Here is a 72,089-nt window from a genome sequence, read left to right as displayed (position 1 = left end):
CTGGCATCGAAATAGCGGAGTTTCTTCGAGCCCTGACAGCCCGCCCCATGCTTAGTGGAGCCTTTGCGGCTTTTTTTTCTGCGGACAACCTCTGATGCTTACAATAATGAACATTCAGGATGGAACTATTTTTTGCATTTTTTATTCTCAACTATAAGGGCATGGTATCCATGGGCGCTCAATTTAAATTGTTTGTTGATAACTTCTTTATAGGCTATAGTGTAGGTCGATTGCGAAACAAATATAGCGACACTTTGTGCGATAAATTACATATACGATCCTTGCCATGATCAGGTGTAAACTAAACACAATTACTTAGAATTAATAACTGCAACTGAATGGCAACAAAGCAACACTTTTGACAGGAGGTGACAGAATAGGCAAAAATTTAAGCTAATTTGGACCTGCTTGTCACCAACTGCCAAATAAACATTTTCTCAAATTTTGCATTTCAAATGTATGTTCTTCTTTTCGCTTGTTATAATAGCAAAGCAACTGTGGGTGATCAAAACTTGCTGATGTCGTCATTTAACAACCATTGTTTTTAACCTCGGGCTCATAGAATTGACAATACTAAACTTCCTTAGCATCTGACTATTAGTTCGTCTAGACACCCTATTGTCCCCACACGTTTGACTGTGGAATATTATTATGGTTAATCGCCTTGCATGTAAACACACCAGCCCACCACTCTTGGTTTAAAATATACAATGTTTCAAGCAGCGCGACAGTATTACAACTGATCGCTTGATCCGAAATATTGCCGGAAATTACGGCACAGGGCATGTTCGGCTGTTCGCGCTTGCTTTTCGTCGGTCGCTTGAAACACCATACTGTTGCTCTTGCATTTGTCTGTCGAAACGGAATGAAAACAGCTTTAGACATAATACGTGATTGCGATGCGAAGCCTAAGAAGTTTTATGCTATTTGTGCAGTCGTTTTACTTTATCTAGAGAAGTCAACATCATTTAGTTCAGTGGTTATAACCTTTCCCAAACTGCTGAACACTTAAGTTATCCTGCAAACGGTTGTTGAACCCCAAAAGAAAGTTCCCAGGTATGACGTCCCAAAGTTACATCGAACGTGACGTTACAAATCGATTAATTAAAAAAACACCTGTTGTTTCTCTAGCAAACTCGTGAACAAAAAACAGCCTTGGCACATATATTGCTCGAAATTACGACATTTATAGTGTCATTTAGTAAAAATTGCATTTTACAGAGTTTATCACATATTTTATTTGTCATTAACTTTAATTTTTTTAACACTAACGCTAAAAAATAGCTTTAAGTAGGCCGTGCGCTAATGATTCAATTGAGGTTTCTTTAGAACTCTTAAAACAGCCACCGTCGAACTCTAGGGGTTTGATCGAACCCTGGTTAAGAACAACTGATCCAGTTGTTAGGTTTTGCTGCGGTTATCAGTATCTTATTATAGGTTTTGCTGGACAGAAAACGTTATATTAACAAATGAATATATTGTTGGCATACACTACTAGATCTTATGTGTTTTAAATTACGTAATTTGTAAGGTCGGAGAGTTTTAATCCAAGTCGGTGTGAAAAAAAAAACAACAAGGAAGAAGAGTAAGCTGGATACATAAAGCCGGTTACGGCGTGCTGTTAACAGGGCGCAAGTGCATGCGGAAGCGTGCGGGCGCGGTATGAGTATACAACGAAAACATAAACACAGAAGACTTACAACGCACGTTGTCGACATTTCCATGTTGCTCTGGCTGTTGGTAGGAGGGGAGGAGAAAGCTTAAACGAGTTACAATACATCACAGGCAAACACAAAGGAACTACGGGACAGCATGCAGCCGCATGCTTGATCATACACAATCACGTCTTTCGTTGTTCTTAGTGTATCTGTTTTCACTGATTAATTCGGCAAAACGCGGTGTTATTTCTTGCACGAAAATTTTAGTCACGGGTGGCACAAACTAATAAACAAAATCGTGAAATAAAGCAATAGCCATTTAACACTTTTCTTGGTGTTTTCGAATAGCATTGTAAATCTTTGTCGGTGGGGAAATACTTCATTTAACGTATCGACAGCCATTAGTGACCATTAATCTTCGACAATAAACGTGTGCCACTTTCTTCAAAATTTCTAGCCATCTAACAGCAAAATATTAGCACTGCAGGCAGCAGCAACTTCGCAACGAACGTATGCGACTTTTTTCTCCGCACAGGACATAATACACTCGGTTAAGGAGCTAGACGAGGAGCACGTTCATCCGCAAGCCTTGTACTGTCTAATACACAACTTCCCTTGTGCGCTTACACTTCCTAATCCGTTCCTCGTTTGTCATGTTTCGACCGATCTATGTATCAAGAGTACGATGCTTTGTTTTTATTAAAATCAGCGGCTAGTCGCTTCACAAGAACGTCACCGACTGGTTAATATTCCCTGGGTTTTGTGAGAATTTCAAGGTAAAAAATATATATTCGCAACTCACATATCCGTGTGTCTTGTTCTAAATCATGTATCATTTCTGTAGGATGATTACTCACAGGCACCAACCAGAATGTTAAAAAATTACCACGACATGTCGCAAGTGAGTCGCTAAAGGCGGTATTAGCAAAGAGGGCATACTACTCCGGTGACATTTATCATACCGGTAAAACATGCCGTAAGAAGATATTGTTTTTCAGTAAATAGTCGACGCCGCTTCACACAATACAGTCTAAATAACCGTGGGCAATCCGGGAAAGCGACATGCTTAAATCCTTACACACAGAAGGCAGATTTAGCAGACAAGCCTTAGAAAGTCAACAAAATTGCCAAAATAGCCCATTACTGACACGGAAGCCCCGAATGGGCGTTAAACACGCGAACAAGCAAAGCTGAAAATTTTGAGTAGTATGTTTCAGCAGTGACCTGCACCGTAATCCAAGCCATTTCTGTCGCGGCCCATTTAACTCGAGCAGGCTACGCCGCTGCAGACCTCTGCCTGTCTGAGATAACGAACTACCCAACACCGGCATAGCGTTCCTTGCGTGAATGATGGGAAGAGAGCATTTATATATGAAAAGCACGCGTCTGTCGTCAAAAATCTAGCTCTTTGGCAAAACTTCACGGCAAGGATTTCAGGTAATTGCTTTTGGCCGATATGAACTCAGAAATATTTATAGACCAAATAGTAATCGTTCTCCAAATGCAAAAAAATTCAAAAGGGTCAGTTACCGAGTAGACGATACGTTTCTGCTTAAAAAATGCTTTAAACTGTTCCACTCGGACGTATAACTGACAGTTATTAAATAAAAAATGTTACATCCCCGCTGTTGATTATATCATTTTCCTCGTGAAAACATGATTCAGCAATGGTTTTGTCGTTTATCCCTGACAACTGAAAGCGTTCGGTTGCAAACTTAGCAAATTGTTGTTTTAAGCCTTCGAGGTCGTTCAACAAGTTTTAAACAAAGTTAAATCGTCGTCAACCGCGCAACGAAGTCTCATCAGCTGCTGTTGCTTACTTTGCTGCTCTTAGCTCCTTGTATTTCACTCCTGCGCTTAGTGAACCGCTCCAAAGCTCATATGATCGACACATAAAGCCACTGGTATCACTTAGTAAGTCAATCGATGCTATAAGGACAAATGGTGGTACAATTTTTTCATTATCAGTGTACAGTACATGCTAAACTAAGCCTTTATATCAATCACAATTAATTACCACAAATATAAGGTTCTTTTGGGTTACTATAAAAGTTTCATGTAAGCTAAACTAAGCTTGGTGTACATAGATTGAACAGTGATAAAATAATTCAAGTTTCGTTTTGGCTATCCATGTGCCAGCTTTGTTCACGTAAACTAAACCACAACTTTATCATTCCTGCAGTTTTGTCTGTATTGCGTTTTGTAGTTAACCTGACACTTTGTATTTAGTATCAGCGCAAAATTTTGCGGAAATCGTTGCAAATGCAAACTGTAGCCTTTTTACGGCGAAACGTCGCTGTGATTCTGTGGTTCTAACGATAGAAAGACTTAGTTGAAGCAACCGTTTACATTCCAAATAGTCTACGCGACGACGGCAGGTTTACTTCGAATTTGCCAGACCCCAACCCTTTTTCGCTTTACTTTATAGCCAAAGCCATGCAAGCCACATCCGAATTGCCCAAGTAGCGTCTCTCCACCTTAGGGGAGCTGTGAAAACGAAGTCAAATCAGCATATGCCTTGTAGTGCTGATGTGCCATCCAACCAAAACTTTGCGATGGTTAGAAACGTATCGCATTATTATCAAACTAATAAAGGCTTGTTTAACTGTTTAGCACAGACTTTCAAACAATGAAAATGGCGCTGGTAGCCAACACTAAAATTGTTCGTTATACAATGTCAGTAAAGACTTTTTTGCAATAGTAGGTTCATTTCTAGGTTACGGCGTTTTAAATATCTTGACAAGCATTGGAATCTCCTCAAGTTGGTCTCAGTTTTTTGTTCAGCACGTGCGCTTCGCTTGGACGTCAACATTGGTATTCTTTGACTTGCGTTGCTATATTGTCATGTGTTGTAAACATGTCGGGAACAGGGGTTCAGTGGGAGGAGGATCTCGTTGCGACGCGAGTCGGATTTCGCGTAAAACAGAACACTGGCCCTGCCACGTATGGTTGGTTGTACACCCACGACGATTTGTCTCACAATGTTAGACCGTGCTTATGTTATTTATTAAGCGCAATCTATTGCCGTTGTAAAATAAATTAACAAAAATATTGTCTTAAAACCTCAAATATATAAACCATTGAATAGCTTTGCCATAAAAATACAATGGTTTTGCAAATATATTTTCATTTCGGGGTTTTAATACACTGCAAAAGTGCATTTCTATTTTACGATATGCGGGTTTTGCCAAATCAAACCACTTTATATAGCATGTAAGTTGGCAGGTATAGACCGCCTAATCAACAACTCTCTCGCGTTAATTTTACAAAATTCTTGTAGTGCGTTGTTTAGTGCGTTTCTAATTACAAACGGAATCGCTGATTAACATGGGATCTGGCATTTATTCCGCCTGAAGAGAAAGAAGTTTTCACCACATGTATGTGAGTAGAGGTAACTTAACCGATTTCTTGTATGACGCTGTAGATGGCATCTGACCAATCTCCACTTACGCGGGGGTCTTTGTGACGGTGTTTTGATGGCGGGCGAAACAGGCGTTTTCTGTGTTCCAGAACAACCCATCAATGGGCGTTAGCTGTTTGGCGTTTAACATAAGACGAGCAGAGACGAGGTTAATAACAAGCAAACTCCACACAGCAGCGTCGGATTGACTACCTATGACGTTCTGTGAACGGGAGGCTCTAATCACAGTCAGAAAGTAGATACATGTTCGGATGTGGCGGGCCATCAACGGACAATAGGATGAATGGCGCTTCGTATTTGTTGCCAGAAGCGAGCGCATGTTTCAGGTCGCCCGGGCTATAGCGGCTTCTGGTCACACGACACTCCATTAACAGGGCCTTGAAAGCGGACGATACATGCTCGACACGATTAAGACAAAGGCCTTGCACCTACAGACTCCCAGATTGCCATTGTTCCGCCCATGTACCCGGCGAGCTTACAAGCGCGACGACGTTTTTGTAACAGCAACCAAATATTTATTCCCACAGCACTGGGGCTATCACATCAGTGACACAAATCACTTTGTTTCTTTTAACAAGAAACAGGCTGTTGCTGCTTTGCCATGTGACGATATATGCTATACAGGGAAAATACCTCAAACATAAAATTACAATAGAACTAAACACTGTTATGTAATTAAACTGGTGTGAAACAGCTTACTTGTTTAATTTGAAATAATGCTACATAATATACCGCTTGATTAAGTTGCTTGCGTAGTAGGCCTACTCAAACGCTCGCTTACAGCTTTCAGAAAACCCTCATAGTACTCTAACTATATCCAGTTTAAGTTCACGTGCCAATGGCTGTTATACTTCACAACAGCTTGCATCGCCGCTACAAGCCGAACATCCGCTCTCGATTTTTTAACTTGGTTGTATACTATTTAAACGACTTTTAACAGGCGTCAACAAGACACAGGCGTCAACAACACAACTTTTAACAATAGATAAAATCGCATAAATATTATTAAAAATATTGAGATCTGAAATATCGCAAAAACATTTCAGGCTACAGCAACTGCACGAAAAGCAAATGCGTATTTGGCATCGTGACTTTAAGCAAACAGCTTATTGTTGTTTACCGGATATCAATTTCAATTCCTTTAATCGATGACGAATGGAAGCAGCCAGACTTATTTTCCTTTAATTTACATCACACGTTCAGCGAATAATCAACTCAACTTAAATCGGACATGACAAAAAAGTCATAATATTATAATCACCTAAAATCGGTGGGGGAATACATTACTTTGCTGGGTAGGGTATGAACAGAAAAGTACTTGAACTTGTTTTAATCATAAGGCGCTCAAAGTAATTCTATAATCGGTTCTCGCCTTACCCACTACCTATGCCTAGAGGCTTTCAGATTATTTATATAATTAGCGTTAAACAAAATCAAGACTTTTTATACAAAGAAAGAGTTTAATAGTGGGTAAACAGTTTTCTGTTTCGTATAAACAATTAAAAAATATAATGTTGAACCATTGAAAGTCATCTATTGGCCCGAGATCCGCTGTATAGCGCCAAGATATTTAAATTGTTTTACCAAATTTTAAAACAAAGATAACAAAAAACGTCTTTGTAATATTTATCAGCAAGGGTAGGTATGACAAAATTTGAAATTATTTTTTTGTTAACTGAAATATCTTGTTATTAGCTCAAACTTGCATTTACAATCGTTTTTATAAAGTAATCTGTCATAACGTGTTTTCGTTGGGCCTGCTTTTAAACAAATTGTTTATGTCGTATCCGTGCAAATACCTTCAAGTGAAGTACAATGACTGGGCAAACTCTTTATCTCCATTCGGTGACTATTCAAAAGGGTAGCTCGTGTCTTACAAGGGCTTTGTCTATCGCCAACAAAACCTTTTCTAGTTCGCCTGTCATGCTGCTAAGTGGCACCAGATACGGGAATAGGATGTAGGGCTTGATTGCAGCTAAACCGACACTATTTGAGACCCTTATCTTAGACAGCATATGATCGAAGCTCGACAGAACAATTTGTAACGTCATGTTGAATACCCTAAACAAAAATCCGCGGTGAAACGATGACGACGCTAATTGCAAATTAAACTAACATAGGCCCTGAACTTGCCTTTAGATCACAACAATCCCTGAAGCAACCAGTCGGCAAATTGTAAATAATATTAAAACAACAATATTAAAGCGATAGAGGGACAGGATTTTAATATAGTTTTATTCGAAAATGTTTACCAAAAAACTGCCTTCGTAATAATCCTACGTATACAACAAACCATTTACACGCAGTTATTTATCAATTTCTACGCCATTTAAACCACGTTGTTTGCTTGTCGCGTAGCAAATCTCCGGAATGTCATTTGAAATCGTTTCCGTGTTTTTCAAGCGCCCCTGTAAGCACAAGTCGGTGTTGTTAATCATCTGAAAGATCTAGCTAGGCGCTTAATGAAAGAGAGAGCAGGTGGTAGCGCACTGCAGCACAGCGCGGCAACTTTTTAGAACAACTTCAAAGCACAAAGCCCAAAAGCTATTTCTTGTTTTTGTGTCGGGTGCCAATGCTTTGTCGCGATACAGGAGCCGTCATGCAGGCCTGCGCAGTGTCCCGTTGCGTTTCCCATGCCTCCATTAAACAAGGAGGGAGATGATTTCTCGTTTTCCATATAGTCGCGCGACGAGCGATTGTGTACGTCGGTTTCGATATGGCGACAAACAAAAGATCAAACATGACTTTGCTGACACTATCGCCCACGATTGAAAAACAAAGGCGCGACCGCGACAGGGATATAAGGCCTGAATGACAGAATATCCTCTTATCTCTCGCGACTTAAGTTAGACCCCCGACCGATGCGAGCTGACATGACACCATATTGCAGCGTTACCAAACTAAATTAAACCGCTTTTATTAAAAAATGATTTATTAAGGAAAATAGCGCAGCTTTTAGGATCCTATCCTCAGCACAGCAGTTTGAGATTAAGTTTCTTTGTGCCGTCGCGGCTTTTTGGAATCCAAGCCCCCTGTGAAAGTTTGCAGATATGTGTCAAGAAGCATTTGATAACAAAAACTGCTCTGTGCGCATATTTATTTCAGATGACGCCTTCCCACATCGTTGCTACTGTGACAGCTACGTATTTTCCATTTTAGTTCACCGCTGATATCGGTATCTGTTAGCTGCTGCTGTACGTTCCGAATCAATCTCACCGACCCAAGTTTGTTTTCATTGACAATTAGTTGTGACAGGGGCATCGATATTATGGATCCCAGGGAACCATCGGTCGGATACAGTTGCCGGTAAAAGCTGGCGATACCCCTTACACGCATAAACTTCTCGCCGAAACGAAGATGGAAAATACAATTGAAAATTTTAATTGACGGTCATTTCGATCAATTCCCTTATCGACGTGAACGATCATTTAACAATACACCCATGACCCATGTGAATAAAAATAACGTATAATATTTGTAAAATTGCACCCAGTTTCGGTAGTGAAATCTGAAAAAAAGAACCAAAACTATCGCATTATATTTGTTTATTAAACATGCAAAATATATTATTATTTGCTCGGAAAAGATGAATGCATTTATTTGTGTATATTTCACGCCAAAAAGGCATATAAAAATGACTATAGTTTAACCAAAACAGTTTCGAAATGTTTGCGTTTGGATAAATAGTCATAAATAAAACTCATTATATTTCTCCTCCAAAAAATTTCAAGCTGTTAAAATCAAATAAAACTAAGTTTACCCACTTTTATTGTGTCGTCTCGAGTGGTGACATTACAGACGCCAGCAAACATCGACTACGATAGTACAGGTGCAGGATTCAGTAAGCGTAAAAATCAGACAAGGGCTTTCAGTTAGACGTTGAATCTTTTTCTTGGGCACCCTCTTGTACAGAACAAATAATACCACATTGGGTTTTATTCCTGTTTTCTGTAAGACATCAATTTTTTGTGGCTATCGTAAATGACACTTTTTTATAGAAAGGACAAATCAGATATACATTATAGCATTTTTATATTTTGGCTTTTTAAGTTTCGCAGTTATTCCGTTTTAATTCGTAGTGTTTTTTTGTTTTTTTTATATAATTTCCGTACACACAATTTGAATTGACTTTTTAACTCACAACTTGACATTAGACACCTAATTTTGTTTACTCTATTTCTTTACGAGTGTTTTTAGACAAAAATTATATAAAAATATTTAAAGAAACAATCTGCCATTCGTTTGCATTCACTCTGAACCTGTAAAAAGTTTTTCATAGGAAGGCATTACTGCTACATTACGTCAACACAATAAAGTAAATCAGGTAAATCGCACCCACAGAACAGACAAAAAACAAAAGTTTTCCGAAGCAGACGGTTTCAAGAGCCCGGCAGAAGGCGCCGGGCAAAAACGGCTTCAGAAACAAAAGCCGAAAATAATTCTCGTGTATCATTTATCACCATCTGCTAATGGTCTGCCACCCAGCTTGTTTTACAAGCAAATGGGCCCAAAAAGAAACTTGCGAGGCTCTGGCAGATCCCTGATGTGTGCGTAAGGCAGGAACTGTGGCAAGAATCAGCCCACGTTTGGTTTCCGAGTGCGCTAATGAGAGTCCCCGCACGTTGTACTGGGCGCTGATAGATGGGGCTTGAAGTGCGCCGTTAGACGAACGCCAAGTCGTTGTTGATGCTGAATTGCTGCGGCTGGTTATGGCGTTGGTAGCACCCGGAGGGAGGAAGTGTTTGGCATGCCTCTCATCCGCCGCTATCGAAAAAACTGTTTCGTTGATCGCTGTAAGCAGTTTGTAAACCAACGGGGACACTGATGTGCACTTTCGTGAGAAGTCAGTCTTAAGAGAACGACATCATGAAAACATAAGAGTTGTGAACAAACAATGAGTTTTAGCGGTCAATGTGTAAAAAAACTTTTGTACAAATTAAGAGAATTAATTCCATTTTATATTCTTTAATTTAAGAAAATAATGTTCTAAATTATTTTCGTGTTTACGCTAGTATAATATTACGGGTGACGAGTGTCGACGCCTTTAAAACAGCGTGATAAAAGAGTCGATTCCCGCGTAAAATCGCGTGTAGCGAATGTAGACAAGGCCGTCATCGGCAGCAGTCGTTAAATCACCTGACGGTCTATGTGTCTGTTATCTGTAAGTGAACGCCTCACATGCGACGGGAACCCAGGTGCGAGACTTGAAACGCTGCCCTGAGTAAGCGCTAACGGTAAACATCATCACTGGCAGAGGATACCCGTTTCTCACTCCGAGGAATGCTTTGCAACATGCAATCCCTGCTAGGGTGTCATTTTCGTTATTCTGGCACCCGCAGGAGGTGCGAGAATACCGTGGGCGACTTCAAGCTGTAACTTCCCGCTTTGAAGTCGTCTGCCTTCAAACTGAGCACATTCGAACGCATGTGTCTTAAGCATTTGTTTGCGCTCGAAATTAGTCGCGGGTCGTCGCTCAGAGCTCACACCGGTGGGATTTGGGGCTTGTTTACTACAACACCTTCTAGTTGCGGAAAAGGATAAATAATTTTACCTTGTTATGAATGTGATATCTTGTACATTAACTAGAACAAAAATATTTTCTACACTCAGTTTGCATAATTCTAACTATTGAAACTACATTTATCTAAACTAAAGCTTTTTTTAACGGACGCACTTAATGTAGGCGATCAAATTACACATCTAGTTTAGTTACGCAGAACAACAACAATGGCATTATTCATATAAATTAGTCGTAATTAAGTTAATGCCAATTTTATGCTATGAACATGTATTCGTTATATAGTATTGCCAAATCAAATCAAATGCTGTACCGCCACAGTATGTCGGTTGTTTGGCGTGATGGGCACTTGTAATGTAATTGTTGTTTAACAGTCAAACACACGCCCCACAAACCTCTCAGATCCCGATAAATCCTGACTGCCTCTTCCTGTTTCCCTCACTCCTAATTCAAGCCATCAGCGAGAGACGAACCGCAGGGGTGGCTCGTGAATTATCATCGTTGTTTGATTGTTTGACTATGTTATTAGATTACCGCCTTAAGAGAGTGTTGCAGTGCCAAGGCCCGACCGACCGTGAGCGTTTAGCGTCACAGGTGAGCGGACATGACCCGGTTGGGTCATATCGCACCCACGCCAGCCTTCCACGGATGGGCGACGTGATCGAATTAGGACTTTGTCAAACATCGATCGTCGACGAATTAACAAGTGGACAAGGAAGTCCGGGGCACATGTGCACATTCATTTAGTGATCCCGAACACCCCAATTCCTTCGGCATATACAATTAGCTTCTTAACTCTCGTTTTTACCCCAGAAACTATTATGACTCAACCGGTGCTATTTTCGCTGTTGGCATAATTAGGGTTACTACTTTGATGTGCTCTTTGCAATCGTGTGGTTTAGAACCTGTTTTCAGTGTAGATGCAAATCTTGTTTGGGCACTCATCACAGCATGCAGACTGCATTATCGCATATTAAATTGAAATTACTTAAGGAAGGGTTGGTGTAAAAAATTACTAACCAAAAACAAATTTGAACAAAAATATTCAACAAATACAAGTGGTATCCTACCTAAAAGTGTTTTTACCCTGTTTTAATGCATCAACCTTCTTCAAAAACTGCTGAAGTATAAAAATTTCTTCGAAAGTGTATGGCTATTAATGTATGATTTCATAATTAATAAGTGCATGCAAATTAAATGTGCAAAAATCTTGTTACCTAAAGAACTAATTTATATAAGTAATCTTAAAACTTACCACTGCAATAGTCGAATTGGCAAATGTACGCACGCACAATCGTTTAACAAATCTGCTATAGATATTTACAAACGCTTCATCTCTTTACATCTTGAAAAGTTTGTAATGTTCTACAATTTATCTTGTTTATCTTTTCTTCAATAATTCTCAATAACGTGTAATGGACTAAGCATCGACATCCATCGTATATATCTTAAACAAAGTTTGCATCAACAAAACCTGACCATATCGACTTGCAAAAAGCCTTCCGCAAACGGCCGTCTAATCGATTTACTGATGCTCATTACAGGGTCGACTTAGGCAGCCCATTTACTTTGGCTTTGTAATTAAGTGGCACTTGGGTTAAAAACAATTCTCGGATCCCCCCTTTCCGGTAGGTAGTTTTATGAACACAGTTGTAAGAGATCCTACAATCCCACGATTGCAAAACAAGTCATTTTCAGCGCGACTGTAAACACGTTAAGAGGTGTGTTTGTTGCAGTTGAGGTGAAGAATATCCTTGCTTGAAACTATTGTTTTAGTTATAAATTTTAAAACCGACCGCGCGATATAATTAACAGCATTTACTATTCTGGCAACTTCTGGATACCTAAAATCATATTAAAATACTGAAAGTAAAACAGAAAATCTGTCGACAAGTCATTTTACCAGATGCTGATCTTCTAATACCTTGTTGTCAAAAACTCGATGATCGTAAGAAAACCATTAGGCAGAGATATATCGACATCCTGCTGAAAGTCCCATAATGAAATAAATCGAAAATATTCACTAAAACTAACTCACAGGACAGAAGGATGTATACATTATACACAAATCATAGCCATATGACACGCCACCTGTAATTAATTAGTCGCATTAGGGCTTGGTGGTCTTATTTTTAGTACAAGTAACAAACGCAAGATAGGCAGCGCATCAATTAAACACGCCATCTCGGTATAATATTAATTAGGTTTTTAATGCGCCCTGCGTCCGCCTTTGCATTTAAACGCATTAATTTGCCTCGAACTGCTGATGGCGAAAACAGAAGGATAGGGGAAATTTCCGAGGTCGATCACACATAAATCAGTAAGTGTTCGCTGATTTGTAGCAGCATCGCACGTGTAAATGCTTTTACAGCTCAACCAGACGCCACATTGGTAGCACGGGAGGGGAGACCATTAGAGGTACATGGCAAGGATGTGGCATTTACACCAGGGCATTGTGTCAATGTGTCATCCTCTGCTATACATTGCTTTCTTCAATCGCGCAATTTACAGAACGGATAACAGCGGCGTCATCATTGCGCTAACTAACCAGTTGGGTATCGGTCAATTAGTTTCGCCAGCTAAGACGATGTCCACAGAGGCCGTGAAGCTGGACAACAAACGCTCGACCGGACGTGTCGTAAATGGCGAGAACGCAATGCCCTTGGGTCAATTAGCAAAACGCTTTAAAAATGTATGCTTCTCTGTCGAGCGCTGCTCTCGAGCTACTTCCTGTACATTTGCTAAGTTTTTCTTCGCACCGGGGAGTGAAATATATTATCCCCCTGGTGGTTTGGCGGCTTGCGGTGGGGGAAAGGACGAGCGGTGCCTTGTAACGAATGATTGTAGAAAACCACAGGTTTTGCCCGGGAATGTGTTGAAGATATATGCTGGGGTTGGTTTGTATGGCTGAATGATTTAGGTAAACGTCAAAAACCTACCGCAACACAGAGGCAACATATTACCACTGCGTGTGATAACAATTTGTTAAATGTTTGAGGCTGGAATATGAGCGACGTTTAACAAAGTATACAATATATCTCATTTTTACAAGTTACACCAAGTTCAGTATCGTGCGACGAAGACCGCAACGGCGTTAAAGCTATTTTTAGAGATTTGTTTTGCTTTAAATTAGTAGCCGGCACTTGCTGACAGGAAACCCAAAATCGTCTCAAACCGAACGGCACGACAATCTTTATTTATTTTCGGTCACGGTTCGCGTGGAAAGCTTGCGAATCGCTTGTAAACACCTGTTTATTGAGATCTAGCCGTGACTCCTAATCACCCATAACAAGGGCAAAATCAGCGAAACAAGCCAGCAAGGCGCGCGGGGCTCGTATAGACAAGTGCACTGGGTTATCGCGGTCTCGACGGCATCTCAACCATTCGCTTTAATAACACCACGTTTGCGCTAAGTGGGCCCATCATCAAATCTCAGTGTTTCGGCGCGGTCGTGTCCATTACGCTGGATTAGGTTTCGGCAGACACAGCGGCTCACAAAGGCAACTGTTTGCATTCGCGCGCAGCCCAAGCGAATCTTCGTGGGTCCATGCGAACTTGACCCCCTGGGAAAGTGGACCCACGTTATCGCACACACTTCAAAACCGCAGGGGCAAATTGGCCGCCAGTTAAGGGGTTATAAAAGCGATAAACGACGACGTGCATCGTGTTTGTTTATCCGCTCATCGCGACTTTTGTCTGCCCGCGGCGGAAATCAAAATAGACAGGGGTCCCACCAAATGTCGCAAATGCAACCAGCACCGAAATGTAAACAGATCTGCTGGACTTCCTTTTATCGAAACTCACGTTGCGTTGTCTGTAATCTAGAATACGCCGAGTACATTAAGGGTTTAATCTTAAACCGTCTTTGCCATTCTGTGGGAATCTCCTCAAAACGACCTTGGCCACTTTATTCCGGTAACTGGACGCTGCGAAAACAATTCACATGGTTTCGGCGGCATCAATAATTAAATGGCCTAAAATCGCCAATCTGGCGCCGCATGTATTTTGCCGCCACGCCAGGCTCAGATATGCGACATATCTTCCCAGCTAAGAAACATTTGTCGATTTGACCTCTTTTATAATAAACAAAAACTTGTTCTCCTTATGGCTTTAGGATACAGCTGTAGTGAAAATTTATAGCACAATGCCATCAATTTTTCATGGTCGACGTGCGAAATTTGGATAGCCCAATTGAAAATTCTTAAGTTTGTCACCCTTTGAATTATCGTTCTTTTTCACACAAAGCAATTTTAGGCGTTTTTAGATGAAGTTTAAGTCTCATGCATAAGATATGTGCCAGGAACACGATATGATAATGTAGACCACTAATTTCAGGATTTGCTACCTTGTCGACATTCGGATAAAGCATGGGTCTTTTTTCCTAAAATTTTATTATGAATTTGATTTACTTGTCATAATATTTAGCAACTAGCATAACAGATGATAATACACGTATGTAGCAGTGCCCTGCTTTCTGACATAAAACTACGTCAAGCCGTCAACAAATGGTTAACTTGTTCTCTATGTACTATTCAAAATCGAGTGTATGGTCCAAGAAACGTCATGAAAATAATTGAATTGCCGATCGGCAAAACCCTTTTAAAACATGCTTTAATTCAATCTGAGAAATTTTGGATATTTTGATTTGTCAACATGTGAGCTCGTTACCTAAAACGAAATATCCAGTCCAATAACCATGCCAAACTTCAGCCATTTTGTTTTTGACATTAAAGTTGGATATCGTTATTCGTTTTCAACTATTTTTATCCAAGCTTTATTAACGTTTTATTTATATTGTGCTAAAGTAAATTATACTTTAAACTTGATTAATTCAACATAGTGTGGAAATGCAACTTATTAGATAAATATTTTAAATTAAGAAATAAATTTTGATAGAACAGGTATTATTATTCCAGTAACTATGTCATTGGTCTATACTTTGCACTAATGATAAAAGTAACCTAAGACAAATTTACCAAAAATAATCACATGCATGGTAAAAGAAAAACGGTAACAAGACGACTTTTAAGCCGAGTTAAGCTAAAAAATATTTTTAAAACTGAATAAAACTAAACTATTACGTATCGTAATTAGTTTAGTTTTGGCTTTAAATATTGCAAAATAATAGAAAGAAATGTGTTGATATATTTTCAGTTATATCGTTTTGCGCAAACCTGGCTGAGTCCAACGGTAGGCTATACAAGCGGAGCATATGCCATTTGGACATAGCACTGAAAACTGTGTCTTATAGCGTTCAGCCAAAGGTTAGTTGAGCGCACAGCATGTGGGGATACTGTTGTGATATATCTAACGTGATTGATACGTCAATTGACTAAGCCAAAATTTACTTTTGATGTGACTGTTGCATTTTGCTTTGTGGAGGGATTCATTAGACTTATTGCTGTCGAAATGGCTTTATGTGAAAAATATATTTTAATTGCTTTCTGAATTATTATCTTCGGATAGTATAAAGTAAAAGTTATTATACACATAGCTAACATATTAAAAAGTGTAACATTAAACAAAACTATTTTAGACAGTAAAAAATATAACCGCTATACTACAACGAAACAAAGACATGTATATTACGTTTATAACATATTTTAAAGAAAGTGCAATTTCCATACATCTTACAAAATAGTACTACAGCTAAACTTTTTTGCCAAATGTGACAGTAGTGGTTTAAATTTTTGCCTGTAAAACCAACAACGTATGATTCTCTAAGATAAGCATTCGCTTCGCCAAGCGGAATTTCAAATAAAACTGTTTACCAGAAAATATGCATTATGCGAATAAGTGGATTGCAATGTTTCGCTTCGAGAAATTTTATCGTAGTAATAACTTCCAACAAAGCGCTTGGCTTCCTGATTCTACCCATCCCAAGTGAATTGAAGGATTGGTTATGCAAGTGTCACACAAAGCATGTCCTCGCCACTGCGCCACTGCGCATTGACACCCGTCGGCCACAATTTCGAACTGGTGGCAATATCAGTCAAGCGCCGGTAAGGTCAATATGGCGTGGGGCCGTGATCTTTAGAAACATTTCATGGAATATGCGGCTGTGTGCAGCGCATTTGAAGATATCTATTTATAACGCTTCACGCAAGTCTACAGCCATGCTAGACATATTTCATTGCTAACACCAATCTGGTCAGTAGTTTCTATTAACCAAAATAATAATCTTTACCTATTTATAAATCTCGTAATAATTTATTTTGTAGCGACCAAGTTTCTTTATAATCACTTTAAAAACAAGTTTGAAAAACATTATATTGATTTTTTTTTTGTTTTTTGTTGCAACCAGCGCCTTGTAGGTTATCGTTTACCAAACATTTTTTCTGGACGAACTTTCCCAGTCAATCGACTTGCCTGTATAATTAGTATTGCGCTCACCTGAAGTGTTTGAACATGAGTGGCCGACTCATACAGTCTTTTTGGTATGGTTTCTATAAGCAACAATGTAATGTTACGACTATGGTTACATTGGGATATTTTATATGTGTTATTCAAGTTATTCTTTGTAGAACTGTTACATTGTATTTATGCCTTAATTGGTTTCCGAGCTTTGATTAAATACTACTTCCGGTAAGGTGTAAAGGTTAATGTGATACCAAAATGAATATATTTACTAAAGCCTGTTTGCATTGGTCTCATATTGTCGGCAGGACACCAAAAAGGACCTTTGCTCGGTGATAGGTTTGTGGTCTAAAGATCGCGTGGTTGCTTCTCATGTTTTATTTACTCAAACAGGACAAAGTTACTAAAATGCAATTGTAAATATGACTTGCCATTGTTAGTATGGCCGAAAGTTTTGCTTATTTATTGTAAAATTTACTGAGTTAAGAGAGGTATTTATGCAACAAACTCTACTGGTTTATGCTAAGTGCAATTGTTGTTTTCTTTAAAAAGATTTAGGACCTGTATATTAAATCCACTGACACAATGCGTATACAGCATCTTTACGAAATCAAATAAAAACTTGTGTGACAAAAACAATTTTTAGTTTTAGTTTTCTCGATGTAGATAACAAACTTGTGATCGATTTAAGGAAATGTGCAGAGTAAGTGCCTGAACAATCCCCTTGCGACCAGCGCTGTTAACGCGCCCTTTGCATTAAATATTTGCCCGTCGATCAAACAGCACAGGACTGGTGGTTTATATGTGACTCACAAACAACATGTTTCGTGTATGTCGCTATGGCCTGTATACTTTCGCAGGGTGCGACCAAGCCCTATATCACGAAAAACACACAAGTCACTATCGCTTCTTCCGGCTCTTCACTCTTCCACGTGATCAAACAAAAACAGGCGATCCTGCTTCTCTGTCGATTTCGGACGATTCTTGATATCAAAATTAATTAGACAAGTTTTGTCGATTCCACGTTTTGTGATTCAGTTCGTAGTTTGTTTAGTAGCTAAAGAAAAACCCTTCAGCTTTGGCCTCATTGGAGGATTGTGAAACGTTTAACCCATAGCCTTACACAACTTAGCAATAAACATTGCTTGTCGGTAAATAAGTATTTCCATTTTTAAACGAATGCTGCATTTTGTGTCACCGCAATGAGTTTCAGCATTTAAAGATTTGTGCAGTAAGTCACAAGACCGGACTGACCTTAGCAGTCTGCTTCGTGTGTCAGCGAAATTTAGTTGATGCTCTTACCGTAGCATGCCGCGTAGGGCGAGCGTGATTTAAATAGAGGGAGAAAAAATCACAGAAAAATTGAGCAGCGCGACAGGAACACGAATTTTCCATCATCAAAATCGTTATATTGCCTCGGCTCGGGTGTTATAACAACAGTTGGTGCAAGCCCCGCTAACAGGATCTAACACGTTTATCGATGAAGGAATTAGAAGGCGCACAACCCGGGGGACATTAGGTTGAAGAAAATCCAGTTCCTAACATACATATAAGAGCGTAAGTTTCTGTGGAAACTTTGGTGGCGCCGAGAAAGCTTTGCTGTTTAATTTATTAACTTAAAAAGCGAAAAAGGATAAAACACGTATTTTTTTGGCGAGTTAAAAATGTTTTTAGTGTATCCCTGACATGCTTTTTCCGTTATCGCATCCTGACGGTGAAGCCAGCCCATAACTTATTGATGAAGGGTCACCTTGCCGGAGTACAATTCTAACATCTTTATTAACAAAAACCTCCACAACTCTCTTAGAGTTAAGAATAAGAAAAGTTGTGCTATGCATTAAAAAACAAAGGTCTGCAGTTTTTTTTTTTTTTTTTTGGATAATCACAAGTTTTATTCGCCATTAAATCTGTGTCATGTATTATACCCCCTTTTATTCAAGTTGTTGTTAGCATTGTGTACGCAAATCATAAATGTGGTGCAATACTTTTATTCTCTCGTTTACGTGAGCGAGAGAAGTCTGTATTAATTAGGACATATTCACCTTTTGCCGTACTTCTAATTGACCGGTACCTTAATTTCGAGACGCTACATTTACCTATTGATGTCGCGCGGTCGCTGAGACTGAAAAGGACGAGACAAAAATTTAGCGCGGGCTGCGCGCGACACGCTCCTGGAACATAAGTCGGAGAATCTCTGATCGATGTGACTCGCTTGCACTTTTTAATTGGACGCTTTTAACTCGGGGATCAATTGTGTGATCGCCGGCTCGTGCCAATACGGAGGCCCATCTACTTAACCGAGCCCTTAAATAAATTACACGGAGAAAAATTATGAAGTTTGCTAGAAAGGCGCGCGCCGCGCAGCGATGCAAAGAAGATAACAAAAATGCGTCATAATAAATTGTCGAATCGTTCATATCTTACGCTGATGATCCTGTGCTAAAATGATTTAACTATCCATAAAGACTCCCTACTGGGATGCCCTTTTAAACGCTCAAGTGTGGCAAGAGATAACTAATTAATTTTCTTCTGGATTACCATTTTTTATTTTGATAAGCTTCTTGACATATTTTCTGTGTACGTTTGGCGTGCAACAAATGAAAAATTTTTTCCTACATTGCGCACAGTTGATGTGTGTTGTTTTATTAGGTTTATTATTACATTATAGTAAACCACTTAGTGTTACCTATAGTGTCCGCGAACTGTATATATTTTATGTGGGTTGACGTAGGCTTACAAAGTTTGGGAACCATTGCATTGTGTTTTCGCTAACCTTCATTCAGCCATGATTGTCGTAGCATGGTCGAAAAGGTGCCTTACTCGTAATATCCTTGTTGCTGTTGATCGCGTGTTTCGTATCGCTTCCAATGGCAGTGTTATTCACCAAGATCTCCCGGGAACCACTGACCGGGTCACAACTCACAAGTAAGTATAGACTTAACCGGCGCAAGTCACACGGGAGGTGCTTTCTGGTGTCGTTCAACATAAACAAAGAAGTCAACTTCAAAGAGCTGTTGCTGTTGCGCCTGGCGCGTAGGGGCATCGTCGCTTTCTTGCTCCACGGCAAACTGACACATATAAGACTGCAATGTAGGAATCCTCGCATCGGGGAGAACTTTATTTCTGAAACCAGGAGTAACTCATAATATTATCATATCACACGTCAACGACCTTTGTGGTTTTGTAAGACCTTGACTTAAACTAAACTAATATTGTACGAACTTATGAAAAATTAAAAGGTGCGAAATAAGCTGATAAAATAAGACGTTCTTTTGAATTATTTGAAAATGAATACGATTTTTTGAATGGTGAAATTAGCATCAATAGAAAATAAAATGCATAACTTTAACAAAAAAAGTATGTCTTATTTACGTATACTTCGGAAATAAAAGCCTGTAACGCCAAGCGGTATAGCGGGCTCCACATACCAAGCCTAGTGCAAACTGGAGCGTGTTTCGTCGAACGGGCATGGCCAGACTGACTGGGAACGCTTTCCCAAAAGATCTTTCGCTTTACTTGGTGTGTTGTCGTATGAACGACAGCACGGGGCAAGCTACATCTTGTAAACACGCATGTCGTCTATTAATAAGCTCAGTGTGGGTCTGCATTACAAGGTCGCTTACACACATAGTTGTCTGTAACATCAGGCAGGCCCGATCGCGTGTTGTACAGGCACCGAGTGTTGTTTGGTGTTGGCGACATGTGGTAAGAACTTAGAAGGCTGTGTTATCGCCCTACCCTACCCTACACATTCTTTTATAAGTTCGCTGTCTTACGATAATACTTTCTGTGCGCTAAAGGAAAGGTCATGTTAAAGGGTGATTTCTAAAGATTGTTCGACCATTTCAATTAGTTTGTTATACGGTTGGTTGCTTAGCTAATAAAAACTAAATATCCAATAGTACCTATAGTGTTGTAAAAGTATTAAAAATCAAATATATAAACATTTCTGGATTGTTTTGTCTATTTCGTTGGGTGGCATCGGAAATAGTATTTCCTCAAGTTGTTTGGGTCGGACGCGTTCCGTTTTCTAAAAATGAATTCAGGTGTACTATTTTGTGTAAACTGTGCTCTTCTTGCAAGGTTTTGTCTGTGCTACAACCTAATTTACAGTGAAATCTGATTGTCCTTCCGTTCCTTGTCACATAAGAGTCACGACTTCGAACATATGCGCCGAGCGAATAATACTATTACACTGGTCCCTGGGCTGGCCTGGGTCGCCGCTAAGTAGGTGTTAATTAAATATTGGACTAATGACGTTGCAGGGCGTTCGAAACAGTCAAATGCAATCAGTTCTTGCTTCGCTACAACTCCTTTTTGGACATGAACCCTTGGATATTCGAGTTCTTTCAGTTGTGTTTGTTACAGTCGACAAATAATTGCTAGAGAAATCGACGGAAACAAGCTGTTTTTCTTCTAATTATAAATTACCTAGCGATCTAAAAAAACAGTGAAAATTTATTTTCAAGAACAAACAAAAAGTTAAGAGTATAATATTTGTCTCCGCTCCTAAAATTGTGTAACTTACGCTTTTCTATCCTATATATTTATTTACAAAATGGACTATTTCTCACAAGTTCTTAGTTGTATGTGATTAAAATAGAGAACGTGTCGCGTTAAATCATAAATAAAGCGATCAACAGATTGTCAATTGATTTCCTATTCCAACCAGGGATAAAGAGCGTTTTTGTGTCATCGCGTTATGATTCGCAAATCATGATTGTAATTTTTCTGCCGTTGAATGGGACAATCGACTGGATAATAATCAGAGCTGTAAAATCAGAGCGGTATATGATTATAATTAAGTTGCGTGGCCGTGCCCGGGTGGGGACCACAGCGGGATGTCGTAGTAGCGGCCCAATGGTACCAAGTGCCAGTCGAGGGATTGTGTTTCGACTCTACGGACATCAGCCGGCCAGGTCAAAAGGTCGCGTGAGGATATTGCGCGGCTTGCGCTCCCGGGCGTGGACACTGGAGCGGCGAGGCGAGTCGTAATAATTAAATGCTGGACGCCGCATTCCAAGCGGGAGGCGGATGCCACAATTGACACCGAATAACGCCTCCCGATGTCACAGTGTGCACGAATTTCTCGCTTCGTTGATGGCCGTTCCAAATATGAAGTAAGCACGAGCGCTCGAACGGCCGTATAGTTTGCGTACGCGCTGTTTGACTATCGTTTGTCACAATACAGTCAAGCAACGAAAATAGGGTGACGTCGTGCTCTGGTTATTCCATAATTGCTTACATCCTTTCATTAACGAACGGCAACGTTTGTTTCCATTTTGTATACAATGAACACGTTCAAGTGGGTAGGAGGGGCACTGTTACCATTAATACTCTTAAAATTGTCAGTTTTCCATTATGTATCAATTTGCTGATATTGCAACAGTGGTGAAAGTAAGCCGGAAAGGTCCGGAACGGCGCTTCGGTAAAATAAGATAAAGCTTTCTAAAGTTACTTGTTTTAGGTGTCGCTTTATGACGTAACTTTGTGAGGTCATCTCTGTAAATTATTATCGTTCCGGTAAGAACATTATTATACATTCGCAAACATTTTATAGTTAATGCTCCATGTTAACGTTGTCAAAACATGGTTAACAAGAAGCAAACATCTTTAACACTTGTTAGCATATAAAACACAATAATTGCGCGGGTCTTTAATTTAGTAGAATGAATATCGGTTTGGCGTATAAGACAGGATTGACACTGCTAACAATCTAATTGCCGAAACAGAAAAGCGATTAAATAAATTGTTTCTACTATCCACCTAATTTCATTTTTAAATCCTATAAAAGGTAGTTTATGACCGGGACCTAAATTGAAAGTAACCAATAATAATTCATAGACATACTTTGAAGAATCCCATCAGTTAAACCACACGCATAATTAAACGGCCGCTTAGACGATTGGCGCGTGTTTTGACAGTATTTACCCGGATACATGAGGCGTTTGTGCGATAATCCTTGATAAACGATGCTCTCATTAATATTTTAGATCGTCGCCTATTTCTTATCGTTCCGGGCATCGCCCCTATTTAACCAGACATGTGGGACAAGACAGGAAAGTTGGCGCACGATCTTATACCTGTATGTAAAGTGTAGAAAGTGGAAAGACTGAACAGTAGACTGTCGCAAACAAACATAACCGTTGGTATTCAAGGCATATTTATTTCATGCATCAAGTTCAGAAAATAACAACGGAGATAGACATAGGGTATGCAAAATTAAAACAAATTTAGTGATATTGTCAGCCATGGTCATAACCAACAATTTCCGATTACTGATTTTTTTTAACAATTGGAAAAAATAGTAAATCAGCGATGTGACAAGCAAGTGTCAGTCGATAGTTTAACACGGTTTCCCTTATAGCGCATGTACGCCTATTATTCGGCAAAATGGGCGGACGAACAGAATCTTGTCAAAATAAACGCCGTCCGAAAAAGCGGAACCAGGTTATTAGGCGCAAATCACTTTTAACGCGCGATTCGCAACAGAACTGGTTTCTGTGACGCAACAAGACATCGGGCAGAGCCATGAGTGCACGGGTTGTTGTGAGGTCTCGCCCTTACGATACGAAGCCGCTGATAAAATCATCTGCAGCCGTCGTCGATCACCTTTTGATCGGCAGCGAATTTACAAGGAAGCGAAGGCCGAAACGAGAAGAATTCGGCTCATTGCTGATGCTGTGATCGCCGCGGCACCCGCCTCATCGTGCATGACTAATCTGACACGTTGACCATGACATGTTTATGCCCACATTTTTGGGGGAAGAAGTCAATTTTCTGAGAAGCTTTTGTTTTCGACTGGGATTGGGTTCCGTCATATGCTACGTTATCCAAAATATCGATCTCACAATTTTTTTTAAAACAGACTTATTCCGTTTATTCTTACAAAGTTTTCGAAAAGTATATCACTCCAAAGACGCTTAAAATATTTCTTTATCAGCATTTATTTTTGTTATTTAGTTGTGGCCACAATATTTATTTTTTATCCGTCCTGCTGTTCTAACTGCAAAGTGGTATCCTCTGCGTGTGCACCAAGTCCAAAACCACGCGATCAGAGGCGCAACGAAAACACGCCAACACGTCATCTGTCATAATCGCTCCCTGAGATAAACACAATTTCATGTTACAATAACACGCCAAAGAGTTGACGCCCTGGCCTGCCACCGCATTGATGGCTATGATCCTGGTGCTCTGTATCAAGCGATTAGACCGCTCTTCTTTTTATAACGACTCGTATGAAAATAAACGAACCAAACACCAGACCAAATGTGATACTAACATGGCTTATAATTTTTCGGTTCCTTCAGCAACTTGCTGCAGGTTGATTTGTAAGCTTGGAAAAAAAAAACCATAAGCTGCCTATAAGCATATATTTTGAACTGTATGATGCATGAGTTGTCCTTAGAAAATTGGTCTAACTTGCCCACCTATTTAATTGCTAATTGGTAATATTTAAACTAAAAATAGGCGTGTGTTTAACTATAGGTATACTCTGGAAATGATGAAATTGCAAAAATAACGGCTTCGTATTACAATATTCTATGAGACATAACAAATTTAACAGGCTATTACATTTTTTGTCTTCAATATGGTTTTGTTTGGTGTTTTTGTTGTTTGTGAGGCCAATGCCGATCCTTCATATTTCGAATCATAAAGAAATGTCTGTGTATGCCCACGTTGTCTCGATTATTGTAAGTCTTACAGATCGTTAAAAATATATTATGAACTTTATATCTGATATGGTCCTTATGAAGAAAGAAATAGTAGGCTAAGGTTTGCATTAACTCAAGGCAAATGATTTTAACCAAACGAGCAGCATATTTAAGACGTGTAACTATGGAACACATTCAATGATCAATTTTCAGCTCACCCTATGTAGAAAGATAAATCTTAAACTTCCCCGTATAAAGACGGTCAGTTCTTCTAACGATGTCACACCAAGAGTAAATATACCTTGATTTGTTGATCTTACCCCCCTCCCCTCTAACGGATGACCGTTATTCGGTTTAGTGCTTGTAATCATGTCGTTATCGGGGCGCAATAAAAACATCTGTTAACAGGCATTCCTTATTCAGACACGGTCGCGCATAAGCGAACCTGCTACATGTGGAACGGCACTACTCGCGTTTTATGTTTATTGTTTTACCGGAACTTGTGCAAATACTTGAAATAATGATGCTGCGTGTTTCTTATGTTTTGACGTTAAAGCCATGTGATCTTACCAACTTCAATACGGTTCGGTGAAATTCTCCCGCTTGTTGTATTGCCTGTTATGTGTGACCTCCCATCTGGCTGATAACATTTGTTAACACAAGTCTATTTGCGAAAAAAAGTTAGCTCGGAAATATTAGCGCAAAACTCTATCTTACGTAAATTGGTGAAACAAATTCCGCCCATTATTAAAAGAGAGCAAAGCACAAACTTTAAGTTCATTTGCAATTCAAGATTACAAGATACTCTTATATCAAAATACAGTAAATTTTTTCACACAATGCAGTTCAATGGGCCAACAACAATTCAGCGCTCTGGACAATGCCTGTTACAGGCGTTACATTAATAGTTTTAAGTCAGTGACATATCGGCAACACTTAGTTTTACAAGTTGACTTGGCACAACAAAACCCCTAGTTTGGGAACAAAACGGTGTCATAAAACAAACAGCGGCCTGCAATACACTTATTTGTGCAATACAGCTCGCAAAACGACCGCTGTATAAGTGGCGAGCCCTCAACGGCAATTGCTCGCATTGCAAATCAGTCATTTCAAGGCCCTGAGCGATCGGCTAATTGGACATTTACATTGTTCCCGATTCGACGCTGTCATTAGTTGCAAAGTGTTGTTTCGGTCTGCTTGTTTCCTTTTTGTTACTAGTCGTTTACGGTGGTTGCAATTTTTTCAAAAGAAAGTTACCGGTAGATGTTTACGACAAAACATTTACGGCAACACTATTATGAATTTCAGCGCGAATTTTTTGGTTAGGTTCATTTCCAGTATAAAATATACTAAAACTATTTGCATGTTTGTCAACAAAGTGGAGTATTACGTTTTACAACATGAACAACGTTTTCGAGTTTTGATTCCGGTTACATTTTCACTGCACTCTCTTCATAAAACAGTAATCGTGCTATAGGAACGTAGTCGTTTGTACAGCAGTTGAATTCATCTATTTGATATGGATAAAGCCGACGATAACGCCATTGTTTACTAATTAGATCGGTGTCACGATGGACTTGGCGAAAAGATGCGATTCTGGGGACGCCCGGGATCTGATACGATGTCACCCTGGAACCAATCAATTTCGCAGATGGCCCGAAACAGAGCGCGGATAATTTTGTTTAGAGATAATCTTCTGTACGTGTTAAAATCGCGTCGGTTGTTCTTTGACTGACAAGAAATTTGCGGAGAATTAAAAAGAGAGAGAAAAGAGGGTGCAAGAATGAAGTTACTTGTATTTCATTACCCTTCTATACTGCAAACTGATGTTTTTACCTACCCACCAAGGGTTAGTCATTCACTAAACAAAACATTCAGATTTTTGTACACTTTTGACACAATTAAGATACTATTATACCAACTTTAACACGATGGATTTTAAATTCCCAGTAAGTATTAAAATACTAAAAATAAAAATGTTTTTATCAGTTTTCAAAATACCAACCAATAAACGACGTATTGTATTATTATAACCCTCAGCTCATAAAATGACTGTTTAAACGTTTAGATACAAATAGTGCCCGTATTTTGAAAACGATTTTGTTTCTATAGGATGTCTTTTATTAGGAAAATGCAAACAAAGAATCGATATTACGTTTTCGAGAAATATAAATGTTTGATTGGTTTAATTTTTTAAACTTGTGGAAATGTATTTGTATAATATATATATATATGTTCTCAGGTGTTAAGCTAGTCTTGTGTCAGTGGAACAAATTAGGCTGACGACAAACCATGTGACTACTTGGGCCAGCACCTGTCGTCCGATCTCCTACACCTAAATATTTACATTAAATCCACCGAAAGCCAAAATGACTCGCGCTCTTTCCAAAACAGCTTAATCTTCTCTGCACTGAGAGGCTTTTCTATTGCTCATTCGTTTATTTTCTCCAGTACGTTTTGTGTCGCTAAAGAGAGCGTCCAATTAAATTAACTGAAATAGAGCTGCACAATGTATCATTTTAGTGTTCATTTATTGTATAAAATAGTTTTTTAAGTAATAAATAAATGTTAATATTCTGTGTTAAGATATTTATCTTTTAAAAACCAAAAACATTATTTACTCTTAATGGGAAGGTTTATCCATCGATGAATTTGTTGTTAACGTGCATTGTGAAATTTTTCTTCAAGATTACTTGAAAATTGGTAATCTTGATGCTAATCGCTATCAAGACAAGATCTTGCATTTCCAACCTGTAGAGCAATATTCGACATGGTTTGGTTTTAAGTCTCTGCACCGCAACACCTGAACATCCGCTAATAACAAACTTCATATCGGACAGCAGCGTCGTAAACTAAAAGCCATTCCACAAAATGAAGTTAACAACATGCACTTGGATGCAACGACTGTCAGAAAAGCGAAGCATGTCAACAACATCCCAAAGCAAATCAAGAATAAGCCGAGGACCAGTGCTATCTAACTTCAACATTGACAATTTATTTGTCTTTTTAACGATTTTTGACTCCATAGTAAACTTTTCAGAACATCCGAACTACGTTTCGTCGATACTGCTCAAATCGTGATTTATAGAGCTTTCGACCTTCTTATCAAGAAAGCCGTGTTTCGATAAAAACAAAAGTTTAAAAATCGTGTCAAATCTTTGAAAACGAATGCGACAATCGTTAAATTTCATGTAAAGGTCTTACACGAAGTGTTTGTGTTCAAAGGATTACGCTAATCCACTGATCCAAACAAATGAATGTCTCGAGACACTGTTAGCAATTGTTGAATACATGCAACCATAATGGACGAAACTTGTTTTTAAGTTGTTAATGTCTAAAAGTTGTTACAAAAACTCCTAAAGAATCTACTTGAATTCATACAAAGCAACTTGGCCAACTAAAATAAAGTTAGCTGGTTCGTTAGCTTGCTTCGCACCCTAACCATCTAATGTCTTGGGATCTAAAATTAGTTTAGGATCGTGTATCCACGGGTAAAATAGAGTTTCGACAGCAGCGAGGTCAGGACGAGGCCAATCGACATATTGCGACCGTCACCCGAGGTTACCTCCGAGAAGCACCTATCGGGGTTAATCTTCTTTAATCTGCGCCTTTTCCTTTGCTTGTTTACGCGATTCGAGCGGGTTTATAACGCAATTTCACGCCTCCAATAAACGCGGGTCGCGCCTCACCAGACAGTGTATCATGCAGTACATGCGAAATGGAAACGAAACGATGCCCCCATATGCGTCACGATTACAACGCGGATGCTCTCCCGACCGCACAATACACATTCCCTGCTGCTTCTGTCGTAGCTCGAACTTGCCTACACTTATGATTATGACCTTGCTTAGGTGTGAGGCTATCGTAAAATTGGGTTTGTGAAATTGTACAGGTACAAAATTCTCGAAATTGTTAAACTAGTTGGTAAAAACTTCTAACCATTGATCTCTTTGATATATTTGTTTTATAGTAATGTCTTAAAGGTAGGGCTGCTTTTTAGTAAACGTCTAACTATAAATGAACATAAATTTATAGCATTACAATATAATAAAATTAAACGTTATGTTGGACCACACTTATTTAATGGTTAGTAGTATATTTATATAACATATTTAAACTTCTTCGTATCACGTCAATAGCCTCAGTTTTGGCTGACTTGAAGTGAATTTTTTATAACGTTGCAAAATCAAGTTTTATTATCACAATTTAAACATTATAAAAAAGAGTTTATACTTTGTTATTATATTTTCTGTAAAAGTTAGACATGAAATATCCTTTTGGTTGCTTTATGTTGTGTTATACAGCAAAACTAAGATTAACTCATCACCTAATCAAATTGCAACACGCAGGTTCTAACAAAAATAGTGCGGAGAAGATATGGCAAGCGATTAGCTGGCACTTATTGCGATATTGCCTTGTATATAAACACGGCGTTAATGACGCTGGTAAACAGGTGTTGCCTTGTAATGGAGACCGCCATCAATTTCCCGCAAGTGACACGCAAGACACAAACAAACAAGTGTCAGACAAGGTGTCAAGTGCTTTGGACAAAATTACAAAACTTCTGAACATGCGCTGTTTTACGGGTTGCTAAGACTCAAACACTGTGATGGAAATATTTCACCATCTAAATTGTAAGCTGCCGCTTTGTTTCAATGGATAGGGTATTAAAAAGGAAACTTTAACTTTAAAGATATGTGCGGTGTCTCGAGTTATAAGAATAGTAACGAACTAATATAATAGTTCTTTTTGAAACAATTTGACGTCCAGTTTAAAGAATAAGAACAATTTTTTTCAGAGCAATATTATTTCAATATTCTGTATTAAAAAATCTGCGTTATGTTTTAGTTTGCTGTAATAGTACCATGTATAAGAACACTACCAGTGTCTGATTTAAACTGCAATATTATAGTTTCTTTCCAAATAGTAAGTAAAAAATATTTTTTTTTATCCTTAATGGCCTAATATTTAGTCAATGTTGTAACATTTCAAGTTGAATTACTTAGGGTGGTAAACTTATAGTGACGGATGTGTAGACTGTGCTAAATAACTGCATTCTGGTTTATTAAGTGGTCCGCATCTTTCCTGAAAAACATTATATTAGAATAGATTTTTACTTATCTATAAATAACACAGCCATGAATAATATCTTTGCATCATGTAAATCTGCCTTTTAAAACGGATAAATTGTCCATTTTTAAACAACCATTTGAAAAAAAGTGTTCTTAGTGGGGTAAATTGTATTTATATTTGTAGATCAAAGTGACGATGGACAATTTTTTATTTGTAGATCGAAGTGACGATGGACAAAATCATGGTCACTTTGATCTACAAATATATAAGAAAAGGTGGAGACAGGATATCACAAAATTACGCCAGAAAACCAATTGCAAGAAATTGGCATAATACCATTATGCATAAAGCGACAATGCAATAAAAATCGAAAAGTTTTACAAAATATGACTATTCTCAAGTTAAGTTTAGGGAAGTGATATGCCTTTAAAATGCTTTGGGCATGGCGTAATTAAATTGGTGAATTAATTTTAAAGACGCAAGCGCTAATATGTGATTGGTCAACATCCGCTTAGGAACAGCCACTGAATGAAATGTAAATGCAAGTTGTTTGAGTTGCGGATTTCGCGCGCTGATATATGGGCCAGATAATGCCCTTTATATCCGATCCACCCGACTTTCTTTTCATCACAACATTTGGCACAGTCACCAATTGGCGCATCAATTAAAAACAAGGAACGATAATCGCTTGCGATCCCCGCAAACTGTTTTTTAACTTCAAATTGGTACGCTCGCAAATTGGAGTTGACATAAGTGGCGCAACATGACACATTTTTTTCATAATTCTCTACGAAAAGTAAAAAAAAATAGTTGTCATAACATGTATAATTGTATATACCTTGCGTCAACCCTATAAATTTTTGACCTTAAAGATATCCAAAATTCATTTTATAGCTTGTGGCCTCTTTAAGAAGAGAAATTTTATTTTTCCTTATTGTTCTAATGGGAGACGTTTTTTCCTTGTAAACTACACGGCGCGGTGGTGTAGCGGAACAAATGAACAGCAATTTCTGCTACAATAACAACCTGCGACAAAATCTCCGTCAAAGGGAGATTTGCAGGTGCCCGGGGCTAATTTAATTCGTCCCCGATAGAATTGAAATCACGGCTTTCGCGCTTCCTTAACAGTATGATTTTATTTCGTCCTGGGCTTTGACCAAAATCCGAAAATCATCACCCTATCCGGTAATGCGTATTTGCCGCCCATTGAAAGTTGTTGTGTAAGGAACGATTGGGCTCCGAGGAGATGCGTATAATGTCGTTCGAGACGAGTATTTGGAGTAATTCAATATTCGTATCGCACGAACCGTCATTAACATTCCCTGGGTAAAGCCAATGGAGAAGAGAGCAAAGAGAATAATATATAGCGGGGCGAGTTAAAGCGAAGGGAGAGAGAACGCGGAAAAAAAGAGAAAGGGCAGGCGTATGTAACTAACACTCATTTAACTATATCTTAAAAGGTGCCTGGTATTTTATTTGGAACGTTAAAAACATGAATATTGTGTACCGCCGGTGTCTGCTTTAAATCAAACAAACTTACTACATACGTTGTATATCTCTTGTCGAAAATACTATAATCACCCAGATCATTGGGTAATTTGTTAATAATTTGTAACAAACCGAGGTTTCGGTTAAATTGATTTTCACGGCCCCTTAATAAATATTTTTTCTTTAAAAATATTTATGAACTCTTAATCCCGTTAAATTCTATGACAAACGGTCGGCAGGTTTGTAAGGCGCCTCCCGACTTCAGAGGTCCGCCGCCTTCGCTCGAGTTAACAAATCCCCCGACACCAGCAAGCGTCTCGCACCACCCAGCCATCATCCACGGCAGAGACGATAGCGACTATGCATAATTAATAGAAAAATCGCCGTTAAAATTTCCCACTTTAGGATATTAAACAGCAGTTTAAGTGCAGGCCGCGTAGCGGGCGCAGGGGCGAGAATTGATCGACACGATCGCATGGGTGTCGGTGGGACGTCGTCGTCGCTTCGCCTGTGCCGTCAATACGCTCATGGCCCTATGGCTCACCTAAATCAATGACAATCAGATAGTAAACTAGTTTATGGAAATTGATATTATTGATTAGGAGCAAGGGCTTTGGGATGAAACCGATTGTCAATTATTTTTGCAGCAGACACGTGGAGAAAGTACAACTAATGGTTTCGCTCACGCAGCCTTGTCACGATTGACACAACTCACTGGCTGGAAAGACGAAAGTATAATCCAAAATGGCGGGCGAACATGAAGAAATCATCCATCAACAGAATTTTACCCACGATACATTTATTCTATGTTTTTTTTTCATTCGTGAATTGGTGTGTTGCATTTAGTAAGATACCAGGTTTGTCCCAAATATCAATTAAATCTTAAAAGCGTCAAGCTGGACTGTTTTGTTTAACAATAGGGTTAACCTATTTTACTTGAAATCCCATCGTTTCATCACGCAACTGATGTCGATTGTGCTAACCCTGGTGGGCGGATGCCAATCGTTTACCATACTGTTAACGATTACAAGATATACCAACAGTGGAAATCACTTTACAGGAACTGCTAACATTCCTTTGTTCGCCGGCTAGTCAAAATAATAAAATAACCCCGAAACTTTATCAGACATCTACGGGTAACAAATTTATTAGACCGATATAAACCTGTTGATTTATTTGTTATAATTGTTTAGGTTGGGTGTACAACTGTACATAACCTGCGTTTATCATAATGCTTCGTACTGGTTTTCAAACGGTAACCTGTTGAGATTAAACAGGAAAAGCAAACATTTTTTGGTTTAGTTTTATTGTGTTTTGCTGTGCGTAAAACAACAGAAATAACGTGAACTTTGACAAAATATAACATTCAAGAACGGGCGGATACATATCACGATAATACTTGGCGATAATAGTTGAGAAAAAAACACGCTGATCTATTTCGACGGAAAACGCAAACAAAGTCAGCGTCAACTCACAGCAAAGCAATAAGTGGTGCAGGATTAGGCAATCAGACTGTCATCTTTAATGTCACATAATGTATCGGTACTATAGAAGGTACACTTTTTAACGAGTGGGTTGTTCATTTTCGTCTAGTTCAAAAGAGCTGTTTTGTCGTTTCGCAGCGGTTTGTGAGCTAATTTCATCCGTGGCTGAGTGCCATAAAAGCCGTCGACGGCGGGTTTATTATCGTGCCCGAGCAGCGAGTGTTACATGTGAAGTAGCTCGTAATTCCTTGTAAACCTGTGTTGATGCCTGGTTTCCGTCCAGCAACAACTCGATTTCGCCTGACGTTTTTGCTTTTTAATGCCAGGAGTGGCGGGACAAAAGCAAGCGGCAAACAAAAACGACGTCTGCGCAGCAACGCCACTTTACGCCTCCACTGCGTACCATTTGCGGTGGCACTGTAATAGCGCTATAAACAGTTGCCAATGGGTCCATTCTATTCCTTCTTTCGAACAACATAAACCCTTCTCGAAGTGTCGCTCAAAGAATGCGGCCTGTGTATATTGCTTGGTGGATCGCACCAGTCTGTCAGGATCATTGCAAAATGATAGAAGCGTTTATTCTGTAAACAACAAATCAAATATTAAATAATAGGATTTATATAGTAAGCATAAAATAATTTCAATGAAAAAGAACACTGATATTAAATAGATAATAAAAAATAATTATTAAAAAGTTAAAAAACAGTTTCATTTTAAGAAATTCAAAGGCCTGTGACAAAGGAATATATAAAAATTTACCTGTGATGATGGGCTTTTTCACTTTCGGAATTGTCGCGACTTTCGATTGAATGTATCGATTCAGCATCGTCACTTTGATCTACAAATATAAATTTTGTTGAAATTTACGAATGTTATAAATTCAATCAAAAAACACAACCAAAGTTATTCTATACAATGTTTAAGCTAACAAAGAAAATGCGGATAAAATATTAACCTCTTTGCTCTAGATTCCTTTTGTTGAGTTGAGCGCGGTTAATTTCTCTCAGTTGGGCGCTGGCCTGTTCATGAACCACCTTCAGATCGACCAGGCCTGGAATTGAGTTTTGGCCTGTGCGAACGCTTCCATTCATAAATTGAGGATGAAATACATTGGCTGGGTGCTGGGAAGAAGAACCCAGGCTGGCAGCAAACTGTTGAAGTTGTTGTGGCGTCATTTGCATCGCGTTTGGCAATGCGGAGGGGTTCTTGCCTGCTTGTATTCCGGAAAGTCTCTGATGCAACACGCTGTCCATCCAGTTGTGCATTGTACGCGCGTCGCCCGCTGGTAGATCCGGTGAATGCAGACTCGTAGATTGCGAGGATGGTGAATTCTGTGTGTCCCTGTGCGCTTTGGAAGGAGTATTACTAGTCGCCACGTCAGCCAGCGACCAGATTTTCGGCTTGCTAGGAGAAGGTGTTGGGACGTTTGAAGCTGCCGTTGACGGCGTAGTAGGTGATTTGGAAATACTGTGGGAAGCGTTCGAGGTAGGGCTCTCATTTCCGGACGAATTCTGTCCATCTAACTGCTGAGCAGCCATCATGGAATGGAGGGGGAGGTTCTGCAGCGCTTGTTGGTATTGTTGGTGCATCTGGGCTTGCTCGTTGAGAGCCATTATTACGTGCGGCGGTAAACTGTGGCCTCTGGATGCAGCCAACAGTGACGCCGCAGCAGCTGGGTTGAACTGTCCAGGAAGACCCTGCCCAGGATGAAACATGCGGTGAGGTCCTTGGGAAGGGGGGAGATGGCACGGAACGCCGGCTCGCGGACCACTGGAGTTTCCAACTGTTGGGGCGATATTGGTTGGAAGGACGGATGGGGAGCTGCGCTGACTGGCGTAAGGATGTATAGCGTGGCGAGTGAAATGTGAAGGTAATTGCGGAAGTCGTGTCCCATCGTTGCTTGAAGGACGGGAAAAACCTGTAGCAAAAAAGGCTAATTCACTAAAAATACATTATGCATTCCTCAAGACTTTAAAATTAACATCAATCGCCCACGCGCGTAGGAGTCGATTACAATTTATGCACTAAACAAAGTCTTGTAGTTGCATGAATTGTAGCCCGTTTAACAACTGTTCGTTCAAAGCTTAAATGTAACGTCGAGACATATTAGGAGTGTAGGAAGAGCGCGTCCAAGTTCAAGCAAAGGTCGGTCGTGTCAGGCTGAACTGCTGCTGAAAGGTATTTTGGAAACCAATTAGAGGTCTGTTGTAGTTATCATGACTTCTAGATAGGCCCCATACGTTTGTAAGCTGACTGTGATCGTTTGTTCACACTTTTGGTATCTGACCGAATCGCGACCCCAATGCCCGAGGTTCGAGAGTTCACATCCTGGTCAGAGAACTATTACACAACTATAACTAATTAGCAATGCTAGGGCTGTTGGTTCGCATACTGTCATCAGCAAAGGGTTTAAGTGCTACCTAATGACAGACTGTCAATTTATTCACAGATATGTTATTTCATGCCCCAGTAACTACTTTAATAATAAAGAAAATGTTAGTAGGAAAATATTGATAACAATTAGTAGTTAATAAACATATTTTACAGCAGTAGTCATATTTTTACTGGATACGTTTGCACGATTCATATCGCGCGCCATTTTGAATGCGAACCCAACTTACCCGAGTTTGAAGTTTCATTTTCTTTGGAAAAATCACTTCGGAATTCACTGCTGTCGACATTTGTATCTTCCGCTCGTTTGCTACTTTGAGGCCGTATCGAATTCAATCGCTGATCAGAAAAAACGGTACCCTCATCGGACAAGCTCTCGCCTCCACTGCTGTGGCCGCTAGTTGGTACGTTGGCTGCTTTTCTTCTTTCGGCTTCACCAATCGTGAGGATACCAGGTTGGGGCTGAGGTTGCTCTCCATCAGTACCAAGCAGAGGTGATGAGGATCGGCTGATATTATTAGCATTGCTGTGGTTACCATCGTCGAGGTCATCTTCATCGTCATCTTCACCGCAACGGTTGCGCGGCGACCACGTCATCTTGTTTTCCTTTTTCAGGCGACGGCGGGCGTTGGCAAACCAGGTCGATACCTTTTGAAATAAATGATAAGTGTTATTTATTTTAAATATTCGTTAGAAGATATTTTGAGCAAAATATTAGTTTATAAGGATAATGATCATTGGAGCGTAGTTCGAGATTAAATGAAAAAACATTCCTTGTGTTTAACAACAATTTGTGCTTAATATTATTATAGCATTAATATATTTTGGCCATTAATCTTAACATCAATGCAAACAACTGATAATATCGTTTACATAATTAAAACGACATTAGTTGATATGTTTTATTGTCTATTCACGCTAATATTGAAAAATGAGTAAAAACCTGAGTAAGCGTCATTTTGGTGATAATGGCAAGCATAATCTTTTCGCCTTTGGTTGGATAGGGATTTTTTCTGTGTTCATTTAACCAAGCCTTCAGAGTTGAGGTAGTTTCTCGGGTTGCATTCTTTCTCCTTGCTCCGTCGGTAAGACCCATTGGACCGTATCTAATATATATAAAATAAGCTTAATAAAACTCCAATAAATATTATTATATGTGGATATAACAGATTTCTCAAAAATGGAATAAATCATATTAACCTTAATAAAAAGTCAAGTACGTTTAGTACAAAAAACATTTCTCGCATACCCGTATCCATAATGGGCTGCTACCGCTGGGTCATAGTAGGCGGCCGCGGCAGCTTGGGTAAGTCCGGCCCGCCAAGCTTCCGAATTCTCACCGGGGTTCTGTAAGTAATAAGACTGAATTTAAAAAAGCTTACAAAAAATTCAGAAAAGTTTAAAAAGTAATTTGAATTCACGTCGAAATTACATTTTATGTCTTGTAGATTGATCAAAGACCAGCATGGGATCAGACTGGCGGCAACAAAAACATTGCTAATTAGTAGAACAAGATACACTTGTCCTGTAATGGCGAAATTAAGAGAATTACTAGTACAAATCAAATATGTTGACTGATTAACCAACAGTAACAATAGTATCGGTTGGTCACAAGTTCAAAACAAATAGTGACGAACATCGCTTATCGAGTTAGATGATATTCGCCATTTTGATTCGACAAACATTTTGACAAGTCAAAAGTTGACTTACAAACCGCAAATGTATGAAAAATCTGACAAATATGTAACACAATTTGTAGAAATCCTACCATATGCGGGTACAATGCGGAATGGTCGACGGCAGCAGCAACAGCAGCGGCGGCTGGTCCGTACGGAAGATAGCCCGGAAAGGACGGCGAGGCGTACGGGGATCCGTACATTGCAAGTCCCGGGAGCCGAGCAGCCACTAGTCGGGCGTCCATCGAAACTATCTCTTGCGTTATAATCGAGACAAAGCGATATAAGGCCTGAAAAAGTAAAAAAAACTATTTAACAAACAGTCTCTTTTTAGGCAAGCTCAGTAAAACAGTAGTGAAATTACTTACAACACGGTTTATTCTTTAACTAGAGTAAACGCCACTACATAGTAAGGAAATTTACCAACTTTGCCTTTATTTTAATCGTTGTATACCTTTATTTTCACTTACCTTTATTTAAAAGATTATGAAGTTGAATCTTAATCAGTACGTCGAAAAATATATCCAAAAAATGTTCGTCGTTATTGTTTCAGTTTTTTGTTTTAAACACTGATAGATCTGTTAACGACAAGAACATTGATTTACCGAATTATATTCGAACAGAGATCACTAAAACTTTCCTAACGCTAATGTATTTCCTGTTGCGGATCGCTGACTGGACTGTGCTTAATTCAAAAGTAATCTGACGATGTCGCGCGTCGACAGCGGAAAGCCAGAGCATTTTTTTACGAATCTGTCTTACGCTGTCGAGAGTCGCGCACTGGCATTTTTTTCGAGGTGAGTAAATCGTTGGGATGCGCCGTCGCCCTCTCTCGCCCCGCATTTCCTTTCTCGACAAATGTTTTCAGCGTCAGCGACATCGCCCGCGTTTTTTTCTTCCTCGCTTTCAATTTGCCAAAGTAACCATATATGCTAGTGCTGTGCTCTCTAGCCCCACCATTCGAAAATTAAATGCCGGTGTAATTAGAAATTGTTTTCTTGAACTGCTGGGGTGATTACTTCTTTTAGTTACCATAGTAAACATTGGCTAGTTTGCTTTTTAAGAACAGCTCTAGTAATATGACTGAATTAACGCATTAATAATTCTGCATTGCTTAATTTTTAGTTTCTGAAAAAAACTACCTATCGTCTTCCTTACTCACTGTAATTTGCAATTTTCCTTGTGTCTTCCATCTCCTTTAAATTATAGATTTCCTGTAATGTCGTAAATGCTCTACTGCGAGTGTCAATTGCCCACTGATATACGATTTGTTGCTTGATATGTCGTGTGCCCGTTAGTTATACAATCAGGCAAACTTTTTTGGACCGCTGTCTTTTGACGGCCCAGCGGCAGACTGCCAGATTATCGCAAGGAAAAGTGTGCAGACAAGGGGTGTCAAAGCGAACGGCAAAGGGTCGGTACACAGACAAACAGCCAACTTGAGAAGACCGACAACAATGAACTGTGTACAGACAGGCTCTCCCGCAACGATTCGTCTGCTGCTGGTCCGCATGTACAGGAAAGGATTAGGATTGTTTTGTTTCAAACGTTTTAACACCTACACCGTTGATTTACCAAAAAACTGCATTTGTCCACGACATACAACACAGTTTCTAGCAATCAACCGTTTTTATTAATGACGAGTTAGATTTAAAGTTACAGTATAGTAATTAACAAACAAAATGAAAAGTAAGTTTGGACGTACTGGGCTTATAATACTGACTGGCAAACTTGGCAAAACAATCTCAACAATTAATTTACAATTGAACCTATTTTAAACGGCCTATAGCTTCGTCGTCAAGTACAGATGTTGTTCAAAGGTTTGTTTGCGTACCCACTTGGCTTGTTTGAGCTTGTTGTTTTCGCTCGTCAATTAAAGTCCATGCAGTTACAAAGTACTTGTTTACATGTTGCAAGTAGCGGTCGATAGTTTCCATTGTCACGCGAGTCGGAGTGATCAAGAAGGCGTGTCTCGGGGCGTTCAGAAAATAAGGGGTTACTTGAAAAGCGCCTTGATTACTTGCTTGTCTCGCGCAATGATTAGCTGCATAATTTGACAACAGTCAATAACAATGGACATGTTCAATCTCTAAATAATAAACTTAAGGTTAATATTTTAACGTTTGCAATCATAGAATATAACAAACAAAATTTTGTTAATATGTGGGCGTTACACTGTGAAGCCCATATTGGTTTAATTGATGTTGCGCTGTTCTAATAAAAAAAAACAGTTTTTAATGTTAAGTAAAGTACCAACGACAAGGTTGGTAAAACGTTTAACAGCCAAAATTCTTCAAACTGATCGAACTGTGAAATTGTAAAATCCTATACAAGAAAGTGTTGTTGTCAGACGAGTAGGCTAAGAGTTTACGTGCGATCGGATATCTACACCTCTGTGTGAACACGTTTAAAAGTGCTATATCCGTAATACCACAGAACGACGATACGTAAAGTTGGCACTAATTAGTTTACACAGATCGTTTTAACGAGATTTGAAAGGAAATGCGGAAAGTGTGAAAAATAGGATGATTTCTATAATTGTTAAGGTTGCTTTAGTTTCTTCATTATTGTCAATTGGGCAACATTTTTATATGGATTGTTAATATTTATTAGTCAATCAATTATAACTTTTTTTGAATATGTAATGGATTCCAACAAGTAATAGTAAAGTAAGTTTGGACAAGCTGTTTTGATCGAAGTGCATTGTATTGCCAGATTATAAACAAGGCGCTCACAAATTGTTAGCCATCGCGTGTTATCATATAATTGCTGCTTCCATCCAGCCCTATTGTTCGGACCAACTGAAAGACAATTGGTCGCAAAAATTCGCTACCATGTTACAGTAACGAGCGATGTTGCGCAAACTAAGACAATGGCGCGCAATTGCGGACGCCGCTTGTTAATGGAAATCGCGGTCAGATAACGTCAGCATTGACTCTGGGCGTTAAAGGCCTCGTTTCTGGCCGTGAAACACCTCTCAAAGACGAACCACCTCGCAAACGCTGGTTGTACACAGCGATCACCCCCTGGGAACAACAGATGCGTACATTCAAGTTTTCTCAGGGCTTTTGTTAAGTTAATTTAGTTCCCAGCTTATTTTTTATTGTGGGTCATTACTATAAGAAACATTTAAGTGGTTCATTGGGTATATCATTGTACTAATAAAATATATCCAACCAATAAATTTCTGTTATATTTAGATTAAAATTTTCGTACTATATATCCGAAAATAGTAATTAAATCGCAATTTGCATAGAATGACCGACTGTAAAACGCAAAAAAACTTGTTGATCAACATAATAAACGCTTTAAAAATTGACCAACCAGTACTTTCGCGTGAGTTACGTTATATAATTTGGATTTTCCAACCCCAATCCTGATGATTCATGGCCCGTCATGAAATGGACCATATCTACCAGTGACATGGTATCAGGTGATAATTTCACAAAAACTTATTGTTATTTTAACTGATTTTGGTAACCGGGGTTCGAACATATGAACTCTAACATATTACGTTCCACCGGCTTATAAACGAGCCACAAGATTTATTAAGCCTCATGGGCCTCGCAGGAACACGTCGAACAAGTTATTGTTTTGCGCAAAAGAAATGCGCAGAGTTTTCTCTTTATTACATGGTTAGTATGTTTACATGTTCCTGTCAGAGTTGCTTGATCAGATTTGCCAGTATCGAGTAGGACTCGTGCGCGTGAACCGTGTGACGTGCATGACAACTGGTTGGTGACAGAGCAGAGCTTGGCGTCGCGCTAAATATAACACGGGTAAATCCTTCTGAAGGCTAATGAGTGCGGTAAGTGGCCGCTACATTTCCGCCGCGGCTCTCGCCTCACGTGTGCTTTGAAGGCTTTGTACGCGCATACGCGAGGCCCGAGAAAGTTGCACGTATGCAAGCGAAGTAACAGCAGCGGTCGTGTCCGCTTCGCCGCCGTTGAACTCTGGTTAAACTCACAACTTGCAACTCGAGCGTTAACAGGATTAAAGTCTGATGCCACGCAACTCTAATATGACTAATCATCGACTGCTGCGTCCGCTGTGCCGAGTTACGCCGTCTGTCTGTAACCTTTGCCAAGAATCCTTCGTCTCGAAGCATTCTGCCGTGTCGTAATTGCTGAAAACATGTTGTGGCTATCTTAAATTGATAAATAGTTTAGCATAAGCAAAATATTTTTTCAGGTTGTACAATTAATTTCATAGTTCTATTTATGATTGACCTTTTTGTTTTTGTTTTGAATCGTTTTAGATATTAAAAACGCACATTTGTTAAGAATATTAAAAAGTTCTCAATACTTTTTACTCTAAAATGCAAACGACATACTTGCCTTTTTTAAATAGTTTTTTTTTTCATAAACAATCTTTAATAGAATTTGCGAGAATGTTAGGATTTTAGAGTTTGATTCGTTTTTAACTATACTGGTTTACTTTATTTGTTATTTTTATTTAATACCAATTTATGTTTTGTTTATAAAAACTGTTTATTTATCAAGGAACGAAGATCTTCTCCTGTAAACCCCGGAAAAATATGCTGTATACTCCAGCTAAGCTGTGCGACCGTCAGCAAGAGCGACAAACAGCGATCAGAATATTCATTAAGCGACTATACATCATTTCACCAATATCGTTGTCTATTTATGTCACATTTAGGCAGGCGTGTTGATCGCTACAAGAACAGATCAATAATTAATTGAGAGGGGTGGCATTGTACTACACGACAAGGCCACTCCGACCCTACATTGGGTTGGATGAAATAATACCAAACCTACAGAAACAGTGATGGACAGCATTAAACCGCACGCAAGCGTCTGTTGTCAACGGATAAGCATCATAGTTTGTGCTGGCATGCCACTACCTGACAATGCATAATGAAATATTTAGGTGCACAAAATGCCATGTTGCACTACGACCCTGTATAGTTGGCTGTCGAACTTCGCTTCCTGTATTTAGCTTGTTCCTGAAAAGACGCAGTCCTATATCCAGACCTGGAGAATTAGAACTTTTACAGATTTTTCAAAGTAGATTAGAATTAGAACAATCGAATCCACGAAAACGCTACACTAAGGTAAAATCTGAACTGGAATTAGTTTAATTAAATTCACAATTATTTGGATAAAGCTAAATTAAAAATAAACTTTTGTTCTTATAAGAGTGCAAATTGCAAAAATGCGTTGTCACTTTTAAAACTGTATAGTTAACTATAACATGTCTGAATACTTGTTTCGACTAATAAAAAACTATAGATAGAACAAAGTAGCATTTTCGGCAAAATCGGAAATTAGATTTAAACTAAAACTATAACACACAAACATGTCAAAATTTTGATTCGAATTAGAATTTAGCAGCATATCGCTGTTATCCGTAGGATAATAGGCTATAATTATCTAGTTGTCCAATTTCGTTTCCATATATAGTACTACGGTCTATCAATGTACGTTGAATAACTTAGATAGCAAATATCGCCTATATAAACAAAGCTTGCTAATAGCGAGTGCGGTTAACATGTGCGGTATTATCATTGTATCTCATATTAGCGTTATTTATTTTTTGTAACGGTTCGGAAATATTTGCGAATCTACAAGCTTTGATGTAAGTAGTATTTTCTGTTGTACGTCTTTGTAAGGCGTTTTTTTCCAAAATAACAAGGTCAACTTAATAAATAAATGCAACACAAGTGGATTCATATCTATAAGTTTTATTGGCGTAAGCGGGAGTACGTTGCCGCCTCATGCGACGTGTGTATGTATGCCTGTCACATGGGATAAGTGGATGGCAAATTTGCCAACTGGTCGAGATGCAACCGGTTCAAAGTTCGCTTTTGCTGACCAAAGGCGCTGTTCTTAAACTTTGTTACGGGCCATGCTCCACATTTCTTATCAAACGTTATTAGTCCAACCACCGGGGCATATGTTGTTGCATTTCCAAACAGACTTGTACATGCGTATCGTCCCATGAGTCGATTCGTTGACGCCGACCCAGGCTCCCGCAAACGTTGTTGGTCAATATTGACTTACTCACCTGTCGCTTGGCCCGACGCAGCAAACACTAGAAACACACTCAAAGACGACGTTGTTGTTATTTTAGTTTGTTCGACGCTAAAGACCAATGTTAACTAAAAGAATGAAAGCGATGAGGAATGATGAGCAGTTGGAAAATAAATTGAGAGTTCGAAATTACCTTTCTAGTTTTAAATTTTAAATTTTAAATTATTTTTGAATATTTTTGAATATTTTAAATTATTTTTGAATACCAAGTTAACTGTTATCAGCGCCCTGTGCACAAAGTTTCCTCCAATGTATTACCTAGATTGTTCAATAAGAATGCCTAAAATTTAGGGTTTTAATGAAGTGCCTAAAATTTAGGGTTTTAATGCAGTCCAACCACATATACAGTTTTTTAAATTTTAAATGAAAACTTTTTTCTATAGAACAAGGTGCAGAAGCCCCGATTTAAATTGAAGTCGTATTTGTATAAAACGACATATTCTTAAATCGTATAGAATTCGATCAGCAAACTTTGATATTTTACCTATTTTTTGTTTATGTTCTTAAACCTTTAGCCTTTTGTACTGCCCTCCTGGTTTATGTTTTTGTAAGATATTTTTAAGATGGGGCGTCTTAGATCCAGATCAGTGACATTTAGAGGGGGTTATCAATTTTTAAAGCTTCTAGTTGATAATCATGTTTCAAGCAAATTCGGCACCATGTGAAAAGAACGGCGATAAGATTTATTTATGAATAATTTAACGTCAGATTGAGGGCTTCATGTAGCTCGGTGTCGATGCAAGGAGAAGATTAGCGCCACAAACTTGCTCGACTTTTGTTTCTTACCACTTTGCCAGGAGGTCTGACTTGTCTTTACAACATTGGCGGAAATATCCTCGTGCAGGGAACATCATTTATTTATTTTTGTTGACAAAACGCGTGAGTGGATAGGCGGCTTCTTATTTAAAGTACCGGTATGATCTTTTTTTGCCTTACTTAAAACAAACTTGTTTGTTGTTCGTTGTTAAGTTTAGGGCGAAAATACGTCTTAATTAGGATAAACAATAAGTGCAATTTGATTTAAAAATGATTGAAATAGCCTATGTTTTCATGCAGACGAGCAAACAAAATGTTAAAGTTTTAAGGAATAGCAACAGATTAATTTAAATTTTTTGGAACTGAAGCTCATTATATTTCTTGTTTTTTACATAAAAGTTAGTCGAAAATAAATTGTTTAAATTCAAATAAACAACAGTAGTTTGACATTCCCTGGAGTAGTTAACCGTCAGCAACGTTTGCTTGCGCTTGTCCGTTTGTAAAGGACGCCATTTTCGAACGCCACAGGAGAGGAATCACATCTTATCGGGCGTATTCCAAACTTAAGTATGGACTAGGATGACATGATGAGGTGCTTGATTTTATCTCGAGCCGACAAGGGTTGGACAAATAGAGTTGAGCGGCAAAATGCAAGATCCGTCACGTTCCACAAATAGCCTTCCGATGGCGCGCACCCAAGCGGCCAGCCGCAAACGCCGGTAAATGCGTTGACAACGATTTGTTGTTGCACAAACTGTTTCTATCATACGATCCGTCGCTTGTTTGACGAATGAATGATAGAATTTAGTGCGATAAGCATGACAAAGATTGTGTCATTGCTAAACTGATGCGCCAAGATTTTAGGTCCAGTGAGGCCTTGCAATATATGAGCCAAGTGGGTAAAAGTGAGTTGTTCGCTTAGGACAGTGGTTCTCAACCTTATTTCTTTCGTGGCCCATTTACGTTGCAAAAAAATTTTGTGGCCCAATAGTTTTATGAAAGAAAAAAAACAAAAATAAAAAGGTTTAGAACAAAACACAGGAGAAACATATTTCAAAACAGATCATTTATTTAACCGTGCATTAGTGTGATAGAGGCTGAACATTAATTTATATTCCTTTTTTATTCCTCCCCAAGCCGTTATTCCTGTAAAATTAAATATAGTGACACAAAAGAAGCCAAATTTAAATTGGTCTGTGGCCCACCTAAATGTTCTTATGGCCCACCAGTTGAGAACCGCTGGCTTAGGGCAAGTCGGAAACAACTTGTTGTGAGCATGCTGTACAATACACTTGTGGTCAATGAAGCGTGTTTAAATGTTGTAGAAGTATATGCTTATGAAATTGTATCTCTTAAAAGTTTTGCAACTGGCGCCGAAAATAAAATAGGACGGTAAGACCTAGGATTTTCATTTAATTCTGTAAGTGATTAAAAGTTTAATGGGATCTATAAGCCATACATACATTAACAAAGCTAGGCAATGTAGTTTTGGTGACAGTTGCTTGTAAGAGAACGCAAGTGCATTTACTTATCAAAAGTAAACACTCGTGTGGCGGTTTAAGGACTTTTCGGTTAAGGCGCGAATGTCGACAAGTGTATTTGCTTGTCACTTGCTGCACAAGAGGGCAGCCATCACGACTCGGCCGACGCTCATTTCCCTCTTGTTAGCAAATGTCATGATAGGCTACACAAACTCGAAAATGTAATACGACACCAAAACGAAAACATAATTAGAACAATAAAGCAACAATATTCACAACGGAATAATACCCAAACCCTTATTAATATGTTTAAGTCGAAATTAGTCCTATATCGTCCATACTTATTTTTGCCGGTTGGTCCCTATGTTCGCAAGTGGCAAGAAACTAACAGGGAGAAAATTTGATTTATCGCGTGTAATAGCGAGCGTTCGCTTGCTTAAATGTAGTAGAAATATGGAGGTTTATCACGTACAAAGAAAAAAACAATTTTTGATTGTATGCGTGATGTGCTTAGCCACCGCGCTAAAGGCCTGTATTTATTCGATCAGTTTCAAACACACCAGGGTTATACGTAATCTGGAAACGTTACTACTTACTATAGGCTATAGAATTCAAACAGACAAACAAAAGAATAGTTTTACCGTAACATAACAAATACTGAACACTCAAGTTGTACCATTGTAAGTTGACATAAATTCTAATTTAGAGCGCAAGTGCCATAAAATTCTAGCTGGATTTAGTGTCGAACACACTCTCCCAAAGTAGCTTTAACATACTAAAATAGCAAATCAAATTCGCGATAACGCGAAAAGTTTTGCATTTGCGTAGTAAAAGTTAAAAATAAAAAACAGTTTCCCATCTGCACATAAAGAAAATATTTTGACCGACCGACAAAAATTACGAACCACTAAAACTAAAAGATCAAGCTACCTTAAGAGAGATTTTGGTGTTTTCACTAGATCTATGAGACAACATATCAAGAGAAGCCCATGTCGCTAGGCTTGCGTATGTCAAGTTGACAACATTAGAGTTTAATATTTTTTATTTGCCTGTGACAACCCATAAAACTGTGCAATGCAACTTAAAAGTGCAATTGTGTTTTTAGGTTAAGGCAGGATAATTGTGATTAAAGTTGTTAGACCACGATTTGTCCGAAAAGCTGTAGCCTATACTGATTATTTACTAGTTTTGTAGAGATTTCCCTTTAACGTTGGGTTGTGTTGTAATTTACACATAATTTGTTGCGGATCAGAACAGATACCATTCTAGTATAGAACATCCCAATACACTTGTGAAATAAAAAGTTAGAGTATGTAATGGCACATTTTATATTGTTATGAAGAATCAATTTAATGCAAGGCACATACGTTAACAAAAAGGAGTTGAAAAGTTTTAAAAAATGACCGAAAAGTAAAAAAGAAATGGAACAAAGTGTTGTGTATAATCCTGCGTGTCACAGACGTTTAAAAATACGTTTATATACATTAAAGAAAACTTACACAGCATCTAAACCAGTGGTTCTTAACCTTGTTTGCTACCGCGCCCCCCTTAGATACCAAAAACAATTCGGTATTTTTAGATTACATAATAGTAGGAAAACATGAAAATACAAAAGTTGACTCTTAATGCGCAACATAATAATTTTCATCGAGATGATTTTTACAAACGTTTTGAGAGGCTGCACAGAAACCACGTAAAAATGTCGCCCGGAGCGCAAATATTAAACATTGCATAAATCGGGTTTCAAAAGGCGTGATGAAACACAATGCAATAGCTATACTGGAAATAACATTAAAACTTCGCGCAAAAAAGTCTTGATTCCCCGGCGCTAACCAATTGTGACAAAACTTACATCTCTTCAAACAAATCATACTGTTCTGACTAACTAAACACAGCATGAATCGACCGTAATAGGTAGCAAATATTGTCCAATAAACGAGAACCTGCTAAAACATAATAGAAAAAAGTTCGCAAATCGCAAAATCATAAACCGTTTTTCTTAAGTAACTTATCTACACATGTGTAACTCTGAATTAAAGCATACGACAGCATTAAAGCAGAATCAACAAACAAACGCAACATGGAACAAATAAAATGATTATGAAAGTTAAATAGCCTAATGGAGTAGAGCCACGACCCCCCTGAGAATTGGTTAGCACCCCCCTAGAGGAGCACGCCCCCGGTTAAGAACCACTGATCTAAACATTTAAAACAAAAATAGGTTTGGCCAACCAGTAACTAGCAAAAGAGAAACATTTGCTTGTAGGAAAGATGATTTAGAGGACGATGATTTAGAGGCCTTCATCAACAGTTTGTATAAAAATAATTTTCTGAATATAGGCAACAACGTGATACGACAAAGGTAATTCCTGTGGAAAGATGAAGGCAAATCGAGGATTTTAATGAGTGATTGTGGGGTGTTGAGAATGTCTCTTGCAATACAATCAACTTTTTTACAGGTTAGAAAAACAGATTTCGCTTGCTTCCTAAACAATACAAAACAACAACTTAAAGTCTTGTTGAATTAAGAAGTGTAGTTGCAATTGATGGGAGAGCTGTTGAATTCGTAAACAAAGTAGTTGTCTCCAATGGTGTCTCCATAAATAGCAGCCCTTTGAAAACGATTTGGTAATTAAGATAAACAACGGGTTCCAATGAAAAAACGTAAATGACAATTTAGTTAATCATGACCATAATATATCTCAAACGGTTTTAAATTCGTCAGACGCATTTGTATTTTTAAATTAGTCTCAACTTGTTTTCGGTTTTCTTGAACGAAAATGTCATCCGCAGGGCTTTTTTGCCAATTAATACAATAACTCGTTTCTTTATTACGCTTCGTAAGTGACTAAAGTTGTGTGGTATAAAGCAACGGGCCAAGACTATCGTTAGGTTAAAAATGAAATATTATACAAATAAATTAAAATCCACAGTTACGCACCTGCAATAGATGCAGTCATACAGCATGTAAGCATTCCTCCGATCAAAGCGCGTAATGCCATGTCCGCCAATTCTTCTTTTCTGGTTGGCATCAAAACTCCTTAAAATGACAAACAATGTCAACAATAGACCAATGTTTCTCAAACCATTTGGCTTGGCTTACTATGGGAGGATATTTATTTAGGGAAAAACCCTAAAAATGGTTATAATTTTTTTCAACATATAAACAACGAGGTTTGTTCAAACGAAAATATCTAAAACAGCCAGCAGCGTTTCGTAAACGGTGTAACGCGGCGAACTGGCGCGCCGCCAACAAAGGAAAACAATATTCCGAAATATAAAATATATTTTTTTATTTTGTTTCAACTTTCTATTTCGGAGCAGCCCATTGGTCACAAAGTATAACCACCCGGGAGTTCCTGAGCCCTCAAAAAGGTGTGCAACTATTTTGTAAAAACCTAGCAATTCAACAGAAATACCAATACTTTTCCTATACGCTACAAACCGGCTGAGAAAATTTATTTGCAGCAACGGCTATGTGTGTACCATAGCACTCTGTTAAAGTTAGGCCAATTTAAGAAACCCATTTTGATGATGATGATGCCCTTTTTTCTCAATTAGACAGGCATGCTTTGTGTACCAGTTCGGTCGAAAACAATTTTTTTTTTTTTTTTAAGAATACTGGTTTTATGAAGCTTTGCCCAGCACAATGGCAGACCGGTGGAGTGTTCCATTTATTAATAGTTATTACCACCTTTTACCTAAATATCGGTTTGCTACTATAACAAAAACCTAATAGTAACGTAATTTTGTTTGCGTTATTTTAGTTGGGGTGGAATCGACAAGGTTTGTGTAAATGAGGACTATGCCACTTTTAACAAAAATTAAAAATAAAAAAGTCTCAAAGAATATAGGAAGCGATGTAGCTGGAAAAATATTGACTTTTAATTAATATTTTGAATTAATTCTTTGTTACAGAAACCTAATTAAATTATCTACTGAATAAACGCCGAATAAATATTAAATTTAAGTGTTGACCTAGCCTAAAAAAAACTATAACATGGACCTAAAGGTGCGGTCATATTGCGCTACTTCAGGGTAAAATACCCATTACTCAATTGTTAGGGAATCGATACAATAATTTATTAGTCTTGTGTCAAAAAAGTGCAACACAACGGTTAAACTTCGCAAACTTAAAGTTTTGCGATTTTTTTTGTTTTGGCGTAAATATTTATTCTTTTTTTATAAGGTGGTACACTAGCCCTGTGCTTTCAGGTAAACATCACTCCTAAAAGTGAATGCTTTGTACAATTATAAAGCCAAAATAAATTGTTGTTTTGTTTGTCAAGTAACAGCAATATTTCTCTAAAATGACCTAAATTTGAGTTTTTATTAGGTTATACACCTAAGCCTCTATATATGTTAATAGATGTTTCGCCATTTCCATGCAATTTTGCTAAGATTGTTTGCTTAGAGATATTCATGCTGTTTGCCGCCACTTTTATTGATTTCAACAAACAAACTAAGCGACAAAACTTTTACATTAGTATTATATTAGAGTGATACGTTAAAAAACATTGGTTCTTTATTTCTCACCCAATCCACCGATGATGATACCCAATGAGCTAATGTTACAAAAACCGCAGAGAGCATGGATTGCAATTACTTCAGATCTCTCCTGCGAAAAAAACCCTAATTTAGCATACCGCGGAGAATTAGGAGCAAATAAAACACGCCCCCTTGTGGGCTGCGGTAGTCACAAGAAGGCGTTGAGCCTTTTATTCCTTTGGGGACCCACACAGAAAAAATATGTAGGCGTTTTAAATATACAATAATTATCACAAAATTTAAAATACAATTTAAGATGTACTTAACTTAAATTTGCTATATGCGTATTGCGTCTATTTGTTAAAAAAAAGTTGTTTCGTAAACACAACAACCTTGCTGTTGGAACGCGCAAAGTTGTTAACTGTAACTGGTTCCAGGGAGTTTTGTGACAGTTATTGTGTCGTAAAGGTAACAAAAAATATTACCGTGTTAAATTTCATACGTTTTTGGCGAAAGTTGGCACGCGTTGTCTTATTGGTCTGCTACTGTACTACAGTAGTTTTCAAAGTGTGCCTCGATAGATTGTCTACTGTCTTAGTGTGGCGTGAAACTTTTGTAATTTGGTAACTGCCCGTCTGCCCTATTCGCATTACGCATAGAATCGCAGGCAAGCATGTGGAACTTGAATGCGCATAAAGGTATTTAACTAGAGCTTGGTCGTGTAGTGTAGTATTAAATTAAAACTTTCAAATAAACTTTTTAAAGCATTTTTGTTTTTTTAAAGTGTGGGCGTTTTTTTTTCGTTTCGAAGTGCACTGCAAGCCCAAAAGATTTGAGAACTACTACTGATAGGAGTCGTTGTCAAAGCTGGGTTAGTTACTGTTATATATATATATATATAATAGTTATTTGCAAAATGTTAGGAGTTTGCATCGCAAAGGACTTATTTGCTATTCATCAATGTTGCTTTACTTGCACTAATTTACGTCTCTAGCATCCTCAGCACCGGTTCATACAGAAACTTGCACGAACTCAGAAATAATGGGATTTGACAAGAAGGGCGTAGACAAGTGTCAGAAGAGCCTCCGGAGTTAATTAATATTGATACCGGGATGTTCCGTAACTAAGGTCATATATCGACGGCGGCGTTGGACACAATGGTCGCGAAAAGACAGAAAATCAACGGTGGTTTGTTCACTTACGGACATCTGTGTAAGGGTTCCGTTAACATCGTACTTTGGAATACCGTCAAGTCGATTTTTGATGTATGGCTTCATGTCTTCGTAAGCAATAAACTCGTTAAGAAAAGTCTTAACGCCAAAGAGTTGGCCAACTAGAAAGCAATCTTCCCAATCTGCACCCATCAAGAACGCCACCGGCATAAACACATAACTGCAAATCATCTGCAATAGATGCCAACTTTAAATAACTTAATTTGATGCACAACATTTGTGGGGAATGAGCAACATGTACAAGTTTATTAAACCTAACTTTAATTGAAATGTTTTAATAATATATATTGTTAGTAATTGAATCAAATATCACCAAAGCTATAGTCCGTTTCATAAGTTTTTTTCTCGCATATTAATCAGCAGCCGTCAAAAAAAGTTTCTGTCCAATTTTGACAGCTTGTTAATCTTATTATCAAATAAAACAGGTTACTGTACTACTGTAGCTATTTGCAAAGCATTTCGTAGATGTAACACTTAAATTATAAAAAAATAAGGAGCATCAATTTAACCAAAAAAACTAACAGCTGCCAATCTACTTTTGTAAAGTATGTAACTATGCCCTGCACAATATGGCATCTGACCTCAAACGAAAGGCCGTTGATTCCCACAAAGGCACCGAGCCACGATAACGTGGCGTTAACGAAGGCCAGCAGAGCGAGAAAAGCGAGTAGATTGGCTGCAATATTGGCCACAAGGTTGATCGACATGGAAGCACCGGCTGCAGCTGCCTCAACGATGTTTCGATCTGACCTGTTAAAAGTTATTATCACACAATAATATGCATAAATGGCTGCCTAATTACAAACATATTGTATTTGGAAGCTTCGCTGTCACTTAAAAATGTTATACATTGTAAAACATTCCGAAAGGTATTGCGTAAAGTAGTTTAACAAACCACCAACCCTGCTTGTAGCTTCAGGGAGTCCGTGCTGGTAAATTTCGATTTCTCACACTCTGGAAAGAGCATTCGAGAAATTGCTAGTGAAGCAGGAGCAGACATCACACAGGCGGTGAGCAAGTGCACTGGATTAATCTGCGCAATTTATTACCACTTAAAGGTCGTTCGATTTGGTTTAAGAATTAATTTAAAACTTTATATTTAGTATTTGTCACTTGTTTTAATTTCATGGACTTACCCCAAAATCAACAAACACGGCAAAAACTGAAAATGCAATTGACCCAAGTCCAGCAGTAAGAACAGAATGGATTTCTGCTTTGGTTAAATCAGCCAAATACGGCCTAACAACCAGTGGCGCTTCAGTCTAGAATAACAAAACAAATTTAAAGCTGCAGTGTATATATTTATAAACAGTCACATATTTACCATGCCAACAAATATATTTGCAATCGCCACAGCAGATTCAATAGCAGAGGTTCCCAAAGTAATTTGAGTAAGGTATGCAAGTTTCCCAATCAACCATTGCATGATACCAATGTAGTACAACATGTTCATCACTGTGCTGAAGAACACTACCATGACGAGAACCTAGAAAATAGCTGTGTCAATGTTGTATGTATATAATTATTCAGATAAAGTAACCGGCGTTACAGCCGCTAAATAGGTATTTATATAATACAGAAAAAAAAGTTCGTCTGAAAAATCGCAGATTGAACTGTTCGCGGCCATTGATGCCAAGTTGCTAAAAAACGACTCCAATTGTTTCACGTTATTTTGAATTTTTAATTAATTTCACAGACCGACATATACGAAACACGTTTGATGAGACCAATTAAAATTGTATCGCTTAAGTGTGTACATAGCACTATCAGGAGGTGAAATTTGCCAAACAGTTTATTCTGGAGTAAAATATATTTTGGACACGTTAAACGCTGTGTATTGGCCTTTCAATACGCGGCTTTGCAAACTTACTCTGGTATTATTTTAAATTTCTATTAACCAAACGTGTATAGCCACGTAGTGCAACTTTAAGGGCGATATACGCTGGAGGCCGTTTGCGTTAGGGCCTCATTATAAAACCTACCTGACTACAATTTTTGGCATACATATTACATATCACGCAGGTTTAGCAACTATTGCTACTACATGGGCCATATCCTTAACATATTTTCAATAGCTATCCGGACACCTGTCCTACACGCACAGTCGCATATCGTCCATCAACGGTTGCGTAATAAGTTATAACTAGGGCCCGCAAAAGTCAATAAAGTTCAAAAATTTTAACAAAGTCAAAATTTGTCAAATTATGGCTTTTGACAAAGTTTTTGTGTTTCTTGAGATAATTTTTGCAAAAATCGTCGTGGAAGCATTGTAAATCAGGAACTGCGACACAATTAAACCATATTAACTCATAAAAGCAGAAAATATATCACAATGCCCACTTGGATTAGCAGTAACTTTGATCGCAAATTGTCGATTTTTTTTATTTATTGTTACGTATTTAAATAATTCTTATAACACACTTCAACTTAACGTGATCTTTTCAAAGATCAACAGTTTGAATTTTAGAAATGGCCTACAGACATTCTGTAATACAAAAATGCCTAAGCAAGCTATATCTATCGCCAAAAATCCCACGAACTTTTTATAATTCATAAAACACCTTGAATTTTCGACAAAATATTACGTTTGGGTCTGAAATCGACAAAACATTATGTTTGGGTAACTGGCATCAATTCAAAGAACAACTGTGGCCTCTACAAACAAGCAATTTCGTTAGGTTAAAATAAAGTCAAAAAATTTTTTTTTTAGGTTAAAATAAAAATGGCCCTAGTTATAACCGACTGTATTTTAACACAAATCTTGAACTCAAACTGAACCTAGACTTGAAAAGGCAAACTCCCTGGCATGCTGATATCGTCACCGCAAGTGGAGCTGTTTCTCGCGTTCTTACAAAGCTAAGAATACGACTTTGGGAATGCTATGTCAGCGAATAATTTAGGAAAGCCTAGTCGATTTTTTGACGGACAGCCGTCGCGCGACAAAAAGTGTTCCAACAGGGGAAACAAAGAAAAACTTTTATGAAAACTATATTGCCCCATAAAAACTTACCTTAAAAGCAAAATAATGCATTTGATATTGCGATCCAAAAACAAACTTCGACCCATGTTCTGAATATTTCATAAAAGTCTGAAACGTCAAACAAGGTACAATACATTAATTTTGTTCTAAAACAAACAATGGTGTCGACTTTTTAAAATAGAGAGGTTTGTTGAACAAGCTTTTTAGTGTAGGAAAATCACAAGTAGAAGGATTAAATAATAAATCTGTGTGCACAGAAAATAAGAGCACCTATTGGTACTCACTGCAACTTGGTCACCAATAAACTTGATCGCTGTAAAGCCTGCATTGGTTCTCAGAATCAGTAGACCAAAAATCACTTGTAAACCAATGCCCCAAATCACAGGACTCCAGTTGATCTATTCAGATGTATCGGTTAGGGTTGCAGTTCAAAATACTTTAGCACAGCTAGCAATTCAGGCCAGACACAATTCACAGACGAATGAACATTCATTCGAATTAAGATATACTGACGATGCCTTTGTTGGAGAAATATATATTTTTCTTTAAGATGTGTGAATTGTGTCTGACCTGAATTGCTGGCTGTGCTAGAGTATTTTAAACTGTTACTGATCAGGAATTAAGGTCGACATTTATCTTGCAAGGGTCAAGGTGATTTCTATTATCACATATTCAGTGCAACATCGGTTAGGGTTCTTCAGAATTTGAACATTTTTGGAAAGTTACGATTTCGCATATAAAACAAAGCATTGTAAATAGAAAAATGATCTATAAAAAATGTTAACGGTTTCTCTTTAAATCGGGAAACAATCGAAAATGTAGTAAGAATTTTATGAGACTATCAAGTTGCTTTAGGCAAAACTCCTTTTCGGGGGAGAAATTGAAGTGTGCTGTTTCTTTTAATAGTTTGCAAACGACTATGTTGGTCATAGGCACCAAACTTTCAAAAACTTTTTTTGTCGGCAAGTTTTTTTACATAGGCTTTATCGTTGCGGTATCTTTAAAGTACCGAACAATAAAATTGTTTATGTTGGGGGTGCGATTGGAAGCTTATGCTTTGGTGTTGAGCGACTGAGCGACCGAGCGACATTGAGTGTTTTAAGATTTAGGAATTGTTACGTCACACGAAGCAGTGTGTAAAATGGAGTTCGGCAACCTTTTTTTATACTCGTTTTAACCCTGCTTTCGGCGGGCCCATATTAAATTTTAACTGAAAATTTAAAATGGGTTTAACTAAATAAGAAAAAGCCGTTAAATTCATTAAGATATTCGAAGTTGTCCAAACTCACAATCACAAACTGTTGCACTTCGTTGTCAGCAAAATTAACGATGCTTATCAACAAATTTGGTGATATTTATTGTTTAATTTCGCCGATGGTATGAAGTGTGGCTTTAAAATCGCCCTTTTTGAATTCTGAATAATTAGTAAATCATTTGGCTGAAAGTGTAAAAACATACAAACATGGCTTATTACTGAAGTTAAGACGGCCATTTATTATCAATTAGGCGGGAAGCTATAGTTTGCCGACGTTTTAATCTATGTTTTAAAATGCGACGGTCAAGCGCTCCTTTTCGAGATTGAGCCTAATAAAAAACAACCAATAGAGCGACCTGCGATGAAGTCGTTTGCTGTAGCTTACGAGTCTGTTTTCTGCGTTATTTGAGAATGTTCGTTTTCAAGTTATCAGGCGTGTTTGGTGACAGACGATCTGCTAAATGAAACAACGATAATGAGCGTTGATTACGCTTTGGCGGCGATAAGCACCGACGTGTTTTCATTGACAGGTGCAATGTTTCTGATGTACCATCACAGCAATCACGATTGTAGTTTTTTGATCATTGTTTACTGATGTTTCATATGGGGGTGTCAAGACTCCTAGACACCCCCCCCCACGCTACGCCCCTGGTCCTATCTAAAAAATTCAAAGCTATGACCAAAAGGAATGAAACACCAGGTAACATTAGTGCCAGAAGAAAGTGAAACATTTAAAGAAACTATTCGGTCACGAATAGGGATACCGATACCTGATATTTTGAACGAAATGTAACATGCTGATGGTATCACTATGCTTAAAGCAAAATAGATTAAAATGAAACTTCAATGGTTATTGTTTAGGGTGAATTGATATAAATTTGCCTTTACAAAGTCTAACTCTTGGGAAAAAATGGAAAATCCTAGTAATGGTGTAAACATAATAAATATATTTGCAAGATACAGAACAACTGAAATGCTTACATTTTTCGGATATTTTGATCCCCAAATACATGTCAGAACAACAAGCAAGAATCCCAACAAAGATACAAGTTGCTTTGGGTTGCGAAGAATAATGTCAACCAATATCCACCCAATCAGGACCAAACATGAGAAGTAGACAAACCATCTCCATACTCTAAAAATGTTTTTAGAAAATTAGTTAATTTTATTGTGTTTAAAAAAATAATGTTATAATCTACTATCTCAGCAGTTCCCTAACTTTTGTCAAAAACGGCAGTTAATTCACCCATAATCTAAACAACATTATTTATAATAAGCAAGAAACTCCATGAAAACAATAACATTTTTAGACATATTGAGTTTAAATATGGAATCAAATAACAAAAAAAGCATAAGATATTTTTATTCGTAGGCCCCCTAATAAAAAGCTGGATGGACCCCAGTTAGGGAACTGCTGTTCCTCTATATATTAAATCAAAATAAATTTGTTTTTGTTTAAAAACTCTAGCACTGTTACTTTTTCAATTTCCCTTTGGTCACTTGATTCAAAGTACAGCCTTGCTTCAATTTTGGCTCAAGTATTCTATAAAAGGGCTTGGAAAATGTTTCGTACAAAACCAAAAAAAGCACCAGAAGGGTAAGAATAACCAATGGGGTAGCAGCAGCAGCATCATAGTGCAAGGCATAGAAAAAATAAATTAAATAACCTGAATAAAAAAAACACAATTAAAATAGAAATTGCATGTGGTTCGTGATTCACAGAACACAAGGTTTTAGACTTACCAAGTACAAGCAGGCCATACATTACGTATGTTATTTTTGTAGCATGTTGTTTGAAGAAAGGAGTCAATATTTCAATAGGGTACCCTATTATTCTAAAACAAAAAAAGAACTAATTAAAAATTACATATTTATAAAACATTGGCAAAATACATATTTCTGTTGATTTCAAAACAGGATAATATTCATACCGGTGTAAAATTGAATGCAATTTAAAGTTTGTTTTGTGAAAGATAAAAAGTAACTCAAAGCTGCTCAAAAAACAAACAGTTATTTTAATTAAGCATCCAATTTTTGGGGGGTTAATATGCTGTAAGATTGTAACCAACTTGGCAGGGAACAACTGGTTGAATAGGAAACGTTAAGAATCCACAGGCCAACAAAAGACCCACACAAAAACACTAGTTGGTTCCTGTATTAAATTTAATCTCTTTTACCTGCTCAAAACATTTTCTCTTTTTGGGGATTGTGCTGTGTCTGACAACGACATCCTCTTTTCAGGTCGATTTAACTCAGAAGAGGAACTGTTAAGTTTTTCACATTCACCCTTCTCTGCATCACCACCAGATAGTTCGAAGTCTTGATTTTTTTCCTGAAAATACACTGTTTTTTTATTTGTTGACTCGATTTGCCAGATTCCAAATATTTGCAATTTGTGAAAGCTTAAAATAAAATGACTTTGAAAAACTAGGTGACATATATGTATAAAATGACTTAAAATCTAGGTGACATATATAGGTCAAAATAGTTCACCTCGGGTGCACTTAATAATTTTTTGATGCACTCTGTATTGTATACATTGCACTGTAAACATATGCCGATGTGATAAATAAGGGTACACAAGCGTTTTACTTATTTGAGGTGTGAGTGAAAGAGGATTGCCAATCTTAAAATGTGGCACTGAACACCTGACATCCTAGTTACACTGCAATAAAATACTGGCAGTAATGTAGATTTTCTTATAACACTTAGTCATTTTGTACACATAACAAATTTTGGCCCTGGTCTAGAATCCTACCACAGCATTGAAACAATTGATAAAGTAACATACATTATTTGGGTTAGGGTGTCCGTTAGTCTTTGTGTGAGGGTGATTCAAGTATTAATTTAATAATATTTCTTAACCTATACCCGAACCCTATGGGATGGCACTGGGTCTAGAATCCTACCACAATGAACATTATTTGGGTTAGCTTTTGCGTATGTTAAGCAACAAAATAAATAATAAATATAATAATACTAGACCCACCCATCTCCTCCAAACACTAAACGACACCCTAAACCAGGGATGTCCAACCTGCGGCCCAAGGGCCACATTGCGGCCCGCCTGAAATTTTTGTGCAGCCCGCTAGTCATTTTCACCCCCAAGTAGTATCTTAAACGTTCAATATTGGCCTAATTAAAATGTACCTGTCAGCCTTTAGGGGCGCATTAATAGTATAATATAGATAAAAAATAAATATATTACTCTAAAGGCCCGTTATAACTCTAAAGGCCAATACTTAATCTTGAAACTTTAGGTTCTGCGGCCAATTAAATTATTTCAAATGTCAATGCGGCCCACTATAATAAAATGTTGGACATCCCTGCCCTAAACCAAATATTGTACGTTGCTTTAACATTATCTCAACGCTGTGGTAGGATTGTAGACCAGCGCCCTTATTTACGTTATATTAATTCAAATATAAATATTTTTACCACAGGCATGTTAAATTGCGTTGATTCCACTCAATCAAAGGGGCAAAACACAAATCTGTTAAACTTGCTTAATTTCCTTCCCGCCAAACAAACTCCCGCCAGTGGCAAATGCAGCATGGTTCGCATATACTATTGGTCATTGGACCGTGAAGCATGTTATGTTTTGACGCCCACGTTTTAACCGAATCCAAAACAGTATAATCATAGTTAGTATTCTATGGTATATTACAATATTTTTGTCTCGTGCCTTGCGCCCCTGTCAGATATTTAATATTATGAAGCCAAATGTATTAGTGGATAAAATATCGAGAGAAAACATGAAAATACTACTGTTGATTCAACGCGCGGAGCGTGAACAAATTGTGCTTATTTGGTTTAAATTTAAATTGGCTAAACTTTTGGCACATTGCTAAATGCTCGTGATTCATATTGTGCCTTTTTAAGCTAATTTTGACAAACATATTGTAAAGACCATTGACTCCACAGCTAAAAGGCTTCATAGACACCAGGCCTGCGGAGTCCGTTAAAAACAACACGTCTCCGACAGAAAATAAACTCGAGTCAAAAACCCTAAATGCCCCGGCGCTAAGCTGTTGTCAAATAGAAAAGGTGTAAGAGAAATACTATGAGGAAGAGGGATAACTTTTATCGTTTAATAAAGGTTGACATAAATTGTAATATAAATTAAGGGGCCGTTATAGTTTCTACAATATGTGTATTTTAATACTTCAAAACAACTAAAAGATGACGTCACAAAATTTCTGTCCTAATGTGGCGACATAAAACAAGTAACGTTAATAACTTACTGTTCCCGGTCAAACTCAATCTAATAGCAAAAGAGTTCGCACAAAGCGCTAAAAAGATTTTACTTATAAAGGTTTAAATAGTAAAACCTATGATTTAGAGCAGTGGTCTCCAAACTTTTTAATAAGCGACCCCAATTTAACTAAAATGGAATCACAATTTATATTGCGACCCCCTTTTGTTTTCAGATAGGAATAAAAATATTTTAAATAATCCTGGAACAGTTTTTAGGATGTCCAGTATCAATTTTCGTGTGCCTAATCTTTCGCCTATTTTGTCAATCCAAATACAAAAATATTTCACGCTTCGCGCGAAACTCGTTTATCTCTACATTATGCTTTTTGAAAAATCGAGCGAATATGCGTAAATTATACACATTTCCAGACAACTGTGGCTACATTTGTGCACCAAAATGATTTCTATTAGCAAGTGTTATCTAAACAATGATTTTGAATTTAGAACACGAACGAACACAAAATTTCAGTTTGTTTCAACGCTAAATTGCATTTATCGTGATTGTTGCACCTGCATGGTATCCACCAATTTTTGAAAACGCGGCTCCACTTTGCATAAGCATAACCGTCATGCTCTACTTCCAAGCGATTACGATGTTTCGGTTTTAATATGCTCATTGCGCTGAATTTCGTTAAACAAAGGCATGTGGTTGAAAACGGAAAGAGTATTAACTCCCAAAATTGGACAGAGTCGGGTAAATTAATTGCATCGAAGTTCAAAAGTAAATATTTATTTGCTGAAATATTTTTAACCGAGCAGCTCTTAAGAGCGAAACACTTATTTTATGTAGAACAGGGGTTCTTAAACTTTTTTTTCCACGGTACCGTAATATTTTTTGTAGGGCAAAAACAAAAGGCAAAAAATTTAAGTGACGTTATAAATTTACGTCACAATACAAATAGACTTCATAAATCTGCTGATTTCGGTCCAAAAATGTGAAAGTTACTTGGAGTCTTATATAGTCAGTGCAAAACCGTTCTATTTTTAATTAAACAGTTTTTTTGATAAATTGATTTACTTCTTAAATATACACTAATACTCCAATTAAGGATTCATGGACCCCTACAACTATTTCATGGACCCCCAAGGAAACCGTATTCAAGAGTGCAATGCACCTACCAATTACATAATAAACTGAAAAGTGTTTTTATTTCACGATTTCATTGTGACTATATATAACTCCGTATATGGAAATTTTAAACCAAACAAAAATATGTTTTACTATGTAATAAAAATGCTTGCATTGTTCTAACAAAGATGTGAAATAAGTTTTTTACGGCCCGTCGAAACCTTTTTAAACTTGGTTTTGGCCAGTGACTATATGAAAAGTTTCCAGGACTTAATTTTTTTTGCGAAATTTTGCGAATTTTAATTGCAGAATATGTAGATTTAAAAATATGGTTTGCGAAATTAATAAATAACGAATCGTTGGTAATATTTGGAAAATTATTGGAGAAAGTCCAAAACAGGTTTCACACACAGGAAGTTTAGTATTATTTTTTGACGTATGTCAAAATCTACACTTTAAGTATATAATTTTGTCAAAATCGTTTACAAAATTACCAAAAACCGTAGTAAGTTTTTTAAAATTATGGTTTAGTTCAGAATTTTATTAAAGTTTAGTTTTGTATCACAACCAACAACATTTTAACTGTATTATGTCTTCAGTGGAGCAATATGCGAGCTGGCAAAAGTTATCTCGTCAAAACACTATAAAAACAAGTGACTGCATGACGACACGAAGACAATAAAGCAGTACTTCAAAAAGCAAAGCGTTGTTTAAATCAATGATTTCAGACTAGGTCAAACTTTTGTCACAAAAAATAGATTAAGGTCAAAATTTATCCTTTATTGGGTAGAAAAAATAATCACCCTAAAAATTATTACCATTAAGCGTCGCCCACAAGCATTTTTTAAAGCTTTTATATCAGGGAGATGCAAACAGCTTTGAATGGCATTGCTTATATTAAGTTCAAATTTGGTTATAATCCCTTATCACTGTACAAATTTATGAGTAGCATAAAAACACATATAAAGTACTAACAGAAATAATCCTGATATCACAAGCTGCATGAAGACAAATAATTTTTTCGGCACTTTTGACGTTTTGCATAAGTGTCAGGTTTGCATTTTAATGTAAGAACTCAGCGTGGTTCAACTATATTCTGTCGAGGGCCAACAAAAGAAAATTTGTACGACCACATCCCAAAGTGGACATATTACGTCACAATGACGTCATAACTCAAGAAATTTTAAAAACGTGTGTTCTCTAAAGAACTGGTGTACAATTATGCAACCAATGCTAAGTTAATTGAAAAAAGATGCGTTTCTTTACAAATTGTTCAAAAGCTGAATATTTTTGGCTGTATTTCGATGAGATTCGTATAGCACTATTCAAATCTAGTTTAGGTTGACAAAAAAAGTGAATTAACTGAGGCGGTTAATTTCTATCTCATTTAAATGACAGTATAGGGCTAGGCCAACATATTAAGCACAAAAAATACAATGGCTGGCTTTAAATAAGTAAAAAAACATGTTGGAAAGGGGTCATTGCCGCGTTCAGTTTTATTAGAAATTATATACCTTAGAACCGTGTTTCTTAAAGTGGTGAATGGTTCACCCCAGGGTGAATAAAGTTTTTGCAGGGGTGAACCAACCAAAAGGGGTGAATAAGGGTGAACGAAAGTTCAGGAGCATCCTATAGTCACTAGCAAACAACTTTCTGAAGTAAATCGACTACTGAACTGTTGTTTTTTGGTGTTTTTTTGCTTATTGTAATAGCTAAGTTGGTTTGCACTGAGTGTATAAGTTAGGCCTACCACATGTCCATTTTTAGGAGGATTTGTCCCCTTTTCTTGAGAAAACTGAATGGCGTCCGAGGACGCTCAAAAATGTCCAAATGTCCTCTTTTTTCGCATTTCGAGTTAGTTGCTTATTTTAGGCGAGACGTTGTATTTATTTCCAAAAAAATTCTATAGCCAGGAAACATGCGGAATTGTTGGTTTAAAAAGGCAAGCAATTCGTAGGGGCGAAGGCAAGGTCTAAGTTAGTTTTTCAATTTTTTGCTATGATTCTAACGGTATCGTTTTCGTTTTGGTTGTACACCATTCCTACAGCGCTGTACAAACTTGTTTTTTGTCAACTTTAATATTAAAACTGCCAAGAAAAGTTTGCGAATCTTCTGTTAAATCTAATTTTGTTTACTTTGTTAAACACAAAGTCTCTTTAAGTGCCATTGCTTGTTTTGATATCATCGAAGGTATAACGGCCCTATTTAATTATAATTTTTTCTAACTTATAGATAAACGATAAAAGTCATCCCCCGTTTGAACTATTTTTTATCCATATTTTATATAATTGGATAACAGGCTAGCAACAGGGGGACCAAATGTTTTGCGAAAAGCCTCCTGATTTTACAGTTTAGCGCCAATTTAACCAATTAAATCCAATTTTTTTCGCGCTTCGCGGGACCGAAAACAAACTTCACTATTTTCAAGTTGTCTCAGTGATATTTAATTAAAAATTCTTTGTTTTTGTGCTTTTGTTGCTTTATATTTCTGAACTCAAGAAATTGTGGATTTGCAATGGGAAAACTTAGCTTGAGCTGATCTTACCAAAAATCGAAACAATCTAAGTCATTTTGTGCTGTTATATAGAGACGAGATAGTTTTATCATATCATGAGACAAGGGTGAATGAAATCTGGAGATAGATGCTAGAGGTGAACGAAACTAAAAAATTTAAGAAGCACTGCCTTAGAATTTAGATTTATCTGCGAACAAGGTTCCATTACCAAAAGAAGCATGTGGCGTCACCAAAAGAGCTGTCTATGCCCTCGGCGTATAATTGGCGCATTGATAAGGCACAAAGAGCATTAATATCTCCACACATGAATGGCTGAAACGAAATCACGTAAAACTTGGAACGAAGCACATTACGCATAGATTGTGGTGATGTTGTTGTAATGGTTAATTAGGTGAAAATTGAAGTAATAGTAGATAATTTGGCGAAAATTGCTTTTGTAGAGAAAGTCTTAGTCAATACAACACTGGACTGTGCAGAGTTACTCATCAAAAAGTAAAAACCATACAGCGCGCCTAATGCAAAAAGTAATGCAAAACACAATCGAAGAACAGTCGAGCGAAACGCAAAAAATGTTACATTTACTGTAGTAAACTACACCATGCACGGATCTGCAATGTAGCTTGATATTAATGAATGTCAAGCCAAATAGGTAGAGTAAATCGACATCATCTTGATAAAGACGCGAATTTTGCGTTCCATCCTTTTTAAGTGATATATATTTTAGTCAGATTAATTGAAGAAGATGATTATAGTGCGTATCGAAATGTCTTTGTCAAAGTGATGTCGTTTTACTCGACCTATTTTGGATATTCATTATTAAGATACCATAGTTCAAATTGGCAAATATGTGTCTTTGCAATTTAAACTATGATTTTATTTTTATTTTTGGCTGTTGCAAATTCTTTTTGTTTTATTTGTTTCTATTATTCTTTTTTGTGAATATTTATTTATTTTGTGACTTATGCGACGAATGTATTGTATTATGTAAAGTATATATTGTAAGTATTGTAAGTAGAGTATCGTATCGCAAGTATCGCAAGTATCGCAAGTATCGCGAGTATCGCGAGTATCGCGAGTATCGCGAGTATCGCGAGTATCGCGAGTATCGCGAGTATCGCGAGTATCGCGAGTATCGTAAGTATCGTAAGTATCGTAAGTATCGTAAGTATCGTAAGTATCGTAAGTATCGTAAGTATCGTAAGTATCGTAAGTATCGTAAGTATCGTAAGTATCGTAAGTATCGTAAGTATCGTAAGTATCGTAAGTATCGTAAGTATCGTAAGTATCGTAAGTATCGTAAGTATCGTAAGTATCGTAAGTATCGTAAGTATCGTAAGTATCGTAAGTATCGTAAGTATCGTAAGTATCGTAAGTATCGTAAGTGTTTGTATGTATCTGTAGGTACCTTCTTTGTTTTGTTTTTTAGTGTATTCTATTGCAAATGTGCCATCGGCAAAATTCCACTCCTTTTGTCGATTTTGTTGAACTGTTGCCCTTTTGCCCTTTTGTATGTATCTGTATATATTAGTACATATTTTGTATGTTATATGTAACGTATGTAATGTATGTAATAAACCTTACGTAGGCTTATGTCATTGTGTTGTATCGTATTGAATGTAAAACAAATTATATAGGCCTATGTAATGTATGTAATTATGTATTTATGTATTGTAATGTATTGTAATGTATTGTAATGTATTGTAATGTATTGTATGTAATGTAACTAATGTATATACTGTATTCAATTCAAATTTTGTGTTTTAATTTTGCATTTTTTTCGAATTGAAACCAGGAGACAGCTGACTCGATGAACCTTGGTCTTTCGCTGTCTCCTGGGAATGTCAAATATTGCTAAACGTTTTGATTTCGACCATTTTTTTGTTTTTTGATATTCCAAATAAAATCATATCTATCTATCTATCTATGGCAAAACTTGGGTAAAATGCACCAATTGTGGTCGGACGATTTGACGACGGCGGGACTGTTAATGGACCGCACGCTGCAACAAACGACTTCTCATTTCATTACAATTTACAAATAGCTAAAGGCGCCCTATGACGCAACAATAAAGGTGCCTGCAGAAGATAAAATCTAATTTAATCAACGTGTAACACTGTAACAAATGATAGTACTGTACCGTATATTTGTTTATTTCTTTGTCATAAAGAAAAGTAAAATTGGTAGTGATATCGTTTGAAGCGACTATGATAATGGTTCAACAGACTACTTGACTATAGGCTGCGTGGGCTATCACAATCGCGGCGGACCGGTGCACCACTGTTAATGTAGTTATTGCTTATATAAATCACCTGTATTTGTTATAATTAAAACATCAATAAATATATGTTGAAACGGCAGTGATACAACATTCTATTCAATAATTACCAAATTTAAAAATAGGCAGGAGTAGGCCTAATTGTGATCATAAAGTGACTTCTCAAGGTGTCTGTCTCGAGGCCAGATAAAAACTGTGTTCCTTGAGAAACATCTAGGGCTAGGCTGACAAATTGCTTGTGCTTGAGGGATATACTTTATCCTATAAACAAACAAGAGCAGAATAAAATTAGTTAAGATTATGCTAACGATGTTTGACAGACATATTATGTAAATGTACGTTTATGACTCAACTGGAATTCTAGATTTTTAAATATACTTTGGATAAAAATATAGGTAGCATATATTCAAAATGGGATTTTAGGACCACCAGTGTTGAAAACAAGTCATTTTAAAAGTCTTAAATCCCAGTAAAGACATTTGCAAAATAACTTTATATCCAATGAGTCATTTGCGAAAAATAGCAAGTCAGGTCTCTGTCCAAATCTTTTGTGTCAAATTAAAATGTTAAATTATTAAAATTGGTAATCTTGTCCGATCCTGAGCGATATTTTAATTAGAAAACAACAAAAATTTAACATAAAACGAACAAACTCTTTTACAATCAGACATTGGGGTAAAACTAATCCAATTCTACTAAAACTTATTCAATGAAAACACTCGTTCAAGTCGAGTTAAGTAATTTTACCTAAAGGCGTAAGACAAACTTAATTCAAATCACTGAGGAACACTGACCAGTTCCCCGGCCAGGCTATGGGCCCTGAACTGCACACCAACCTTTTTAGCATATCGTGATGAAATCACCATCATTGAAAGTACTAGTGCAGCAATTGCAAGAATTGTACCAGCTGTGCTAAAAATTATCATCATTTCCAAGTTGGTGCTTGGTTGATCTGGTTGCACAAATAAAAGTCAAAACAGATTTCAATCAAAAGTTATTAACTGTTCCAGAAAAAAACATTAAAGTAATGAATCGGGGCTAGCATGACAAAACTTTAACCAGAGTTATCACCGACCTGATTTATTGGTTTAATTTAAAGTCAGTTGAATGATTTGCATAACGACCTAATACGCGCAGCAAGTTTTGTATGGTCAAACTGATTTTTAGTAGGGCGGCGAACGCAAAATAAGAATAAGGCAAGGCAATACACGACTTAGGGTCTATTCTAAACGATCTATATATTCTGAAACAAGTAAGGTATTTTTTATATCTTAAACAGACTTTTCCAGGCCAAATAATAAAAAAATAATAATGTTTTATTTATATGTCTCGTTAAATCAATATTTACAATAAAAGCCCAAAAGATGAAGTATGTGCAAAAACAGAAAATATTGGAAGAGATATAGCCTAACCTACGGCGTTGTCCAGGCTAATTACGGTATTCACCAATGTGCATAACGTAAACCTTAATATAGTTAAGCTTTCGTTGCGTAGTTAATAAAATGCTGCAACCAGTAGTGTTTTCCCGTCGATTAAGGATAGTAACACTTTGATCTTTGTAGGCTATTGAAAAGCAACAAAATAACGTCATAAAATGTTTTTTTATTAGACGGTTCTAAAAAGGAAATTAGGCATATTATGCTTTGGTGAAGGCAGGTCCTTTTTATTATTCAGCTAAATTCGTTTAAAAAATGTAGTTTCTTTGTTAGATTCATGCGATTCAACAAGTGCCCAAAGAGCTACGTTTGTGGGCTCCAGTAACATAACGCAATAAATGAAGTATATAGTTGCAACAAAACCGAGACATACAGGGCAACGCAACCTCTCCGCCACCATACAGAAACAGTGCATTTTATTGTTTTTACTTTGAAAAGATTTTTTTGCCCAATTTTCAACTAAAGTTTACAAGTTAAAAAATTTCTTATAGTTATTATTAGTGGTAATAACCATTTAATTATTGTTAATGTAGTCTGGGTTGCAGCAGTTTGGTAGCCTACCTGTATTGCAATCGCTTCGAAAAGTACATGTGTCAGGGCAGTCGCACTCGCAGATGTCGTTTGTCATACAAAGCGACGAACAAATCGAACAGTTGACAATGGTAATTTTTCTGTTTAACATCAAATATGGTTAAACATAAGGTACAGGGGTGTTGAGTGCATTATTTGCCCCGCCTTACCTTGAATCCAATGGTAAAAGACTTCTTTCAGTCGAGTTTATTCTACAACTGACCGTTGTCGAAAGTGAAAACAAATTCAAAACAAAAACTTTGCATAAAAGTCGTAACTTTGGTTTATGGATAAACCAATTTCTCTTCACAAAAAACCTAGATTGTTTATGGTACATGTTTTTAAAGTGACCATGCTGAAAGAGGTAGGACCATGCTGATACATTCACGATCGTCACCCCATAACGACCATACTAATAAAAACAGGGAAGAGAAAAATTGTAATTCGTCTTTGTGTATGATAAGCCCCTAATCGAAAATTCTATTCAACCGGGTAATTTTTGTCACGTATAAATAACATATCTAGCCACGGTAAAAAATACTGACCGGATAGCAGTTTCATAAGGTCAACCGACAATAGCCTATTACTGGTATCGGCTAAGAGGGCAATTATTTTTGGGGTAATGTACTGTACACAGTTTTAGACGCTACGACACAAAATTACGTTGTAATGTTATATCGTAAAACATGTCATATATCCACTTCGACTCATAGCGAATTATGTTTCTCAGGTACGACTGATTAAAATTAGACCGCGTCTAAATGCATTAGGGTTGTGCAATATATTTAGCTTTAGTATTATTGTAAAACAAAGTGATTCAGAATACATACGAAGATTTTGAGTCGACCTATATCACTGTTTTCAAACCTTTTTTCGTACTAGCGTCCGCTTGACTAATTTGATGGCCGCGACGTTGAATAGACATCGGGGACAGATCTAGGATTTTCGGGCGTTGCAAACATTTATTAATTATAACGTTGAAAAATCATATCATAAAAAATACCTTAATTCGAAATAAATTTTGTTAAGGGCGTAGAAAAATTATCCCCAACAACGAAAAAATGTTAATTTTCTAGGTGAAATATAGACAATATTTTTAACGTAATGACGTAACATACGCGAAAACACTACGCATGACCTATTGTTGATGACCTGTGGTGAGTGTAGGTTTTAAATAGCCTTCATTTACTGAAACAATGTAGGCTAGTGCAGGGTTTCCCAAACTTTTTTAGACCGCGGACCACTATTTGTAAATCTGTTTGTTCGCGGACCGCAATACAAAGCAAAAAATAAATAAAACCAAATTCTATATATTTACAAAACTGACAACATCAATGGGACGGGTGGGATGCAAAAAATGTTAACTAAGAATTATGTTATTAAAATGTTGTAACAACTGCAAATCAGGCGGACTTCGGATATGTTTTTGCACTTAAAAACGTGTTTAGTTACTTTTAAGGAGGCAGTAGTGTTGGCGCAAAGTGAGACAAAAAGCATTTGCTATAGGTTTAAAATTGGAGTCCACACGCGATTTTTTTGGGGGTATACCGGCATTTCTTTCAAATTTCTTGCAAGTTTTTATTACATTTTAAAAATAAAAATAAAAAATGTAATCACAGCATCATAACGTAAACAAACTTGATGTATAAAGATCGTTAACGCAAAGCGCAAACATGTTTCGCTTTGCGTAGTTAAAATAGTCAAAAAGTATGAGAAATGGACTGGTGTCTAGCTTGGCAAAAGAGGCTGCGGGTCGGATAAATTACATTCGGGCCGTAGGTTCTCGACCCCTGCTGTACAACGTATAACTTTTTATTTTCTTGTCATATCGCCACGGACCACCTGTGTAGTCGTCGCGGACCACCAGTGGTCCGCGGACCACAGTTTGGGAAATCCTGGGCTAGTGTAATGATAGGCAAACAAAGACTGACAAAATAGCAATTTAAGTAGCCTACGCCCATAGGTTATATAATTTCAACTAAACAATTGTGATTTTTTTGTTATTTATACAATAATAAAAAATAGACTAAATAAAGGACTAATTGCATGAAAGCAAGCAATTGTGAACTAAAGTTTACTTCAAAAAAACGCCAAATTTAAATGGCAAATTAACGATTACTGAGCACCTTCCTCGCGTATTTTTTATTATAAAGATGGTTAAAGCAACATTTTTTAACCAAGACAAACGCAAAACATAATTTCGGTCGATTTTAAACGTTGGCTTGGGCAGCCGTTTCGCTGTAGAGTCGATATGGCTAAACTTTTAACGTGCCTAATGGTTCAAGTCTCCTTCAATAAGGTAAAAGTTTTTGTTGACTATAATATAGGCTGGTCAATTGAGGTATACTTCATTGAATTATTATTACAGCTGTGATCACTTAATGTACGACAATGTTACATCCCTAAAATTAAATCCGTAATGTTTTATTTTACAAACAAAAAAATTAAAACAGATTATTACGATAAGGACTTTAAGTGCCACAACATACTTTATTTAAAATTGTGACAAATGTTAAAATGATCTAAAAGTAAATCCAAAAACAAGTTAGGGTAAAATAAATTTGCATCATAATATCGACTGGATACAGGAAATTTTGCGATATATGAGTTGGTTGTCCAGAAATCATTTTCTTCGGTTACTACTGCGTAGAGAACGAGTGTTCATATTATTATTGCCATCACAATCGGCTTGTCTCCGAGTTTTTGACTTAAGTGTAGGTGGTGACAAGTTTGGCAAGGCGAAATTACTTTCGTTTGTGAACGCAAATAATCGAAAGGAATTGACATCCAATCTTTGTCGAAGAATTCCCGTCAAGATGAATTCTTTCGAAACGACAGGAATCAAATTCTAAAGAAAAACATAATGTTCATTTTTATTCTATTACTAACAACTGAAAGTAGCACATTGGCGGAGAAACAGAACTTCACACGTAAATACAGATTTTTGTGGAAAGACATAAAAATACGTCTTTTTACAAGTGAAAGTAATTGTTATCTTCACTTTTTCATCTATAAAACTAGTTACAATTAGCCCTTACCTTTAGTAGAGTCGCACAATACTTCTTGTCCTGATCGGTCGACACCACAACTAAGTTTTTCCACCTCTCTGTATTCCAGGATCGTGGGAGCCTCCTCAAAACCTCTCCTCCGCCACACTCAACAATCTGATACATTTGATCGGGTGGAGGTTGAACGGATTTAGTGACGTGGATGCAAAGTCCTGAGAAAAGGGGAATCTTTCTGCTATTGGCTCTTGCCAAGCTGGATGAAAGTTGAAAGCCATATTGTTTCTCGAGGTCAGCGTTCGGCGAGCCGTTGTCCATTTTCTGTTCGTGTTTGGAAAAGGTGAGTTGGAAGTTTTCTTCAGGCAGAAATCTAGAGTCAAAAGAAGCCATTCTTTGTATAAACAAAATTAATAAAAGCACAGTCACGTTAAATACGCAAAAAGCTTTTAACATTTCGTCTAAATAGTTTGGTATCTACAACAACATGTTGCCAGCAAAATGCTACTTATTAGTTTGTATGGAGCCTGAATAGATTTCGCTAAAGCGGGAAAAAACACCAAAAACACAAATAAGGTAAAAATGCGCAGAAGTTTTGCTTTACATAGCAAAAATTGGCTAAAAAAACATAGTTTAGGGGAAATGGTTTGGTGCACTCCTAAATTCAAATATGCGTTAAATCTGTTTATTTTAAACAAACGCACTTATCACGCACCTGGACTGGATTTTCGATTCCAACAACCAACGTCTGTCGACGATGTAAATTCCACGAACCATTGCGCACATAAACTTGACAGTTCGGCGAATTTTGTCAGTCACAAGGTGTGTACACTGAAGCATGTCATCCGTAATTATTCCCCCTAATTTGCACACTGTCGACTCGCCATCTTTATCAACGACACCTGGGTTTGTAAAAGTAATTAGGGTAAGGGTAAATGAGTACAGCTCTGATAATAATTGATAAACTTCAGATCGTTCCATCGTGCTTAATATAAATTCTAATATAATATTAGAACTAATTCGTACCAGTAAACACAACTTTTGGCTTTTGCCTTCTTGGTCTTAAAGAAAGTACTTCTGAATAAGCAGCATCCTCTTCTTTCCCTTCATGTTTGATCTTTTTCGCTACGTAAAAAATTACATTGATAAAATAACTTTTGAAAACCTATACATCTTGTAAAAGCTTCATAAAGCCAAGGTGTTTCATGTATCCTGGATTTCACGATTAAGGATTTTAACACCAAGCCTATACATTAAAAATATTAGCTACCCTAAAGACCCAAAAAAATATTAAAACAAACTAACCTAAAGATGAAATTGTAGGAGTTTCTTGAACAACAGTATCATCTTTGCCCTTTCTTCTTCTTTTTCGTGATGTGTGGCTTTTGATATCATTTGTTGGTGTCACGGGTTCAATTTTGACAGTATTTGTAATTGCTATTCGTTTCTCATTCAAATTTTTTGCACCATCTTCAACATGATTTAAAATGTCTGTATCTTCAATCATTTTATTATTTGTTTGTGGCAGCTCGTCATTTCTATTTAACGGATATTTCAAATTAAATAGAAGATTTTAACTTTCCGCTATTTTTCGTGATGTTAAACAATAACGTCATAAAATAGTGATTGTAATGATGTCATAAAAAATTATCCAACACCGCCAGGCGCCAATTAACGTCCAGCCAAAGGAACCTTTAAAACACAAAGCTAACATGTGCGTCAAAACGTTTAGTGTGCAGAAAAAACTAAACCAACACGGTGAAATATGTGTGATTGATTTGGGTAGACCATGTTTGGACTATCAGCAGTGCAATTTCCCAAGTTCCATGTATGGAAATACGCTAAAGTACAAGCACGCCGTTCGCCACCTGAAATACTATGCCACCATTAGTGCAACATCGGGCAGTGTGCCAACTGCCAAGTCAGCTAAAATACGAGCTGCGGTTAAGAGAAAATAAGTTGTGTCAATTACACACTAAACATGCGGTCCTAGAATATG

The 72,089-nt window shown here is 37.5% G+C and overlaps 3 protein-coding genes across 3 annotated transcripts in view; all 3 read right to left on the bottom strand.

Annotated features, from left to right (window-relative positions):
* Positions 1-32,472: 32,472 nt before the first annotated feature.
* Positions 32,473-37,300, bottom strand: LOC146160438 (uncharacterized). Its single transcript, XM_083384609.1, has 8 exons — positions 37,192-37,300; positions 36,814-37,011; positions 36,295-36,392; positions 35,989-36,151; positions 35,276-35,693; positions 33,610-34,572; positions 33,414-33,492; positions 32,473-33,235 (listed from the first exon to the last, which is right to left on the bottom strand). The coding sequence occupies exons 2-8, from the start codon at positions 36,964-36,966 to the stop codon at positions 33,208-33,210; spliced, it is 1,902 nt and encodes a 633-aa protein (XP_083240735.1). The 5' UTR covers positions 36,967-37,011; positions 37,192-37,300; the 3' UTR covers positions 32,473-33,207.
* A 9,997-nt stretch (positions 37,301-47,297) lies between these two features.
* LOC146160437 (solute carrier family 28 member 3-like) lies at positions 47,298-58,519 on the bottom strand. Its single transcript, XM_083384313.1, has 15 exons — positions 58,405-58,519; positions 57,144-57,298; positions 56,710-56,801; positions 56,444-56,633; positions 55,948-56,101; positions 53,996-54,109; positions 53,742-53,819; positions 52,056-52,217; positions 51,868-51,993; positions 51,634-51,764; positions 51,313-51,481; positions 50,702-50,902; positions 49,548-49,629; positions 47,953-48,051; positions 47,298-47,623 (listed from the first exon to the last, which is right to left on the bottom strand). Exons 1-15 carry the CDS (start codon positions 58,411-58,413, stop codon positions 47,520-47,522), a joined length of 1,866 nt encoding a protein of 621 aa, XP_083240439.1. The 5' UTR covers positions 58,414-58,519; the 3' UTR covers positions 47,298-47,519.
* A 10,977-nt stretch (positions 58,520-69,496) lies between these two features.
* LOC146160436 (uncharacterized) overlaps positions 69,497-72,089 on the bottom strand; it is a 9,885-nt gene continuing 7,292 nt past the window's right edge. The window contains exons 7-11 of the mRNA XM_083384946.1: positions 71,396-71,628; positions 71,117-71,215; positions 70,806-70,992; positions 70,127-70,463; positions 69,497-69,936 (exon numbers count right to left, since the gene is read on the bottom strand). Of these exons, the coding sequence (XP_083241072.1) occupies positions 69,712-69,936; positions 70,127-70,463; positions 70,806-70,992; positions 71,117-71,215; positions 71,396-71,628 (1,081 nt within the window). The 3' untranslated portion in view covers positions 69,497-69,711. The remainder of the gene's footprint in view (positions 69,937-70,126; positions 70,464-70,805; positions 70,993-71,116; positions 71,216-71,395; positions 71,629-72,089) is intronic.

Source organism: Ascidiella aspersa, chromosome 3 (genome assembly GCF_963924565.1).
Source record: "Ascidiella aspersa chromosome 3, kaAscAspe10.2, whole genome shotgun sequence".
Lineage (NCBI taxonomy): Eukaryota > Metazoa > Chordata > Ascidiacea > Phlebobranchia > Ascidiidae > Ascidiella > Ascidiella aspersa.
The sequence above is the reverse complement of the archived record's forward strand: the minus strand, read 5'-3'. Positions and strand labels throughout refer to the sequence as shown.

Excerpts from the sequence above, each read along its gene's own strand:
- LOC146160438 (XM_083384609.1), bottom strand. The coding sequence starts at position 36,966 with ATGGACGCCCGACTAGTGGCTGCTCGGCTCCCGGGACTTGCAATGTAC. Across the intron at positions 36,393-36,813 it reads CCGCATTGTACCCGCATATG|AACCCCGGTGAGAATTCGGA; the intron begins GTAGGATTTCTA and ends TATTACTTACAG. Across the intron at positions 35,694-35,988 it reads CCAAAATGACGCTTACTCAG|GTATCGACCTGGTTTGCCAA; the intron begins GTTTTTACTCAT and ends TTATTTCAAAAG.
- LOC146160437 (XM_083384313.1), bottom strand. Across the intron at positions 56,802-57,143 it reads AGAGAAAATGTTTTGAGCAG|AATAATAGGGTACCCTATTG; the intron begins GTAAAAGAGATT and ends TTTTTGTTTTAG. Across the intron at positions 48,052-49,547 it reads TATCATCATCGGTGGATTGG|GAGTTTTGATGCCAACCAGA; the intron begins GTGAGAAATAAA and ends TGTCATTTTAAG.